General features: G+C 46.8%; 9 protein-coding genes across 14 annotated transcripts; 6 read left to right on the top strand and 3 right to left on the bottom strand.

Annotated features, from left to right (window-relative positions):
• The first annotated feature begins 10,505 nt into the window (after positions 1–10,505).
• On the top strand, positions 10,506–12,574 carry LOC120663567. The gene has a single exon (XM_039942432.1). It carries the CDS (start codon positions 10,594–10,596, stop codon positions 12,160–12,162), a length of 1,569 nt encoding a protein of 522 aa, XP_039798366.1. The 5' UTR covers positions 10,506–10,593; the 3' UTR covers positions 12,163–12,574.
• A 2,870-nt stretch (positions 12,575–15,444) lies between these two features.
• Positions 15,445–23,412, top strand: LOC120663566 (DDT domain-containing protein PTM-like). The gene is made up of 10 exons (XM_039942431.1): positions 15,445–17,179; positions 17,284–17,955; positions 18,073–19,330; positions 19,837–20,125; positions 20,216–20,340; positions 20,419–20,876; positions 20,973–21,001; positions 21,130–21,792; positions 21,883–22,910; positions 22,999–23,412. Exons 1-9 carry the CDS (start codon positions 15,807–15,809, stop codon positions 22,851–22,853), a joined length of 5,838 nt encoding a protein of 1,945 aa, XP_039798365.1. The 5' UTR covers positions 15,445–15,806; the 3' UTR covers positions 22,854–22,910; positions 22,999–23,412.
• Positions 23,413–26,726: 3,314 nt separating this feature from the next.
• On the top strand, positions 26,727–38,543 carry LOC120663565 (caldesmon-like). 3 transcript variants are annotated; one of them, XM_039942428.1, is made up of 5 exons: positions 26,727–27,196; positions 29,573–29,758; positions 35,663–35,912; positions 36,860–37,092; positions 37,225–37,614. In XM_039942428.1, exons 1-2 carry the CDS (start codon positions 26,807–26,809, stop codon positions 29,741–29,743), a joined length of 561 nt encoding a protein of 186 aa, XP_039798362.1. In that variant the 5' UTR covers positions 26,727–26,806; the 3' UTR covers positions 29,744–29,758; positions 35,663–35,912; positions 36,860–37,092; positions 37,225–37,614. The 3 variants fall into 3 exon arrangements, with proteins under 3 accessions (XP_039798362.1, XP_039798363.1, XP_039798361.1); XM_039942429.1 differs by lacking the exons at positions 35,663–35,912; positions 37,225–37,614 and adding an exon at positions 37,980–38,543; XM_039942427.1 differs by lacking the exon at positions 35,663–35,912.
• Positions 32,020–35,447, top strand: LOC120663564. Of its 2 annotated transcripts, XM_039942426.1 has the most exons (4): positions 32,022–33,304; positions 33,734–34,380; positions 34,475–34,593; positions 34,691–35,447. In XM_039942426.1, the coding sequence occupies exons 1-4, from the start codon at positions 32,802–32,804 to the stop codon at positions 35,168–35,170; spliced, it is 1,749 nt and encodes a 582-aa protein (XP_039798360.1). In that variant the 5' UTR covers positions 32,022–32,801; the 3' UTR covers positions 35,171–35,447. The 2 variants fall into 2 exon arrangements, with proteins under 2 accessions (XP_039798359.1, XP_039798360.1); XM_039942425.1 differs by having other exon boundaries at positions 32,020–34,380.
• Positions 38,544–41,909: 3,366 nt separating the features above from the next.
• Positions 41,910–44,756, top strand: LOC120663563 (leucine-rich repeat receptor-like protein kinase PXC1). Its single transcript, XM_039942424.1, has 2 exons — positions 41,910–43,741; positions 43,847–44,756. Exons 1-2 carry the CDS (start codon positions 42,169–42,171, stop codon positions 44,542–44,544), a joined length of 2,271 nt encoding a protein of 756 aa, XP_039798358.1. The 5' UTR covers positions 41,910–42,168; the 3' UTR covers positions 44,545–44,756.
• Positions 44,757–45,661: 905 nt separating this feature from the next.
• LOC120663561 (pyruvate kinase 1, cytosolic) lies at positions 45,662–51,186 on the top strand. Its single transcript, XM_039942422.1, has 16 exons — positions 45,662–45,929; positions 46,083–46,179; positions 46,302–46,399; positions 46,524–46,679; positions 46,892–46,969; positions 47,095–47,226; positions 47,404–47,484; positions 47,687–47,758; positions 47,849–47,938; positions 48,364–48,508; positions 48,653–48,741; positions 48,884–48,979; positions 49,122–49,189; positions 49,269–49,368; positions 49,873–49,932; positions 50,808–51,186. Exons 1-16 carry the CDS (start codon positions 45,861–45,863, stop codon positions 50,958–50,960), a joined length of 1,584 nt encoding a protein of 527 aa, XP_039798356.1. The 5' UTR covers positions 45,662–45,860; the 3' UTR covers positions 50,961–51,186.
• A 265-nt stretch (positions 51,187–51,451) lies between these two features.
• LOC120663560 lies at positions 51,452–55,502 on the bottom strand. Of its 3 annotated transcripts, XM_039942420.1 has the most exons (9): positions 54,819–55,418; positions 53,903–54,175; positions 53,690–53,818; positions 53,535–53,603; positions 53,223–53,384; positions 52,504–52,714; positions 52,058–52,393; positions 51,774–51,952; positions 51,452–51,709 (listed from the first exon to the last, which is right to left on the bottom strand). In XM_039942420.1, the coding sequence occupies exons 1-8, from the start codon at positions 55,416–55,418 to the stop codon at positions 51,807–51,809; spliced, it is 1,926 nt and encodes a 641-aa protein (XP_039798354.1). In that variant the 3' UTR covers positions 51,452–51,709; positions 51,774–51,806. The 3 variants fall into 3 exon arrangements, 2 of the variants coding, with proteins under 2 accessions (XP_039798354.1, XP_039798353.1); XM_039942419.1 differs by having other exon boundaries at positions 51,452–51,952; positions 54,819–55,500; XR_005670537.1 differs by lacking the exon at positions 51,452–51,709 and having other exon boundaries at positions 51,789–51,952; positions 52,058–52,410; positions 54,819–55,502.
• A 1,086-nt stretch (positions 55,503–56,588) lies between these two features.
• On the bottom strand, positions 56,589–59,350 carry LOC120663562 (AP2-like ethylene-responsive transcription factor PLT2). Its single transcript, XM_039942423.1, has 8 exons — positions 58,935–59,350; positions 58,743–58,825; positions 57,942–57,950; positions 57,768–57,862; positions 57,587–57,660; positions 57,453–57,503; positions 57,180–57,262; positions 56,589–57,033 (listed from the first exon to the last, which is right to left on the bottom strand). Exons 1-8 carry the CDS (start codon positions 59,231–59,233, stop codon positions 56,852–56,854), a joined length of 876 nt encoding a protein of 291 aa, XP_039798357.1. The 5' UTR covers positions 59,234–59,350; the 3' UTR covers positions 56,589–56,851.
• Positions 59,351–60,685: 1,335 nt separating this feature from the next.
• Positions 60,686–64,255, bottom strand: LOC120663559 (peptidyl-prolyl cis-trans isomerase FKBP42-like). Its single transcript, XM_039942418.1, has 7 exons — positions 64,019–64,255; positions 63,619–63,798; positions 62,770–62,859; positions 62,180–62,364; positions 61,914–62,036; positions 61,679–61,831; positions 60,686–61,236 (listed from the first exon to the last, which is right to left on the bottom strand). The coding sequence occupies exons 1-7, from the start codon at positions 64,080–64,082 to the stop codon at positions 60,910–60,912; spliced, it is 1,122 nt and encodes a 373-aa protein (XP_039798352.1). The 5' UTR covers positions 64,083–64,255; the 3' UTR covers positions 60,686–60,909.
• Between the last annotated feature and the right edge of the window lie 2,930 nt (positions 64,256–67,185).

The raw sequence follows: 67,185 nt of genomic DNA, 5'->3' as shown, positions 1-67,185 counted from the left end.
CTGTATGAATTCTTCAGAGACGGATATCAACACTAGGGTTCGCTTAGACCTGAAGCAGAACTATGTGTTCTTGAGGTCTGAGGCATAAGGGCGACCACTGAACGTGATACCGTAATGCACAATACAAGCAACATGGAGAAAATATAAACAAACTGAAGGCATGTGCTTATCTCATCTCTCTGTTAGTGGAAAAAGGGGAGGGGACACGTGTTGCCATCATGAATTCAGTATTGATCCATCCTAATTATGATTCTGGAAGCCATAACCACAGGCTAAGCCGCACATCTCGACAAAAGGCGGAACACATGCTGTGCAGCACGGCATGAGAAATATGAGCACACTGTGGAAGAGTTCAGAAGGAAATGCTTGAATTGCTTTTTTTTAATAGAATACTTGAATTGCATTGATACAAGGGCGTAACTTTGTTTACCAGAAATAGAATTGAATTGATACGAACTGGCAGGAGAGCTACCCGCTATATTAAAAAAAGGGTGCCCGACGGGCAAAACAAACAAAGTTAGCGCTGTTCAAGGCCGAGCATTCTAGCATTGGTCCCATCAAGGGCGTAACTACTGCATGATCCCATCAAGGGTTGGAGGCTCTTTTCCAAATAGAATTCTACCAAGGCTGCTGGCTAGATAAAATTCCAATAGAATTCTACCAACATTGTTGGGAAATTATTAGAGAAGATATACTTGAGATGTTTGAAGACTTCCATGCAGGCAAATTGGAGGTTAGTAGAATGAATTATGGGATCATTTCTCTCCTCCCAAAAGTACAAGATGTAGAAAAAATTCAGCAATATAGGCCAATATGTTTGTTGAATTGCATTTACAAATGGATTACAAAAATTCTAACTTTGAGACTGGAAAAGTGGCTGACAAACTCATTTTGCTCAATCAAACTGCTTTCATGAAAAATAGAGACATCATGAATGGAATTCTGGCTTTACATGAGATTCTTCATGAGACAAAAAGGAAAAATGAAGTGGGGATCATTCTAAAGTTGGATTTTGAAAAAGCTTATGATAAAGTTTGCTGGGAGTTTCTCTTTGACTGCCTAAAGATTAGGGGCTTTTGTGCAACCTGGTGTGATTGGATAAAACAGGTGGTCTCTGAGGGTACAGTGAGTGTAAAAGTAAATGACATCACAGGCCCATACTTTACAAGCCACAAAGGGGTTAGACAAGGAGATCCCCTGTCACCCATTTTGTTCAACTTTGCTGCTGATTACTTGACTAGAAGATTAGACAAGCTCAAAGGAATGGTCTTGTTAATGGATTGGCAGACAATCTAATTCCTCAAGGGGTCATCATCCTGCAATATGCAGATGACACCATCATTTGTTTGAAAGAAAACATTGATGCTGCAAGAAATTTGAAACCCCTTCTTTACATCTATGAACTCATGTCTGGTCTAAAGATCAATTTTGCCAAGAGTGAAGTACTTCTGATAAATGGAGATGATGATTTAAATGTACAATATGCTGACTTCTTCAGTTGCCAAACTGGTTCCTTCCCCATTAAGTACTTGGGAGTATCTGTGAGCCCCACAAGATTACACACAAGGGACTGGCTTCCACTGGTGGAAAAAAATGAAAAAAAAATTGGTCATTTGGAAGGGAAAATCTCTTTCCATTGCTGGCAGAACCACACTTATAAATTCTAGCCTTTCCAATACTTTTATCTATCATATGTCCATGTATCTCCTTCCTAAGCTTACCCATGAAAAGCTTGACAAGCAAAGAAGAACTTTCTTTTGGCAAGGGGGTGGACAAAAAAAGAAATATCACCTTCTGAGATGGGAGATTATCAACAAAAGCAAAAAGTATAGTGGTTTGGGCATTAAAAACATTCACAAAATGAATGTCAGCCTGCTCTGCAAGTGATGGTGGAAACTTGAAGCAGAGAATGGCATTTGGCAGCAGATTGTTACAAAGAAATATATGAGCAGGGACACAGTTGGCTCTGTCAGACACAAAATAGATGATTCCTCAATTTGGTCTGATCTGCTTAAAGTAAAATCTATCTATTTGAAGCGTCCCCTCATAAGAGGTGACTAAAATATGATACAAATATCAGTCCCAGAAGACGGATACACATTTATTACATCAGATGGTACATCACCGTACAACTCTACGCGGTAATGGGCAGTGAAGCGCCACTATCGCGAGGACAACAACTACAACCCAAACAAGAACGTGAAGCACGAAGAGGTCATCAGAGTCTTGCGCCATACGAAGTTTCCTGCGGATGACCCTATCCACAGGCAGGTTGGGTGCAGAACCAAACCCCTACTCAACGTCCTCGGGAATAAAGTCTGGATCTTCCTCTGTAAAAATTAAGCAAGGGTGAGTACAAACGTACTCAGCAAGTCCAACCACACTCACGGAGGGGGTATAAACAGAATATATGCAAAGGGTAAATCAAGGATAAGGCCAGGGTTTAATTTGCGTAAAGCTAACTTTTATGCAGGGGTTTATTTTGAAACCGTGTTTTTCTTAAAGCGAATCTTTAGCATCTGAGTGGAGTTGATCCTATACCACGGATCCCAGTTTTAGACTGCTACCGGACTCCTTATCCGCCGTAGCACACGGCACAGCTGCCGGACACTTTTCCAAAACAACTCACGCCAACCCATCCATTCCCCGAAGAAGTACTAGTTGTGTGACCAAACCGTAACTCGCCCAGTACCATGGGCACGGCTATTCGAATAGATTTTATACTCTGCAGAGGTGTGCAACTTTACCCACAAGTAGGGTACCACAGCACGATCACCTTAGTGTCGGTGCAGATCCCAACAAAGCCATTACCCACCTTAGCTAGACCTGACTAGCCACCACGGGATCCACCAAGAGTGGTTTTCATACAACGGTCGAGTGGTTTGCACGATAGTTTGAGTTAGGCAAGATGACACATCAACTCGGTCCTTAATTGTGACAAGATGGATATCTCCCAACCTTGCTCAACCACACAGGTACGAGCACACCATTTGGCATCCCACACAGGAATCACCATCCATCTCATCTAAGCACGTCTTTCGTTTATTTTCCAAAAATCCCATCTTCCCCATTTTGATACTCACGCCTTTCTTTGTTTTGAAAACATTTAATAATAATATTTAAAGTGCAATGAGTAACCGGGTCCTAAGCGTTCTAGCCAAGTTTATCAAGGAATGGTCCAAGCAATAAAGGAGTGGCTATCCAACCGGGTTTTAGCAGTAAAGCAATATACAATTTTTAAAACAGACCAATAGGTTGTGTTTATAAAACTGGGACAAAATATGCATCAAAGGATGAGATTGAACTTGCCGTTCACAAAGCCTTCCAGGAAGTCCTGATCGATGTACTGTCATTCGGGTTCGGGGTCGCGATACTGGTCCTCGCACACCTGCTCGCGGTACTGCTCGTCGATGGGTTCTCCCTCGTTCACACCGGTATCTACGGCGCACACGAACAAACACACAATAAGGCAAAAGAAATGAACGTTTTATCGTTTAGCTCGAATCAGGAGAAATTTAGATATGAAGATAGGAGAAATATTTTTTGGGGGGATTTAATGGAGGTGGGGTCGATTCGGTGGCGCTGAAGCGATGGCGCGTAGCGGCTGCGAGGACGGGGCGTGCAGTGGACGGTGGCGCGTAGCGGGGGAGGCGCGGCCAGGGGAGGAGGGCGTTGTGCGCTGCTCGACGACCGGCGACAATGGCGGGGCGCCGTTCGTGGCTCTGCTCGTGGGCGGGCGCGAGAGCTCGGGCGTCGAGGTGGCACAGGGCGACGGGACGAGTCGGGCAGGGGCGAGCGGCGTGGCGAGCATCCCGGCCACGTGGTGCGCGTGGGCGCACAGTCACGCGCGTGCAGCGCGTGGACGGAAGCACATGAAGAGAGCTGCGCGTGTGCAGGAAGGAGAGAGGGAGAGAGAAGGAAGAAGGAAGGAGGAGAAAAAGAAAAAGGAAATGGGAGAAAAAGAGAGAGGGGAGAAGAAAGAAAAAAAGAAGAGAGGGAGGCGTCAGCGCGATTCGCGACGGCGGTCGGCCACGCGCGTGAGCTGCGGCGTTCGGCCGGAAAGCGATGCATGCGGATCGAGGAAGGACAGAGAGACGGGACGGTAATTGGTACTGGTGTCGGGACGGCGGATCGCCGGGAAAGATTCGAGCTCGGCGACGAAAATATTTTGAAAAATATTTTTAGCGAGTAATTTATTTTGGTGAATTTTTTGGGATGTTATACTATTTGACTGGCAGATCTCTTATGGTGAAGAATGGAAAATCCACATCCTTTTGGCTAGATTCGTGGCTTGCTGGCAAGCCCTTATGCATCTCCCACCCTGTTTTGTTTGATATGTGCCTGGACAAGTACATTTCTGTGTATCATGTCTTGACTCAACAAGGTCAAATACAATTCAGGAGATGGTTGCCTCCCCTTCTGTTTGAACAATGGATAAATCTGTTAAATAAAGTGTATCATCACCCTTTTATGAACAGCAAAGACATTCCAATCTGGAAATGGAATAAGTCCAAAATGTTCTCAACAAAATCTGTTTATGAACATCTGACAAAAGAATCTTCAAGAAACCAGTTCAAACACATCAGGAAAGCAAGAATTCCCTACAAGATAAAGATTTTCTTGTGGTTGGTTGAGAACAATGCAATTCTCACCAAAGATAACCTATTACGGAGACGATAGGTGGATGACCCAACTTGCTACCTTTGTCTGGAGAATGAAACAATCCAGCATCTTTTCTTTCAGTGTCCTGTTGCCAGAATTATCTGGGGCATTATGGGCTCTTGTATTGGAACTAATACTATCCCTCGTAATATTCACCAATATAAATCCTGGATTGCAAATTGGTTACCAGGTGGGGAAATAATATACACCACTGGTTGTGCAGCAGTTTGCTGGGCCATTTGAAAGTGCAGAAACAAAATATGTTTTGAAGGGAAAACATTAAAAAACCCGATTGACATTATGATTCATGTTTGCTCCTTTTTGACTTATTGGACAGGTTTATACAACGAGTCAATGCAGGAAAAGATCTTGGAGGGCGTGCAAGACCTTCGGGCGTGCGCACACAAAGTTCTGGCTGGTCAGTCCTCCACAGCTTCGGCGAGAAGGCTTCTTCTTCCTCCTCCAGACGATCAGGACATGGATGAGGAGAACTGAGCGACCGGGCGTCACGTTGTCTGCACTTTAAAAGCCCCATTTTGAAGCAGTTGTCTGTTGCTTTCCCTTTCGAACTGATATGTAATGTCTTGCGAGGTTGTATCCTGGGAATCCTAGGCTTATACTTTGGTGTACTCCAGCCTGAATCAGGCCGGTTTGCACTCTCCTCCTCCTCCCCCCCTCTCTCTCCCCTCCTCCTGATACTTCAGTGTCGGTCTCTGTCTTGCTTCTTACTCTTGAACTCTGTATGTTTGGTATTTCCGTTGATGAAATGGAAATGGGGGGAGCCTCGCTTCAAAAAAAAAACAAGAGCGTAACTACTGCATGATCCCATCAAGGGTTCCGGACACTGAAGCACGCACCAAAAGAAAACCAGAAAATTATTGGTCTCTGTTAACATCGACAGGGCATTGTGTTGTGAAGCTTTGAGATGGGATCAGGGAAGGAGTACCCGGTGGACTGGTGGAGGGATCGGGTGTTGCTGACCGAGGTGAGGCGCCGAAGCATCAATCATACAAGAAGATGGAGCCAGTTCAGAAAACAGATGCGAGGAATCCACGAGGATTTGCCGGCGTTGGACAAGGTCGGAGAGAAGGGGTCGCTAGCGCCGAGCGCGAGGAGAATGACGTCGCCGCCGGCTCATCGGCGGGCTCCGTGCGGCCAGCCGTGGTCCGCAATCACACGGTTTCGATCCGGTGGCCGAGCCGACCCGACCGGGGTGCTAAATGCAAAATTCATGGCGCAAATGGTCCAAGCCCAAGATCACATATTATCCAAAAAAAAAAGCTCAAGCCCACACGGTAGTGGGCTGAGGCACTATTTGTTAATTGTTATGGTAGAAGTACAACCCTTTTTATTTAAGTTTTCCTTCTTAATGTTTTAGTGGACTTACATTTATGATTGTGAAGTGGTAATGTTTAATTATTTGCTAGCACTCTATATGTAACAATTCAAACTAAATTCAATTGAAAATTCAAAAATATTTGAAGGAGCTTACACGTGGGCCCCACCTGTCATTCTCTCACCCTCTCTTCTCCCTGTGCCGCACAGTGCGCGGTATGGAGGCCAAGGTCTCCCGAAGCTCCCCACCGCTGTGCGTTGCCGTCGTGGAGGGTGATCCCGTTTTTCCGGCCGTCGGACGTCGCCAAGTCGACCACGCCCCTCTTCCCGAGCTCGCCACCTGCCTCACTTCCGTCTACGCCTCGCCCTCCTCTTCTTCTCCTTCCTCAGTTCGCCATGAACGGCGCTTGAAGATGCTCGCGCTCGCCGGCCCGATTCGCGAGCTCCTCTCCATAGATTCCAAATCCACTTCACTCGAAGCTCCTTCACCTTCCTAGCTTCCTTCCCAAACCCTCCAAACCTAGCCCCAAGCCCTATCTCGCCGGGAACTGGAGGTTTTCCGGCCGCCAGCCATTAAAGCCGCCCGAGCTCCATCACAATGTCGAACTCCTACCTCCGGTCCCCGTTTTCTTCGCCCAGTAGCTCAAATCGACTCTAGGTGAGGCACTGATGCTCGTGCTCTCCACGTTCCTTCGCGTTCACGAGGTTTCCGCGCTTGTTCCACGCCATGCCGCCGCCGGCCGAGGTGCTTGCCGCCGCCGTACGCTGCGCGCCACGCTCGCGCCGCCCCCCCCCCCCCCCCGCCACGCTTGCCCGCGCACCGGGGCCGCACAGTCGCACTGGTGCTCGCACCGCGCCGCCCCGCCGCCGTTTGGCCCCACCGCCGCCGGGACAAGCACGCCGCCGTCTCCTCTGCTTTGCACCGCCGCTAGGGCACCGCCGTCGCCGTCCACCCCGCGGCCGGGGGGCGCGCGCGCGGGCCCCACCGCGCCGCTGCTGCCATGCCGCCGCCGCGGGTCGCTCGGCCCTGCGCCTGGCGCGCCGCCGCACGCCGCGGTGTGCGCGGCCGGGCAGGGAAGACGCCCCTCCCACTGACCAATGGGCCCGCTGGTCAGGTGGGTTAGGGGGATTTTTCTTTTATTTTGTGTTTAATTTCAGCTGTAGTTTGTAAAATCCATATAAAATCCAGAAAAATGTGAAAAATATGAAATAAATTTTGTTAGATTTGTTAGAGTAAGATATATGGAGGAAAAATATCCATGATGGTGAAATGACCTCTTTACCCCTGCAAAAATTTAGATTGTGTTTAGTCTTGTTTAATTAATTTCTATAGATCTGTTAATCTAAAAATTGTGAAATTTTTGCAGTAGCTTACTTTAAGCATGAGTGATCCACCGTAAAATTTTCATATTCATAGGACCTAGTTTAGTATATGAATATAAAATGTAACTAAACTTAAATATGTGTATAGGAATAATAATATTTTTACATGTACAATTTTATACAAATTATAAGAGACAAGTAATAATGTCTTTGCTAGTCATGTTTTATTTTATAGTAAATCATGCTCTAATTGATAATTTGGCCTCTAATTGTTTCTAGCACTTAGGGTTAAAGTTAATCATCACCATACCTGCGTCATTTTATGTAAATTGTTAGTTTGTTTAATGTTTATCTTCTAATGGCAAAGTCATGTGGCATTTACTCATTGTCTCATATGCATACATATAGAATCCGCGACCGAGGAAGTCGTGTACGAGGTGATCGCGGAGCCGCAGGAGCAGACGGAGCAAGCCCCGCAGGAGTTTCGTGACGACCCGGCCCAAGGCCCAGTGGACACTAGCACAGAGCAGCAGCCCGCAGGCAAGCCCCGGAGCATAATCTATTATTTTAACTTATGAAATGTTATATATATATTTACTTGATTATGCATTAAGTTTCTAGGCGTTGGATGAAACCCTAGTTGCATGATTCCTAGGTTCCATTGGTCGGAATACTAGTATGTGTATGTCGTTATCCTTGCCATGCTAAAAATAGGATTCCGTAGAAGTCGAGTAATTTTCTGTTACTCGTGAGATATAGGATATCTTTATGATTTGATTATGGAATATTGGAATATGGAGAAAATGAAAGAAATTGGAGACCGGCGGGAATTGTCTAGCCCGTCTGTGTCGGTTAAGGACCGTACCGTTGTCGTCCCTGCTGATCATGTTTGAATTGTACTAACCGCATACCGGAAGTAGGAGGTAGTCGAAACCGGTAAGCCGAGTACTGCTTTGTTTCAAAAGTACAGGAACCCGCACCCAACTCCTGGGGCGAGTCGAGTAGTCGCGGAGAATTGGGATGCATATGTTTACTTTTGGTGGTCTCACGTTGAGCTCGGCTGACCATATGTCGTTGGGCTGGTTCCTGTAGTTCGAGACGGGGAGGGGAAAGGTTGGTGCGTGGGGTCCGACGGGGCTTTTGCGTGCCGTGTTGGTTAGGTCCACCTTGCAAGGTTAAATCGGATCGATTCGCCGTCAGTCGCTCTCGGACATGAGCACTTTGATCTCCGAGTCACATCGTAGTAAGAACATGGAAGGGAATGAAATGATCAGTATTGTTGTACCTAATCAATTGTTTTTCCACACTGATTGGTATAGAAATGCAAACCGTAGAAAATAGGTAATCATTCCTAATCTTGAGTTAAAATATTGAAAGTAAGGACTCACTCTTATCTAGACCTGGGCAAACGTCGGGTCGGGTCGGGTTCGGGTCGGGTCAAGGCCGGGTCACGGGTCGCATAGGACGGCCCGCGCCCGACCCGTACCTATCACCGGGTCGGGTCGGGTCGGCCCGTGCACCCTGCGCGAGCGTGTCGGGTCGGGTTTTTTTCGGGTTGGGTCGGGTTTTTTGGCCTTTGGGTCGGGTTTTTCGGGTTGGGTCGGGTTTTGAGTCAAAAATCACGGCCCGTGCCCGGCCCGTTGATTGTTGCGGGTCAAAAAATACGGCCCGCGCCCACCCGCCACGTAGCTCGGGTCGGGTCGGGTCGGGTTTTTTTCGGGCGGGTTGGGTCGGGTTGTTCGGGTCGGGTGACCCATGCCCAGGTCTACTCTTATCTGCTTTTCCGCAAAATAACCCACAGCCAGAAAGCCGTGCATGTCTAGATAGTGGGCTATGTATACCCATAGTCGGGTAAGTCTTGCGGAGTATTAGTATACTCAGGGTTGTGGCTCAAACTATTTCAGGTCAGGATGAGATAGACTTCTGCCCTTGTTGTGCTAAGTTCATCCAGCTTGACGCGGATGGTTGGGAGGTGGCCGGACCAGATGTTTAGTCCTTTCTAGTTACCAAATCACACACCCGTGGGCTGAGTGTGTGATTCGATACTGCGCTTCACGTATTATAGACGTCAGGTTTCCTATGTTGGACTTTGTTTTAAAATAAAGTTGCTCTTGTATATTGTTTATGTAATTAAACCAGGTTTGTAGAACTGAATGTACTCTACTCGGTATTGTAGTTGTATTTATATGTACTCGATATGTTTGTACTGCCTGTGCTCACCTTCGCGTGAGACTACTGGTGTTTGTTTCGATCAGAAGGTCCGTTCCGAAAGAGCTGCCAAATTAAACCGTTAAGCTAAATGTGTCTGATGTGTTCAAATGATGGCCATTTAGCTTAATTTTGAGTTTTAATTTGACGGTTCTGTCACAGTATACATACTGATTCGGCTGGCCTGCTCACTCACATAATGGCATAGGCAATGACAGTGAACAGAAGTGATACCATCATCAGAGACTGAGCTCTTGCCAAGTAAATTAACACAATGGTCATTTCTTATGGTCAAAGATCAATCAGACAGCCGAATTTGAAAGCATGCGCATGTTGGCAGCTAGCCGCATGGACCATGGATCATAGCTGCTTATCTGCCGGCAAGTCCTTTGTACGATTCAAACTCCCTTTCTCCGGGCGGCGTGTGTCGCTCGCCCGGAGAGTCTCGCGCGATCTTGAGACTACGGGACACGAGACGTCTGACGTGTGTTGCCCTTGCCCATAAGACAGGAGCAAATCGCCAAACGCGCAGCTGCGTCCCACTCCATCGAGCCTTGTAACCATCCGCCGTGTCGCGGATCGTGAACTCGCGGCGACCCATGGTCCATGGACAACATCACAACACAAACGGCTGCGAGGATCAGGTCAGAATATAGCCACCCAGAGGAGAAGAGAAGAGAAAGCGGCTGCTGCTGGGTGCGCCAATCGTTGGAACTGCCGCGCCGGCGAACTTCCCGAGCCGCGACACCCGGACGCGGACGCGGAGGGCCTTTCTTCTCGCGCGCCTCCCGACCGGACCCAGGGAATCAATCCCCCTCGCGATGCCGCAGTTGCGGCTCGGTTTCAACTCCCAACGGCCACCACACTGCTCACCCCGTGACAGACAGGGGAGGTGGCACCACCGATGCCAATTTGCCGATCCGCGGCAGCTTTCCTATGCCCACCACCAAAGCCGTTGGCGCGCAGATGCCTTTTGACCTCCACCTCCTCACGCGCGCCGCGTACAAAACCCAGCTGCCGCCCAGTGCCGTGCTCGTGCCGCCGCCAGCCGCGCCGACGACCGGGATGCGGAAGCTGAGCGCGCCCAGGGGCGGCGGGGCGAAGCTGGGCGTGCTGGCCTTCGAGGTCGCCGCGCTCATGTCGCGGGCCGCCGGCCTCTGGCGCGCGCTCGGGGACGCCCAGCTCGCGCGCCTCCGCGCCGAGGCCATCCGCCTCGAGGGCGTGCGCCGCCTCGTCGCTGACGACGACGCCGCGCTCCTCGCGCTCGCGCTCGCCGAGGTGGCCGCCGCGTGCCGGGACCTCTCCCGCGCCGTGGCGCGCCTCTCGCCCCGCTGCGCCGACCCGCTGCTCCGCCGCTTCGACGCCCTCTTCGCCGCCCTCGTCAAGGGCGGCGCCGACCCGCACGGGCTGCGCTACGCCTCTGAGAAGAAGATGGACCGGAAGGCGCGCAAGATGCAGCGCCTCGTCGCGGCCACGGCGCACCTGTGCCACGAGCTCGACGTGCTCGACGAGCTCGACCAGGCCCTGCGCCGCGACGCCCACGCCAGGCAGCGCGCGGCGACCGGAGGGGACTCCGCGCGCCGCGTGGCGCGGCAGAGGCAGGAGGTGGAGCGCCTCCGCGCGGCATCGCTCTGGAACCGGACCTTCGACTACGCCGTCCGGCTGCTCGCCAGGTCGCTCTTCACCATCGTCACCAGAGTCGTAGAGGTGTTCGACCTGCAACTGGAACCCACGAGCATCTCCATCTCTTCCTCCATGGATGATGACTCCAAGGTCTCGCGGCTCTCATGGAGCAGCTCCTTCGTCAGCACCAGCACGCACTCCATGGTGTACCCTTCCGACGTCGTCGCGGCGGACGCTCCTCGGAGGATGCTGCGTGCGAGATCCGGGAAGGCTGCGGTTGGCGACGCCCGTCGGTTTCTCATGTCCAGGAGCAAGAGCTTGAAGCAGCTCAGGTGGCCGGCGGCTGGCAGGCACCTCATGGGCTGCGTTGTCATGGGGGAGAGCAATTCCCCTGTGGGAGGCGGGTGGATCAATGGCGACACCGAGCTCCCACTGAGTTTCAGCTACATATCTGCAGCCAGCAACGACGATTACAGCAGCGTCCACTTCCAGCCCCAGTCCCAAGCGGATCGCGCAAACGCCAAGCCTTCGACGGCCGTGTTCGAGTCGTCGGGCAACGTGCTGACCACCGCGCCGGAGACGTCCCTCGGCGGCGCTGCCCTGGCGCTGCACTACGCGAACCTCATCATGCTCATCGAGAAGCTCGCCATCTCACCTGTCCACATCTCCTCCGACGAGAGGGACGACCTCTACGGCATGCTGACGGGCAGCATCCGGGCGTCTCTCAGGGCGCGCCTCAAGCCGTTCGCCAAGAGCCCGCCCTGCGATCCTATCCTGGCCGCCGAGTGGTCGGACACGGTGCAGAGGATTCTGGGATGGCTGGCTCCGCTCGCCCACAACATGATCCGCTGGCAGGCCGAGAGGAACTTCGAGCAGCGGAACGTCGCGTCCAGCGCTAGCGTCCTGCTCCTGCAGACGCTGCATTTTGCAGATCGGAGCAAGACTGAAGCTGCGGTGACTGAGCTGCTCGTTGGTCTGAATTACCTCTGGAGATCTGGGAGGGAAGCTTGATGTGAAGGCCAAACTAGAGTCAGCAGGTTAGCGGCAACTACGATGCTCGTGCAGATTGCGTCGGGCGACAAGTGTCAGTATCATGTCTGAAAATCGCAGCCGGCTGGCGAAGTGGAAACTGAACTCGACGAGTTGGGGATGCGTATGCAGAGACACAGCAGATTTCAGACAAAAACAATCCCTTGCTAATTTTGCTCCGTCAGCGATAATCCTTAGATGCAGGCATCAATCAACGAGTGCGTCAGCTTGTAATGGATGCTACTGTTTTTTGTCAACTTGTGTAGTTCGGATCGATAAAGAGCTGTAGTTATGTACTACTAAATAAATATGGAGGCACGTCTGATTTACAGATTATCTGTAACATTTTCTGAGGTCACCAACAGAAACAGAAAAAGACCACTACCATTATGTCTGGACAAAGCATTTCAGGAGGGATCGGTTTAGTTAACATCTGTAATTCTGCAGTTTACTTCATTTATGAAGTTATTACTTCGTGTTTAGCTGATTCATATTATTACGACGAACTGAACAGTTTTGTCCAATAACTGGTGCTGCCGCAAGAAGTTCAGTTCTTTTTAAGCAGCTGTTGCAGGTGATCCTTTAGTTCAGTTTCCTCTGCATTCAAAGACCACGCTTCAGTCTGAAATGAACCAGCCCTACTCGATATCACTGTAATAAACTCGGTTGGTCTAGACACTAGGCCTTTTCCGTAGCCTGGTCCACGGAACGAACGCTTTCGTGGCCCGTGGGTGCCGCCGGCCCACGGAGCGGCTTTTTGCTCCGGGTTCCCGGCGACCCGCGTCGTGACCTAGGTTAGTTCAATCCCTACACTTACACAAAGATAGTGGTTCATGTAAGTGTGGTTCAACTTGGTTCTGTTATGATCTTTAAGTAGTCTTCACTTACGTTTCTCATAAGTCCTAGTGGTTTTCATTTGTTTTTTTTTAGTTGCTGTTTTTCACCAAGTGGTGCGTGGTGGTCTGTTTCGAGTAGGGGTACTGAGTTGGGTGTCTTTATACTGTAATAGTTTTTCTCTCCTTCTAATAAAAATTCGGCAAAACTCTTGCCGTCCTTTCGAAAAAAAACTTATGTTTCTCAAGTCATGTTTTAGCCCTAAAAAACTTATATTTCTCAAGTTCAACAAAACTATTATGGGTAGAAGAATGTAGAGGAAAACACATTCTTAACTCTTCGTATACAAATCTTGATTATTGTTGACGCAAAATCTGGTCACACACTCGAATGCGCTAGAACGCGCAACATATCGTCAACATGATCAACACCAGCAGCCTCCCTGTGCCGACCGGTCAGACCGATTCTTCAGAGAGGCGGTGAAGACCTAAAACCTCGAGCTCGGGAGGGACCCGTCAGAGCTCGTGGAGCTAGAGTTGCTTTAAGGTTGGCAGGCCACTCAGAACGTCTTCGAGCGTCGTAGAGATGAAAGAAGAACAGTAGATGGTGATTGAAAAAGTTAGGGTTTGAGAAATATTGTTTGATCAATTAGATGTCCTCAATCGGTCGTGGCCCTTTATATATTATAGGATGGGAAGCTCTTGCCCCGAATAGGGTCAAAATTCTAGCAAATCCCGTACTAAAATACAACTTCTACACGGATTGTACAGATCAAAACTGGTCTGACCGTCCCTGTGAACCGGTCTGAGCGGTTTGCCCGGGGTGCAGAACTTCGCGAAGGTATATCTTTCTCACTCGAAGTCCAGATCGGACGTTCCGCGTATGCATCTTAATCGTCTCAGCGAGATCTACGTAATGGTGAAGTCCATTTTGCCTTTTGAGAAACTTGACTAAACCGGCCTGATCGGTTTTGGGGACAAGTCTGACCGGTCCTCTGGTCGCGCCACTTTTGGATGCGAACAATGGTTATGGATTAATATATATATATATAAGATAAATTTAAATTCACTTTCATATATTTTGTGCGATTAAAGTTTTAGTCCCGAACATGTGTGCGTTGTATCCACATATTCTAATTACAATAGCTCCATAGAATTTCTCATCAACTAGTTTTGAAAAAATTTCCTCCATTCCAAATCAAATATATCTTTTGACATTTAACTTTCTTATTCTATGCTTTTAGAATGGCTGCATGAATTGTCTCGTAATTGGGAGATACATCACATAGTTTTTACTATCATGCACATCTTGTCATCTCACAATAGGAAATATTATAGGATTTGAAAATTCCTCATGGCAAACAACACAGTTTGGTCTGTTAATAATTATTTTATGATCTACTAAAAGGTAGCAGAGCGTGACAAAAAAAATACATAACACCTTGTTGCGGTAGATAATTAATTGTTTGAGACCAAACCCTTTTGTCTCATTTCGAACATAACTCGTAGTTTGTGTGCAGCCTTAGCACTGTCCTTTCATCCAAGTTCTCACTCTCACCTAGTATGGAACTGAAGTCATAGAGACATGAACTAGAAAAGATCAGTCCATGGACCTTTGGGAGTTGGTATGCAATAGTATAGCATTCCCCAATCCCTATAGGGTTTTCAATTTTTGGCATCTAGGTTTCATACACATATATGAACAATGTTCAGCTGCAACTCACAAAAAAATAAAGAAAAAAAGAGGAGAAACCCCATGTTCAACTCTACGTACACTCCCCTCGTCCCAGCTATGCAGGCTATATTATCTCCAAGAAGAACCATGTAGACAAGCAATTGGAGAGTGCCAACGTGCTACAGGCACTGTGTTATTGACTTATGGCGTTGTGGGTGTGGAGACGTTCATGATAGTTCAATTACAATTACATGCAAAGGTGGAGCTAGAAGCACCGAAAGAGCTCACAAGAGCAAGCGCATGCCACCCCCACACCAGGCGATGGCGCCGCTGCCTAGTCCACCAGGGGGCAGCGCGCGCGGCACTTGGCGCGAGCGAGCAAGCAAACCGTTGCCCCCCTGGCCTACGTCAAGCTGACCGGCAGACAGACTCCCTCCACAGTTTTGAATTTGAAAAACTCGAGCAGCTCCCTCCCTCCCCCCTTCCCTCCGTCGACCAGCGGCCGTCGTACGTGCTGGACCTGGTGGTGGAACGCGCGCAGCCTGCCTTACCCGGTTCAGCCAGCTCGGACACGACGAGGCTGCACGCTTGAGCAAACCGCACCGGGTCCGCCCGCATCCGCCCACCAACAACTCTCCCGAACGAGCCAAGCCAGCGTGCGGGTCGGTCCGCATCCGCACCCACCAAGCGCGAACCCGCATCCGGAAAGGCGACGCGAGCCAGCCAGGGATGGTGCGAGTCGGGGGTGGGTGCGGCTCGGCCCTCCCTTGCCTTGTGCTCCGCTCGTGCTCCAGTTCCTTTTCCCCTTCCCCTCCTCCCCCATCATCTCCCTCGCGTCCCACCGCCGCCGCCGTAGGGTTGCAAGGCCGGACGCAGGCCACATCCCGTCCCCACTACCCCGTCCTATTCATCCGCGCGGGCCTCCTGCCGTCGCGAAAGGGCGAGATCCCGCAACCCCAGATTCGTATCCGGCCGCATCCCACCCCCCATCTGCGCCGGGGCCGCCTGGCTCTGCCCCCGCCGCACAAATCCCGCCGGAATCCGTCCCGGAGGTGCCGAGATTCGCGATGAGAATGGCTCTATAGGGCGCACTCGCTAGGGTTTTCGCGCCCGGTACCATGGACGCCGCCAAGCCCCGGGAGGGTTCTGATCGGACGCTGGACGCCTCCCCTGAAACGGCGCCGGCTGCTCAACAGGTGGAGATGGAGGCCGCCGATAGCGGCGCTGCGGCGGGACAACCTGCTGCGGCACGCGCGGCCAGTGAGGCGGAGGCGGGTGGAGGCACCACGGCGGAGCGTGCGCGTGGTGTGGGGGCCTCGGTGGGCGAGACGAGGATGGAGGTAGGCGAGGGCGGCGCAACGGGCGAACAACACTCCGCGAAGGCTGAAGCAAACGAGGTGGATGAGGGTGGCACTGCGCGCGAAGGGCGCTCTGCTGTGCCGGCAACCAAGGAGGTGAATAAGGGGAGCGTTTCGGGGGAAGTGCGAGATGCGGATCCTGTGCTGCCTGAAGCGAAGATGGAGGAGGACGAGACAGGTGCTGCAAGCAAGGAGAACTCTCCAGCTTCTACAGTGAGCGAGAGCGAGGCAAATGGGGGGAGCGTTCCAGGGGCAGCGCAAGATTCGGCTTCTGCGGCGTCTGAAGTGAGGATGGAGGTGGATGGCGGCTGTATTCGGGAACAAGAGTGCACTGCAGTGCCTGTAGCAGGCGAGGTTAAGATGGAGGAAGGTGATGGCAGAGTGGTGAATCAAGGGCCTGCACCACCTACTGCTGGCCTTCAGGTGAAAGAGAAGGCGGGGGAATGCTTGGTGGGCCGCTACGTTTGCCGGAGTGCTCCAGGGCATGCAAGGGTTCTTATTGGGAAGGTTGCATCCTACAATAGCACAACTGGGGTCTACAGTGTGGTGTTTGAGGATGGACATGATGAGGATTTGGGCCTTCCTCAGCTCCAGGAGTTTCTCATGTCTGATGAGAATGGTGTGTTAGGCATGAAGGTGAGCTGCAGGAAGAGGAAGCTAGACTTGCTGGTTTCATCGGGGAGTGCCTCGGAGGTGAAAGAGCCAGCAAGTACTAGGCAGAAGGTTGATGGATGCGACACATCTGCCAGGCCTGATGCACCACAGCATAGTGGGTCTGGCTCTGATATGTCCGAGGACGTTGAATCTTCGAGTAATTCATCAGATTTCACTAAAGAAGAACCATCTGAGCCATGCCCTCCTGTACAGGCTGTGGAGTTGCCTCCATCATCGGGAGACATTCCTGTGCCAGAAGAGTCCATAAGTTATCTCTTTTCTGTTTATAACTTCCTCCGATTGTTCAGCGTGCAGCTGTTCCTGAGTCCATTTGGGCTGGATGATTTTGTTGCAGCAATTAATTGCACTGTGCAGAATAACTTGTTGGATGCTGTACATGTCTCGCTACTGCGTGCACTGAGGCGGCTTCTTGAATCTAAATCTGCCGAAGGATCTCAGCTCGCTTCAAATTGCTTGAAGTACATACTCTATCTATCCCTCTTAACTACACTAACTATTTCGCAACTGATGTGTTTCCTTAAAATTTTTGACAATATTTTCATTTTCCTTGAACTGTGTATAGGTATCTGGATTGGACATTACTGGATGCTTTAACTTGGCCAACTTTCTTACTAGAGTACCTGTATGTGATGAGTTGCATTAAGAATCTAGGGGGGCGGAGTTTTGGTAGAAGCCTCCTAGCCACTGAATACTATAAACTTCCTGTTCCCATGAAGCTGAGGATGCTGCAAATACTCTGTGATCATGTCATTGAATCAGATGAGCTCAAAACTGAACTGGAGGACCGAGAAGGATACAACGAGGAGATGGAATATGAGATGGATTCTAGCACCTTTTTGGAGGCTGGTTCAAGAGCAGTCTCGACTAGATCCTCAAAGGCCTCTGCTTACGAAAAGATGAATGATTTGCAGAACCTGGAAAGTGCTCCGAAGGTAGCAAATCCAGGAGATACTGCAGCGGACGCTTCTCAGGATGGCAACAGTGATGATTGCCGAATATGTGGCATGGATGGGACTTTGGTATGTTGTGATGGCTGCCCATGGGCATATCATTCAAGATGTATTGGTCAAAACAAAGCTTTCCTTCCCCAGGGAGAATGGTTTTGTCCAGAATGTGTGGTTAACAAGCTTGGACCAACTTCATCAAGAATTGAGCGTGGTGCAAGAGGAGCTCAAATGCTTGGCATTGATTTGTGTGGCAGACTTTTCTTAGGAACCTCTGACTATTTGCTGGTGTAAGTTCTTTCAACTTAGTCGTGCAATACTTTTGGCTTTACTAATGATTTGTTCTGCATGACCTGCTATGGTATGTCCTATATTTCCTTTAGTGTTTGCTCCATGAAATACTGCAGGATCGGAACATCTTCAGATGCAGAGTCTTATGCAAGATATTACAATCGTTATGATGTTGTCAAGGTCCTCCAAAGACTCGCTCTTTCAGATGCATATGGGGATATATGCAGGCAAATAGAGGAATACTGGAAGCATTTACTTGGTATAGTTCAGAGTGAGAGATCAAAAGTAGGTAAAGAAATTGGTATGGGCCACACTCCACAATCCAGCATGTTGAGTTTTACTCCAACAAAAGCAGGAGATGGAAGTGGCTGGACAACATTAAAAGATGGTGGGAGCAGTAAAACAGTAGCACTCCCTCAAACAGATGTTCACCAGAAATTTGTGGCTAGTGAGGAGCAAAAATGCATGTCCAGCTTTGGTGCTGTCGCCGAGAATAATGCTAAAGTTTGCAATCGAACTCTATCAGCTCAGTACAACATACACAATGCACCCAAAAATGGAGCTTTTGCACCATCTGTGGTATCGTCAATTTCTCACCAGAATGGATCGGTTGTAACAGGCGTGTATAACATAGCACAAGCACAGCCAGCTCAGAGTATATCCCGTCCAGACTTCTCGACCTATGTTGGAACTAATAGCATGCCCAGGGAAGGTACTGTGAGCACCATTTCTGCAAAGGCAGAATCATTTTGCCCCTCTTATCAAGGTAAACAGCACCTTCAGCTGTTTGCTGAAAGATCTGGAAACATGAGTGGTGGCAAGGCAGCAAAATTGTTGTCTTTTAAACCACAGGCTTACCTGAACCTCTACAATCATGGCAACATTGCAGCATCTGCTGCTGCCAATCTTGCTGTTATTACATCTGATGAAGGTAAGATTTCAGCATCCAAACTGACTGCAAACCCAAGGAAAAGAATGGCTGCAGACAATTGTCTACAATTGAAAGCATTTTCCTCAGCAGCCGCACAATTTGTTTGGCCTAGTACCGAAAAGAAGCTTATGGAAGTCCCAAGAGATAGGTGTGGTTGGTGCCTTGCTTGTAGAAGTTCAGCAATTGGAAACAAAAAGGCTTGTTTTCTTAACATGGCCACTGCAAATGCTGCTAAAGGGTCTGCTCGAATTCTTAGTGCCATGCATGTAATAAAAAATTCTGATAGTCATTTCCCCAGTATTGTTGCTTATTTAGCCAACATGGAGGAAAGTTTGCGTGGCCTATTAGTTGGTTCACTACAGGACGCGCAGCAGAAAGAACAGTGGCATCAACAACTACAAGAAGCTTCCAACTGCAGAACTGTAGTACCCCTGTTGCTTGAGGTGAGTTATAGGATTCAGTTAATAATTTTTCTGTTCTACAAGATTCTGCAACTAAGTCATGATATAATATATGGCCCTGAATGCTGGCAGCAAGCAGTGGCATTAAATAGAATAATTATTTCAGATTTCTTATGCAACTTGAGCTAGATACATAATATTCCTGCATGTATGTTTTTAATAAAGGAAATTTACTGTACATACAATGTTACGAACTAATAATAATTTGGATATGCAATACATGGAAAGATAAAAAAAGTTATTGCCATAAATGGCGGTGAAAGGAAGATAAAGAAAGTTATTGTCTAGCTCAACTAGTTGGGGTGGGAGACCTCTTCAACTTAAATTTGGGTGTCTTTCTTCTCCTTAATGAAAAACCACCTAATTTCCTCCAAGGTTGGATCTCTTCTTTTAATGAATGGAAGTAAAAATGAACGCAATTGTTATGGCATTAAAGCTTTCAAAAAGAAATTTTTATGGCATTAAAAATTGTTACATATTCTATGCAGTTGGAAAGCAACATCCGTGGAGTGGCATTTTCTGCGAGCTGGTTAAAGCCAATAGATGACTGGCCTGTGGAATCTCCTGGTCTATCAGCAGGATCATCTCGTCCTGCACCTTACCATAAATGTGGGGCTGGTGGAAGGCGTGGCAGAAGGCGTTTGTTGGCATCGGAATCTGGTACTGCTACTGATGATGACAACAGCTGGACTTGGTGGACCGGAGGAAATATTTCAAAACGTACTCTGCAGAGGGGAGCTCTTCTATGTTCAACCATAAGAAAAGCTGCTCGCCAAGGTATTGCACATTTTAACTGTTATTAGTTTTATTTCATCCTTTATCAGTCTCCAGGGCATGAACAAGTTGGTGTGTTTTGTCTCCCACCAGGTGGCAAAAAGAAGATAGCAGGTTTATCTTACTATGAAGGTTCCAATTTTCCAAAACGGTCTCGGCAATTTGCTTGGAGAGCATGTGTTGGACTAAGCCAGACTTCATCTCAACTTGCTCTGCAGGTTAGCACTTCTGTCCTGATGTTGCAAACAGTACTACCAAACCTACTTTAGCAATGATCCTAATATTCCTTTGTTCAGGTTAGATATCTTGATGCCCACATTAGATGGAAGGAATTCATCCCTCCAGATCAAATTCTTTCAGATGGAAAAAGTTCTGATGCTGACCTTTCTTCCCTCAGAAATGCTGTAATCTGTGATAAAAAAATAATTGACAATAAGATAAGATACGCACTTAAGTTTCCCAACCAGAAGCACCTTCCTGTGCGCGTGACAAAAAATATCTTGGAAGCAGAAGGCGATCAGGATGAAAAAAGAAAATTATGGTTTTCTGAGAACCATGTGCCACTGTACATGTTACGTGAATTTGAGCAGAATGCTGGGATTAGCTCCTTGCCTACTCCAGAAGGTTTGGATAAGTGTCTCACCAATTTCTACCCAAGGCGAGTAAGAGCATATACCGGAGATGTCTTTTCTTATCTCTTTCACAAGGGAGAAGTCTATCCGTGCACCTCATGCAAGAAGGATGTTCTGTACAGGTTATTCTACTTCGTCCTGTTATTGTGAAAGAACTGATCATACATGTACTCTTTTTTGAGATACTAACTTTTTGTACTTTGGTTGATCACATTCAGGGATATTATTAAATGCAGCTCTTGTCAAGGTATGGGTCTATGACATGCTCTTTAGATTATTTGTTTTCCAGTTTTGTCCCTGTCATATCCAAGAAGATAATCGATCAATATCTGAGCTTTCTAATGCTTAAGTCACACTATTTCTGTATATTTTCAGGTAATTGCCATAAAGAGTGTACATCAAGATCTATTGATAACAAAGGAGGCAGTGCTACTTCCACTTTGACATGCAAGTTATGCCTCCAGAAGCGGAATCTTATGCTTACAAGTTACAGTACCAATGCAAGTTATCTCCGGCCTCAACAGAAGAGTACTGGCCAACAGCAAGTGACCGCTCCAAGAATTGTCTTTAAGGTTGGTTCTTCCCATTCTGCTGAACCTGCCCTGAAAGTTGAAGCGCAGCTAGTCACTAAGGTTAAAGCACAGCCAGCCACAAAGATTAAAGCACAGCCAGCAGCAAAGGTGGAAGCTCAGCCAATTGCGAAGTTGGAAGTCCAGCCACTCGCAAAGGTGGAAACCTTGCCAATTGCAAATGTGGCAACTCCAAACATCGCTTGCGTACAAGCTCAGCCAAAGACAAAAGCTAAAAACTCGAAGTCAGAAAAACCGAAGAAACCTAAAAAAGTTCAGGCGATCACATATTTTGGTCTTGTATGGAAGAAAAATAAGACCGACAAGGATGATGGAAGTGATTTCAGGGCGAATGATATAATCCTTAAAAGTAAGGATGGTATAGGTTCGTCAATAAAGCCGACCTGTTGCCTCTGTAACAAAACTTATTCTCCGGATTTCCTGTATGTACGCTGCGAGAGGTGCAGAAGTAAGTCTATTTTGCATTGTTGTAGTTTAAAGCATTGTCCTTTTGTGCTATCTTTCTGTTTTTTAACATATTGGTATTCCCTGCTTACAGATTGGTTTCATGGTGATGCCTTGCAACTTGAGGATGAAAGGATTGGTGAGTTGGTTGCATACCAATGCTGTAGGTGCCGAAGAAGAGCCATACCCCAATGTCCTCATTCAGATGATTATACAAAGCCTGAACCAGAATTTAGCGAACAAACAGTTGCTACATCATCACAGTCAACAATGCTATCTAGCGAGGAAACTTTTGCTTTAGCAGATCAGGACCCACTGCTCGCTTCATATGGAATTGTTGAACCGGTTGGGGAAGAAACAGTGGATGCTGATTTATCAGCTAATATGTTAAGCTTTGCTTCAGGAAGCAACCAGAAGCTGTCGATAAGAAGAGCACAAACTAAAAATTGTGAATACCTTGACCAAGCAAGATCTATGAATGCCTATTATATCCAGGATCAACCTCCTGGGACTGGAAACATCAATTTCAGCCATATGAATGAATTTTCGTTTTCGGAGGCTGACAGTATGGATGCTTCAGAGCTATTGGGGTGGGATTTTTCCCAAGGAACTGCATATGCTGCCCTTCCTTATCCCACTGCTAATCACCAAGCGAAAGACAATAGCTGTGGAAGCTTTGCAATGGACCAATATGAACCCCAGACTTATTTTTCATTCACCGAACTGCTTGAAGCTGATGATACGCAGCTTGACAATGCATTTGGGATGTCTACTGGTCTGCAAGATGATGGCAACTGCACGGGAAACTTCAATCAACAGGGAGCTGGTTTTGATGAGATGTCTTTTATGATTGAAGATGGAGCTTCAAATATGAACTTCCCAACAGATCATCCCTCCCCTGATTTGGTGGCTTGTCACAAGTGCCAGAACACTGAGCCACCACCTGATCTCAAATGTGCAGTCTGTGACCTGCACATACACCGCCAATGCTCACCCTGGGATGAAAATGTACTGCCGGCTGAGACTGGCAACTGGAGTTGTGGTGCTTGTCGAGAATGGCGATGATCAACTTCTGAACTTCATTGCATCTATTGAGAGCGGCAGCGCCAGCTGTGAGGACAGGTAAAAACACACTGGTATTCCATTTATAGGGATTGGATTTCTGTTAACAATAACTGGTTTATAGTTCCTGAGTATGTTTTCTTTTTAGGTGGAAGGTGTGCCATGGATCCGGATGAAAATTCTCCAAGCTGTTATGATGCAGTGCTACTGATTGTTCAGAGGCTGGGGTTGATTATTTGACATAAATTAACCATCATACAGTTAGACTAGCAATGAATGCAGCGGAGTTTACACTGTACATACTAAAGGATGGGTCACGGAGACCATTTTCCATTCTTTAGAGTTTAGATTGTTTACTTTTCGGGAGCTTTAGAGCTAGCAGGTAGGAGATGCTGCTAGCAACATGGTATATGATTCTGGAAAACCATATAATGTAATTCTATTACCTTACAGTATTTCCTCTTGTCAGTATGCCTTAGTCAGGAGTGGCCAACTGACATTGCTATGTCCCATATATTGCTTCCAATTCTTTTTCTCTGTATACGGAAATGCTTAATAGTTCTCTCTCCATTTTTATTTACATGTCATATTAGGTTTAGTCTAAGTCAAACTTGAGTAACTTTGATTAAAACTATAGGAAAATATAGCAACAACTATACTATCCAACTTATGCACTATCAACATATACTTCATGGTGGATTCAATGGAATAAACTTGGTATTGTAAATATCATGTTTATTGTTTATTTTTATAATTTTGATCAAAATTTACCAAATTGATTTAGGATAAACCTGATACGAGCTTGTCCAGTAGTCCCATCTGGCTGCGACTGCCAGTCTGCCACCACGTGAATGATGTGATAAATGAATTTTGAGAAGATAGCACCACTTGTAGTGCTCCTTTCAGTTCGAGAAATTTGAATTTTAACGATTATGAGAGTATTCCATCATCTTTTGTTTAGAGGGCAGAGAATGTTTCATCGCTGCATTTATGTTTCTTTTTTTCTTTGAGAGTGTATATTTATAACTCCGCCTATGCTGATTGGAAGACTCTCTCTCCTGAGTCGTCTCAGCATAGCCGGTCCCAAGCCCGAGTAAAGGAGGAGGGTTGCGTTAGGTTTTGGCAAACCAGCATAAAAAATAACCACAATAATGGATTTGAAACCCACAAGAAACTCGTTGGGGCGTAACACTCTTAGCGACGCGCTACATCGGAACCCGAGTGTGGTGATAAATGGGCAAGGGCCAGGTCGCCATCCCCCCAAGGGCGCGTCGTATCGTGACCTGGGTACGATGATAAGTGAGCAAGGGTCGGGTCGTCACCTGAATGGTGCGTTACATCTACGCCCGGGTGTAGTGAAAAATGAGCAAGGGTCTTCGCACTTCCCTCGACGGGTGCGAAGGGTAAGGAAGTTAGCCGAGCCAACTAGGATTCGTATAGGTAGCTGGAACGTAGGGTCCCTAACAGGTAAGTTGCGAGAGCTAGTTGATGCAGCAATTAGGAGGCTTGTAAATATTCTATGCGTTCAGGAGACTAAATGGAAGGGCCAGAAGGCGAAGGAGGTTGAGGATACTGGCTTTAAACTTTGGTACACGGGAGCAACTCCGGGTAGGAATGGTGTAGGCATCTTGATTGATAGGAGCCTTAAGGATGGAGTCGTAGAGGTTAGAAGGCAAGGCGACCGGATTATCCTAATCCGGTTGGTAGTTGGAGATTCGGTTTTGAATATGATCAGTGCCTATGCCCCTCAGGTAGGCCTTAGTGAGAGCATCAAGATGCAGTTCTGGGAAGATCTAGATAGCATGCTTAGTACCGTGCCTACCAGCGAGAAACTCTTCATAGGAGGAGATCTCAACGGCCATGTGGGTGCGACTAATGTAGGGTTCGAGCGAGTGCACGGGGGTTTTGGGTATGATAGCAGGAGTCAAGAGGGGGAGGATATGTTGAACTTCGCGTTAGCCTACGACTTGTTGATAGCGAATACCGTGTTTATGAAGAGGGAATCCCATCTTGTGACGTTTCGTAGTGGACAACACTCGAGCCAGATCGACTTTATCCTTGCTAGGAGGGAGGATAGACATGATTGCTTAGATTGTAAGGTGATACCTGGGGAGTGTGTTGTCCTTCAACACAAGCTTGTGGTGGCGGACTTTCGTCTTCGGGTACGTGTCCACCGAGACAAACGTGCCAAGATTGCGAGAACAAAGTGGTGGAAGCTTAGAGGGGAAGCGACACAAGCGTTTAAGGAAAGGATGATAGGTGAGGGGCCTTGGAAAGAAGGAGAAGATGAAGATGACATGTGGCTAAAGATGGCAACATGCGTTCGGAAGGTGGCCTCAGAGGTGTTTGGCGTGAGTAGGGGAGGCAAACAGGAGGGAAAAGACACCTGGTGGTGGAACGACGAGGTGCAAAGGGCTATTAAGGAGAAGAAAGAGTGTTTCAAGCGCCTCCACCTTGACAAGAGTGCAGCCAACATCGAGGGCTATAAATTAGCGAAGAGGGTTGAAAAGCGAGCTGTGAGTGTAGCAAAGGGTAAGGCGTATGATGACATGTATCAGCGGCTAGGCACGAAAGAAGGGGAGGAGGACATTTATAGGATGGCTAGGATCCGCGAGCGGAAGACAAGGGACATCAACCAAATCAAATGCATTAAGGATGTGACAGATCGACTGCTAGTGAAAGATGAGGAGATCATGGATAGATGGAGAGAGTACTTCAACAAGTTGTTTAATAGGGAGAGTGAGAGCCCTACCCTTGAGTTAGATGACTCTTTTGACGATACCAACAGACGTTTTGTGAGGAGAATTCAGGAGGTAGATATCGGGGAGAAGGCTATGTTGTTGTTGTTGTAGAGTGTATATTTATGTTTTTGTTCCTGTTTCGTGTGCATGGGTGCGCTTTTTTCATTTTTATATTAAAAAAACAAAATTTTAAAAATATATGCCGAATAGGGATATTTTCAAAAATGGGTGCCTGTCGCGACAGGATGCCTGTCACCCATCTAGTTGGCGACAGGACCTAAATGTAAAAAAAACTACATTTAGGTCCTGGCACCTAGGGCACATTAAACAATGAACTTGTAAAATCGATATAAAATCGTAGAAAAATCATAAAAATACAAACTCAACTGTTCTGGATTCTATGAAACAATATCTACAACTTTTGTTACATAAAGTTTTTCATTTAATCAATGTATCTTGCTCTATTTTAAATACTAATTTAATGCACTTTTATTTAAATCTCAAGATCCATACTTTGGATGCATGTCATCTTTGGCCAGAGTGTTGCATATGGTGAGTATAGGCTTGTACAAAATTGGTAGGCCCAGAAAACATTTCTAGAATAAGTTTTTAAATTAGATCTTGCAATATGTCTAGTTTAAATGAGTTATTTATCTATGCTGCTATACTGAGTATTAGAAGCCATAACTTTTACATTACCATTATTTTATTTCCTAAGAGCTATAAAAAAAATTTGGTAAATTTTAGATAAGAACAACTAGACCAAATGAATTATTTTAGATTTTTCTAGATACAAGAACTATTTTTCTTGATTTAGATACATTGATCAAATGAAAAACTTTATGTAACAAAAGTTGTAGATCTTATTTCATAGAATCCAGAACAGTTGAGTTTGTATTTTTTCCGATTTTTATACAATTTTATATCGATTTTACAAGTTCACTGTTTAATACGCCCTGGGGCGCCAAGACATAAATGTAATTTTTTTCTATATTTAGGTCCTGTCGCCAACTGGATGGGCGAGAGCCCACCCATTTTTGAAAATTTCCTTATTCGACATATATTTTTTGAAATTTTATTTTTTTAAATATAAAAATGAAAAAAAGGCGGAGCTCCCAGCCTCTTACATCGAATATAGGCTGGGCTGTATTTTGGCCATCTCCGCTCCGGCAGCTCTCCACCACCGCGATTTATCATCCTCCATTTGCGGCGGCGATGGCGCTCTCCTCCTCCCGGCCGCACCACCTCCTGCGCCCGCTCCTCCGCGGCTTCCACGCCTCTGCGCAGGCCCTGGCGCGGGCGGAGCCGCACGAGTTCTCCAAGCCTAGCGGCTACTTGGGCAGCTGGGAGCCCGCGGAGGAGCCCCGGGAGGCGTGGGCGCAGCTGGACCGGCTGCGGAAGGGGTACGCGCGCGACGTGCGGCAGCTGCGCCGCCAGTACGCATACGAAATGCAGCTGATGGAGGCCGAGCGGCAGCGGAAGGCCGAGGCGCGCGCCGAGGCCGCCCGCGTCGCCAACGAGGAGCGCAAGGGAGCCAAGGCCGCCGCGGCGCAGACGCGCGCGGCCGAGCGGCGCGCATTCGAGGAGGACTTCCGCCAGGCCCTTGTAAGTTTCCTTTCACCATCTCCTTCTCTGTTTCTTGCCCATCGTTCTCCCAGTTCGCCATTGCGCACAACTTGTTTGATCAATTGCCTCGTCCATTTGGACTTCCTACAATGCGAGTCTTAACGTTGTGTAAGTTGCTATGTTAGTTTGGGATTAAGAGGGCATCTGTTCATAGGCCTGCTTGTTTCAGCCATATTAGCTACAGTTCAGAAGCATGCATAACAGCACCATCTTTAGGACTCAACTGTCAAGCAAATTGAAGCTCAATCTGCAAAATATCTTTGTAACTGGGAAAAAGTCCACATTTGACCCCTCAACTATTGGATTTGTCCAACTTTGACCCCCAACTACGAAACCGGGCACAGTGGACACCCGAACTTTCAAAACTAGATCAATTTATACCCTGAGACTGATTTGGGTGGTATTGAGCTGACGTGGCGGTGGTTTTGACTACATTGACCATGACATGGCAGCTTTTCGCCTACGTGGCAGGGCCAGCGTGGACAAAGGGCCACGTGGGAGGGGAACAAAATTGCAATATGGCCCCTTCCGACCCTTGGCGTCGCACATGGCCAAGTCGCGCACGCGCCGGCCTTGACCGAGGTGCGGCGGCGCTGACCCGGCCAGGAACGCCTGGCGGCGAACCTCCTCGGCCAAGCCAAGGGCACCGCGGGGCTCAACGCAACATGGCGAACAAACGGGTGGCGCTAGAGCTCAAAGACAAAGGCGAAGCAGCGGTTAACGGCGACAGCGGCGGCTAGGGCTTGACCGGCGGCGGCGAAGCGACCGGCAGGCGCGAGGAGCGCAGATCTAGGGCAACAAGCGGCACAGGTAGCATCATGAGAGCCTAGGATACGCGGCGCGCTCCCTAATTTGGATAGCGCGAGATGGGAACCAGCAAAACCTGGCGGCGGCGCCATGCACGGTGGCGCAGGCGTCCCGGCGATGGCACGCGCACAAGCCAACAAACGGCACAACAAGCACCTACACAACCTAGTAGAGCTAGCCATGCGGTCGTATTGGAAGAAAATCAGCCTGAGCATAGGGCTCACCGTGAACTACCTTGCCGGCGGCGAGCGGAACAGGGCAGGGTACTCGGTGTCGATTCAAGGCACGAGGGCTTGAACAGATGGGTTAGGAATGGAGGTGGGGTGTGCACGGGGCTGTAGGCTGGAGGAATCGGCCGGAGCTTGCTCGGGGACGACGAATTTCTCCGACGATGGCGAATTTCTCTGACACCTTGGCTCGGTGGGGAAGCAGCACGACGAGCCTGGCAGCCCACGCCAGGATCCCTCTGCGCGCCACCACCGGGGAGCCTCATGCGCGCTGCCGTGGGACCGCGCATACGCCGCCGGCGAACCCACGCTGGAACCTCTCCATCTTCCTCCCTCTCCCATTCAGTCTCTCTCTTCTTCTTCCTCGGTTCAAAAACAGAGCAGACTCCACCGCTGCCGGACCAAATCCCGCCAGCCCAGGCCACCACCTCCTCCTACTCAGCCACACCCCTAACCAGCCCCTTCTGACACTGCGCAGGGGCGGTGCGCGGCGCACGCGCGGCGGCGCAGGCAAGCAGGCGCGGTGGCAAAGGCAGGCTCTGCCGGCGTAGCGGCCATGGCGGGCAGTGGCGCAGCTCGGTGCAAGCAGGGGGGCAGACCGGCAGTGGGGCGAGTGGGGCGGCGGTCAGTGCGGCCGGGCGGTGCCGCGGCGCTCTGTGGTGCGACGCAGGGGCGCGCGGAGGCGGCCCGCAGCGTGCGCGCAGCGGTGGCAGGCTGGCCGGTGGCGGCCGGCCGCGTTCCGGTCATGGCAGCGGCGAACGCGTCTATCTAGTGTGAGCACGAGCTACGCGAGAGCCAGACGATGCTATTTGTGCCATCAATCGAAGAAGAACGAGTTCGGAGGTGAGGTCTCACCGCCCTGCCCCGTCACCGGACTTGAGGACGTCCGAGCCACGCCACGCTCGCCCCTGCAATGCCTCCACGGGGGTTTGTGGCAGGGCCGCTGCTGCAGCCTGTATGGCATGGTGCGGGGTCGGTTGCGGAGGCCGAGATGGAGGTGGGAGGGGAGGCGGCGCTGGCAGAGGGGAACGGGGCGGGAGGGGAGGCCGATGGCGGCGGCAGGCGGAGGGGAACAAGGCGGGAGGAGATGCCGGCCGACGTGGCCCTCTCTGTCCACATCATCGGGTCAATTCCGGTCAACATGTGCCACGTCAAATGAAAACCACCAAAATCAGGTCCAGGTGCTAAAAGTGAACGGTTTTGGTAGTTGGGGTACTGATCTCAGACGGTTTTGTAGTTGAGGGTTAAAATTAGACCAACACAATAGTTAAGGGGCCAAAAGTGGACTTTTTCCTTGTAACTGAGATAAGATAACGTGCAGATGAAAGAAAGAGCTGAGAAGCTGGAGAGCTGGAGGAAAAAGGAGAAGCTCCGGGAGCAGAAGAAGGCGGAGCAGAAGGAGCTCTTGTGCAAGAAGAGCAGTGTGTGGCTTGCTGAAGATAAACTTGAAGATCAAATACTCGATGCTATCAAGAATACCACTCCTCTATAAGTTTGATTCTGTGAGGTGAGTTCTACTCCTTTTTTTTATTGTATCGTTGCTAACTTTTCTCATCTCTCTAGTTTTGAAACAAGAAGAGCATCCATGTTAAATTTTAAATTTTTTCTTTAACGTGTATGAAACAAAAAGTTATGCAGCCTAATGAAGTGGGCAACTTAAAATCAAGTTGTCTTAAATAGATGAAGTGCCTATATCGATTGCATGTCATCATTTAGATTGTATGAGATTTGTAGTCTTGATCCTACTTGAACAAAAGATTCCAATGTTCCATGAAAGTATTTAATGGATGCACTACTCTTCTGTATACAATTGTTAGCTCTTTACAAACTTTTTTGGCTGAAAGACTCTTTGCAAACTTTGCACGCCAAATTCGAAAATTGCAGCTAGGGAGTGGTTAGTGAGTGCACCAAATAGATAAAGTTTGAGGCATGCCGCCCCTTCGTGATAACTTGTTCATTGGTCAGGCACTCAAGCAGTGTTTTAAAAAACTGCCAGGTCAGGATATTCCCAAGGATTTATAATTTCAAGCTGCAAAGTATATTATACAAATGTTACAATGAACTAATCGAGGTTTCTGAGTACAGGTGTTGTAGCCAATGCCTGATTTTTCAGATCGAATCTGTAGCATTCATTTTCTCTACTCCTAAAAAGTCCCAATTGGGGACTCGTACGTCGCCCTCAATCCGCCTCCCCCTCGCAATGTTCAAGAAAACGCTAGGCGCTAGGCAGGCGCTAGCCTACTGACTAGCGCCTAGGAAGATTAAACGTAGATTAAACGTGATTAATCGTTTGTGTGTTTTTTTATTTTTTATTTATTTTTGTGCTGCTGAGAGCAAGATTAGTAGTAAGTACTAAGTAATACAGAGGTAGCACACATAAAGACTAGAAGACTGCAGACCCCGATCCAATTCATCAACCAACAAGGCAAGTATCACTAGCAGACATCCATGCAGTAGCAGTCATACAGAGAATAAACAATCCAGTGAAGGAGAAATTAACGGATTAACATGGGGAGAGATTGTAGGAGCACCTTGATTGGATCTATGTCGAGGAGTAGAGGACGCAGGTGTGCAGCAGGGGCGCATGGCTTTGCCGGCGACAACGCAGGGGACGGACCGAGGAGAACGCCGCCGCCTGCACCAGCACTCGATTTCCCTCCAGGATGTGCTGATTTCTTGAGCAGCTCCCTCGATTCCCCTCCAGGCCGTGCGATTTCTGGAGCAGGGGCGCAGGGCTCCGCTCGCTACCGGCAGGAAGCGGAAGAACAACAACGGGTCATAGCCTCGCGTGTGCGAGGAAAGAAAAGGTTCGTACCTATCTAATCCCTGCCGCCCGCTCTGTTTTGGCGCAGTCCGCCCGCAGCCCGCCCTTTTTTCCTGCTCGCACTTTCCGCGCGCGCGCGGCCGCCGCCCGACCCTCCCGCCCAGCGACGCCTAGCGTCGTTTTTTCACGCGTCCGCGCCGCCTACGCTCCGCCTAGTGCGTAGACGCAGCGTCTAGGCACGCCCAACGCTTAATTGGGCGCCTAGGCCCTAAACGAGACGTTAGGCCGCCGTCTAGCGTTTAATCTCGATTAAACGATGTTTAATCACGTTTTTTTGAACCTTGCCCCCTCGTCATTCTGCCGCCTGCGGATCCACACCATTGATTAATTTGCATCGCTATCAATCCTTGATTTGGCCCGTTAATCGGGATTAAACTTGGACGTCTGCTTTGTCTCGCGACTGGGCCCTTGTTATTAAAACGTCGTGAAAACGTCGTGAAAACGATGTTTAAACGAGTAAACGCCGGAGGATGTTGAAACGCCCGAGCGTTTTGCCAAAATCGCAAAAAACGACGTTTTATTCCGTTTTCACGTTCGTTTCAGACGTTTCAACGTTTTTACTCGTGAAATCTGGTAAAACGGCGTGACACGGGCGTTTTAGGAGTTGCCCAGTCCCCCACCCCTCTGTTCCCGATCTAGATCTGAGGGGCGGCCACCTTCTCTTTATCTCTGCGCTTGCCGCTTGCCCAGGCGCCGCCTCCTTCCTTTCTCAGCTTGCCCCGGCGGCGCCGCCTCCTCCCGGTCGCCTCCTTCGGTCCTTCCTCTCCGGGACGCGGCGAGGGACGCTCGCGGTCGCCGCGAGGGACGCCGAGCAGAGCCGGCGCTGAGCAGAGCCGCCGACAGGGGCTGCGCCTGCGCGCACCGACGGGAAGCCGTACCGGCGGTGTGGCAGCGGCGGCAGGGTCACATTCGGAGCCCGCGAAAAGGCGCTCACCCTGGCGCAAACTGCCGCAAGCCCCGCAGGCCCGCACCGGCGCCGGCTCCGCCGCTCCGGTACAGGTACGCGCCTTCCCGGCCCTCCCTGATGTGTCCAACATGCGCTGATTTGTTCCTCATCAAAGATGCAGAATTTCTTGCATTAGTTTTATCTAAGCTAGGCTTGTCATCGGATGGTTCCTCTTCATTAACTTTCTGCATGATCCTTCTCAAATTCGACATCATGTTTTGATTGTTTTCACCTCCATAAATTACCTCCCCAATGGTATTGGTGAGTCCAGTGATCCAGTCAGCTCATCAACTAACTGACTCCTCTCTAGAACAGCATTAGACAGATCACTCCTCTCTAGAACAGCATTAGACAGATCTGTTGTTCTATAATCTATACTTTAGCACTCCTAGCTAATTTCAGTTTATTTACAACTTCCAGATGCTCCTTTGATTTTTCTGTCATTTCTGCAATAGACTCAGCTAATGCAGTAGTACTAATGCTGCTATTGTGTGCTGTCCAGATGGCAAGTAGTGGCAATGTTGGACGAGCTAATGCATCTGCAGAGAGTTCTCAGAATGATGGATACGATCCGTTAAAAGATCCAAGAAGAAGGCCAAAATCTAATGACCCAGGATGGAAGTACGCCTATTATGTTGAACCTGGCAAGCGAGATTTGATCCAATGTGCTCTTTGTCCAAGAAAGATTAAAGGGGGAATCATTAGGGTCAAGCAGCATCTTGCTGGTGGAAGCACATAAATTCTTGTGTGTCCCAAAACCACACCGAAATCCAGAAAGAGATGAAGGCAGCTTTGGATGCAGGAAAAACTAAGAGGGACATACCCGTTTATGATGACTCAGAAGAGGGAGATGGAGAGGAAGATACTGTGGAAGTAATAGAATCATCTAGAGCAGGTAGCAGTAGTAGCTCAAGATCAACCAGCAAAAGAAAGGAATCAGCAAGCAAACCACCAACTGCACCATCATCGAAGAAGCCCATTAATGCTTTGCTACGACGTACACCCCAAGAGGTCGTAGCGGAGAGGCATGCCAAAGGTCCTTATCAAAGAACCATTAATGTATCAATGAAGCCCAAAGAAGAAAGAGATGTTGTTTGCATAGAGATAGCTAAGTGCTTCTATGAGTGTGGCGTACCATTCAATGTTGCCAACTCAAGACAGTTTGAGATTGCTGTAGAGTCCATTGCACAATATGGTTCAGGGTTCAAGCCCCCTAGTTTCCATGAGCTACGAGAACCATTACTTGCGAAGTGTGTCAAAAAGATAGATGGTGACAAGAAGAGGCATGAGGATGCATGGACTCAGTATGGCTGCACCCTCATGTCAGATGGATGGACAGATAGGAGGGGTCGCCAGCTAATAAACTTCCTAGTTAACAGCCCAGTGGGGACATTCTTTTTAGAGTCAGTGGATGCATCAAATGAGTCTCATGATGCCATGATGCTTGTAGACCTATTAGACCAGAGAATTAAGAAGATTGGTAGGGACAAAGTTGTACAGATTGTCACTGACAATGGTGCCAACTACAAGGCAGCAGGTAGATATTTGGTTGAAAGGACTCCTACATTATTTTGGACCCCTTGTGCTGCTCATTGCTTGGACCTTATGTTAGAGGATATAGGAAAATTGAAGGATTTTGCGAAGCCTATTACACGTGCTCGTCATGTCACAACATTTATATATAGGCATGGGAGAATTCTTAATGAGATGAGGAAGTTCACAAAAGGTATGGACCTTGTGAGGATGGCTGCTACTAGATTTGCCACTGCATTTCTCACCTTGAGGAGTTTACACAAGCATAAGGATGCATTGAGAGCCTTATTTTCTGGTGATGTTTTTACTCGTTCCAAAGTGGCTAAAACAGAGGCCGGGAAAAAGGTCTATGAAATTATTTTCTCAACACAATTCTGGAATTCAGTTGAGGACTGCCTTAGAGCTTCTTTACCGCTACTTGTGCTAAGATTGGTAGATGGTGATGAGAAGCCTGCCTTGCCTGAGGTGGCAGCAGCTATGAATATAGCAAAACAAAAAATTTCAGCATCATTCTCCACTCAAAACAAGAAAGCTTGTCTCAATCGCATCATGAAAATTGTTGAGAACCGTTGGGTGAAACAAATGGATACTCCTTTGTATGGAGCAGCACTATATTTGAACCCTGGAAAATTCTACAAGATGAAACAGAGTGATGATGATGGCTATGTTGGAGAGCTAAGGGGTTGCTTCAATGATGTGCTTGTTAAAATGGTGACAGATGACGACCTTAGAGACAAAATTGATGGTCAGGCTGTCCTTTATGAGAACCAAAGAGAATCATTTGCAAACCCAATGGCTATAAGGAACGCTCAAACAAGAAGTCCAAGTGAGTATTCTAATACTTGTAAACTTCCAATATCTATTTCAGCAACATGTAATTTGTTTTCAGCATCTAAATCCCAACTTATTTTCTTATTTAGTTGACTGGTGGCTTGCATATGGTGGTAGAACCATTGAGCTCTATAAGTTTGCAAGGCGGATTGTTAGTCTTTGTGCTTCATCATCCGGTTGTGAGCGAAATTGGAGCACATTTGAATTTGTAAGTTAGTTTATATCCTTACATTACATGACACTACTCAATTTTAGTTGTTACCTCCTTATTTATTGAGTATTGCTACTTTGGTTGAAACTTGTAGATGCATACCAAGAAAAGGAACAGGCTAGAGCATGAGAGATTGAATAATTTGGTGTATGTTTCATACAATAGAAAGATGGCCGCTAGGTTCCAAAAAATGCGTGAAGAAGGAAAGAACTTTGATCCTTTAGTTCTTGAAGATTTTGATTGGGACAATGAGTGGGTTGATCCATTAGCTAATTCAGCACCTATTGGGGGTGATCCTCTTTTCACATGGGACCATGTTGATCAAGCCGCTGGTGCATCTACACAACTTCAAGGACGTAATTTTCCTAGGCGAGCTCATGGTAGTCATGTGTCAAGAATTGTTCAAGATGAAGATGAAGATGACACTGATGTGGGTGAAGAAAATGAGAATGATGATGATTTTGTGCTTGATGACCTTGATATGGATGACGATGAAGCAACAAACAATGGTGGCAATGGTGAAGAGGAAAGGAATGATGATATCGGTCTTGATGAATTAGATGATGGTTTTTGAGACATCATAGATGGGAGATTGAATAATGCTTGTGTGCTTATTATTGTGCTTGACTGCTTGTGGTTGTGGATTTGATTTGCTTGCTTATGCACTTGTGCTTGTGGACTTGTCATTCTACTATTTTATTTTGTTGTTCGCTTGATTGCTTTGGTTGTGAACATGTTATTTTGGAACTATTATTATGTGAACCTACATTGGTTGTTTGATATTTAACTAGTTGTTTGGTATTAAACTTAGTATATTGTGTGAATAAATTATTTATATTGATATTTTCCTATATTATTTGTCACGATGTTTAAATGTTCGTTTAAACGTTTACAAGACGAAATCTGCCTCTCCAACGTTTCAACGTTTTATCGTGCTAATAACATGGGACTGGGTGTTTCTGGCCGTCCGCATACCTGCGTAGATGCATCAGGCGCCATCGATTTGTTTCTCACGCACTAGGTCAATTCTCGACCCGCCGCCTCATCCCTTCCATCGACAACGCAGCTCCGCGGCAACTGCGATCAAGGAGCCACGGCAACTGCAGCTGACTCCTGCGCCACTGACCCGAGGCGATCGCCGGCGCACTGAGGCTCCTGCGCCGGCGGTCTCTGCCTCCTTTGTCGTTGGCCCGAGGCGATCGCCGTCGCCGCAAGGCTTTTGCGCCGGCACCCTAAGGCTCCTGGGCCGGTGGTCTCTGCCTCCTTCCGACCTCCTGCGCCTCAAATCCGACAGATTTGGCTGCAACACGACACGGGTAAGTGGTAAAACGGAACCCCCACTACCTCCTCGCTCTGTTCCCCCACTCCTCGAGCCCTCCCATGCCCTACACCACTGGCTGCGCTCTGCCGCCGGCCACCATGGCCTGCGAAGAACGGTCCCTGGAGGTATCTTTAATTCTCGTGGTTCTGGTTGTATCTTGGTGGACTTGCTTTTACAAAACGATGGAGCCCAGCCATGATCAGGGTGTTGTCAGTTCATGAATACTATCTGCTATTAAGTTTTCTGAACTAAAAGGTAATGCAGCATATCTGAACATTCAGTTATCTCAAGGGAAATGGAATGCAAAACGGTATGCAGTCCCATGTTCAGATTTCTAGCAGAATGACGCTTAGCTTAGTGAGCATCTGCTATAGTTTTTTTTATTAAATCAGTGCAATTCACTTCTCTTCCCTGCAAGATTGTGACCTTTTTATACAGACATGTCTTCCAGTTAGCATAACGTAAGTGATGACTGAATATTGGAGTGGTAGTATACACCTAAATTGGTTTTGGTCTAACCTCAAGCCTGGTTCCGTTAGAATGTTCAGCTGGTCCTTAATGTAAATATTTGGCCATTTTTCAAACTTAAAACTTATCGTAAGCCTGCTGAAATATGACTGGATTGTATAAAAAAAAAACATGGACAGGTGAATATGAGGGCAACTGTATGGCACGGTGACAGTTTTGAGCCAGTCACTTGCGAGATGATAATATCACAATATCGAGGTTCACAGCATGGGCAGATTTGCATTCTGATTTTTTTAATGTATTTGCTACGCTGACAGTTTCCCTTCTTGTAGATTCACTATATATTTGTTCATTTTTCATATTAAGTTGGTTTTTATTTTATTTGAACATAATTTCAGCCTCGGTTTGTATAAATTTTGTGATATTTGACAGCCTGTTTGCTCAGACCCTGAATGTTTCCTAATATGAATTCAGGCAAGGTGAAAGGCGTGCCAAGGCAACCATTCGGTGACTTGACGAACATACCCCGTGCCGATAAGTCACTTAACGCAGTTGGATTGTCCATTATTGTGATGTCATTCGCGGTTGAAACAGTTACATTGATCTTAATCCTGTACAGGTTAAGCGGGTAAGGGACCGATGGTCTGCTTCGTTAAGTTAGGCGCAGAAAAACGAACGCTCGCTGCAGGAGACTATTGATCTTACTGGTATGCACCTCAATTTATGGCCCCGTAGCTGCACGAAAATACGGTCATGATAATAGTGATCATTTGTCTATTCCTATATATAATTATTTCATCACGTGTGGTATGGTGCTTTCATTTTTTTTTTTTGAGCAGGTTCATGGGTGGATTATAGCTATTTTCGCCAGCATCTTGGAGTCAACAAGGGTGGAAAACGCACGCTAGATGTTATCTTTAAGCCTATTAATATCACAATTTAGAGGAACCTTTCCATCTTCATGAGCTATCGTGTGAAAGCATATAGTATTAAGTTACTTGATTTTATGTCGATGACAATTTTCAAAATTACAAGATTTCCAACTAGCAACTACTCAGAAGTGTTATTACTCTGTTCTTCATGAGGTTCTACTCATGCTGTAGTTACTCACTGTATTCCAAGGCCAGAGGCCCAGAGCACGTGCAGATGTGCCTATTATTTTCTTTCTTGTGCATAACTCTTGAGTTATATTGGTATATAACTATATATGTTCAGCAATTGGAGGACAATGACCTGTTCAAATGTAGGCTATGAAGCTTGGCATGAACTATTCCTGAAATGATTTTCTTCTCTCCAAAAATATTGAGATGACGTAGGTTTGGTTATGCTATACTCAAAAATTATTTTTATAAATATTTAACAGAATTATCTGGAAAATAACATTCTCTTGTAGGATATATGTCACCTGATTTTGTGTTTTCATAAATGTTATCGAGATATCAATAATGCCATCAAAAAGGCCTTTTAGCTATCATCATAAATTGTTGCAAGAAGGCCTCAGTTCAAGAATTCAGATTATCTATACACAATGGTTTGCTGATTTTCTATTTTTGTAATCTTCATCTGTTCCATCACTTTGTTTTTTCATTCACAGAAGCAACAAAATGTGTCTCACTGGTGGTGGTATGGTGGCACACCAGGAGCGGCGCCACGCGCAGCAGGAGGGGCTGCGGCAGGTGGGGCAGATGGCGATGGCTGGCAGTGACGGCTCCAAGATGACAAGATGGAGCGCCGCCGCGGCCACACCAAGGAGTGGCAGGACTGCAGGAGAGGTGCCGCAGCAGGCGGCACGGACAGTGGTGGCGCCGTGGCGGTGCGAGGAAGGAGTGGACCTTGGACGGCGAGGAGTTTGACTAGGACGCGGTAGATTTGGGCACCATGGACGTTGATTTGAAGGACGGGGTGGTACTGATGGATCGCGGCCAATGATTCTTAATCTGGTTCATTTCATCACAGATATTATATTTCACTAAAGCTTTACTCCATAGCATTAATTAACGTAAATGACGCCATAAAGGCAGATCCCATGACTGGTATTGGTGGCAGAGCCAGGAGTGAGGGCACGTTGCCATAATATCTCCCATAACGTTGATGATCTAATACATATTTCATTAATTCAAATTGTAATTGAATATTTTTAAAGGAACTTTGGAAACTACTTCCTGCTAACATTAACTTAGGCGCATCATAGAAAATGATACAAGATAGATTTTGTTGGTCATGTATCCGGGACTGGATTTTATTGGTTAACTATCTTAACAAACATTTTTTAATAATTTTTTCAAGTTACATGTTATTATGATCTTTGTATTGGTTAACATTAACTTAGGCTCATCATAGAAAACATTTTATTGGAAACTACTTCATGCTAACATTAACTTAGGCGCATCATATATTTTTTTCTTACCCGTAGCAACGCACGGGCACCAACCTAGTTAAAATAGAATGTAGAGTGGACATTGATCAAATTAGGAATATTATTTTTGCAATACAGCTTGGATGAGAATTGCATGGCTAAACTCTTATTAATAGATACAATATATGCATTTTGGTTTTAAAATTTCTACGATTCGCCACTGATGACCACTGGGTTTGTATTTTTCTTACTTGCATCCGCTCGGCATGGTTTTGTGGTTGTCACCTTGTTGAAAGGCTTTATATTCAGTTTGCTTGGGATTTAATAAAATATGAAATTGTTGTTTGCTCAAGACGTCAATTGCGAGTTTCTTTAAATATATCACAATACCGTTTCTTCTTCTTTTATGATCCTTTGTTCGTTAAGATGTTTATGATATGGGGCAATTGCGTTTCTACCCTTATTTTGAACCCCAATTGCGATTTTACTCTTATTTTCGTTGACTTTGCATTTTTACCTTTACTGTTTCAATACGAAGCCTCTGTTTACCCCTATTCGTAACACCGTGAGGTGCATCCCGAATAAAACAATTAATAAAATAACAAAAATCCTGCGAAAAGACAAATATACCCCTTATCCTCGTCTCTTCTCCTCCAAGCAGATCTGAGCCCCGAGTTCTCTCATCCTCTCCTTTCTCTCAGCTATGGGGGCGGCGGCCTGAGGCACTGCGCTGCAGATCCCGGCTTGGGGGTGCGGCCAGCAGGGAGCTCCGCACGCAGCTTGTAGGGCGCGCGGCCTACCCGGCCTGCCCTGGTGGCAGGGCCCGGAGTTCTGTGCGGCCTGTACGGCGCGCGGCCCGGCCAGCGAGGGTGCGCGGCGTGTGGCCTGACCAGTCAGCGCGCGGGGCCCTACAGGGCGCGGCCAGCGCTAGCAAGGGTGCGCGGCGCGGCCAAGGCGGTGGCTCGCGGGCGGCGGCGCGTGGGCAGCGGCCTGCGCGTGGCTCCGCGTGGGCGCGGACAGAGAGGGGCAGGCGGCTTGCCAATGTTGTCTTTGACATTGGCAAGCCATCCACCTCGGCCTCAAGCTTGTGGCTCATCCATTCCTCGACTCTGAGCAGTGGTGCCTGAGAGAAAGTGCCAAGGTGCCTGTAACCAAAATAGATTTCAGATTACCAAGTTTCCTGCACTCAATATGCTTAAACATATCTGTTTTGGAAAACCAGTGAGCACACAGTTTGCTTGTACAATGATACAAAAAATGCTGGAGGAAAAGAAGTGCATGCGATTTCAGATTTGGCTTTTATCCATACAGACATACTGCCACTTTATACAGTCTACACTATACATTTTGAAGGAGCATACGAATGGAAATTCTGGCACAGTCTGTTAAAGGAGAATTTTATCAAATGTATGTCATAACATACAAATTTTTTATACCATAAGCTAACAAATATTGCGAATGCAAACTACAGCGAGATGCAACTGAAGACATGCTTGTCTTTTGGACATGTACAATGGGGATGTGATATGGTGGTACATCTCTTTTGGATATGTATGATTGGATGTTAGCTATCTATACATATGTATGTGGTTTGAACTTAGTTATGTGTTAAGATGCTGTCCAAATTATGTCAATTTCTTGTTCATATTGTTATTGGAATGTTGCTGCAATATAATAGCAAATAAGGGTATATTCACAAATTCTTAAAAAAGTAGGGGTATATTTGCAAGGGCAAAATTATCTTCTTTAACACTGTTAGGTGCTGTTAACGGAGTAGGGGTAAAACGATGCTTTATTTTGAAACAGTAGGGGTAAGAATGCAAAGTCAAAAAAAATGGGGGTAAAATTGCAATTGGGATTCAAAGTAAGGGTAGAAACGCAATTGCCCCTTATGATATTTGCTTGAACTCAGCTATTAGATTGCTGGTAAGATGGTTTTTTTTAAGACTGACATGCATCAATATTTTCTGTTATGCAGGAAACCAATGGTAGCATGTGAATCAGGAGGGACATCACAAAGATGTATCTGTCAGTCCCTCCGAGGACTAGTTTATAGGCAGCAATAAGATTATAAGAATCAGTATAGGTTTGAGATGTAATGCCATCTGTTTCTTAGTTAGACCGGATCACATCAAACTGCTTGGAGAGATGGCTTTCCTCAATTCTTCACCGAACAGAATGCTTTGGCTGGGTGCACTCAGAATTTCTACTGCCCAAAGTTGCTGCCCTTCTTCTTTCCCCCTGTGGATTAGGGATAATGATTCGCTATTTGTTCTCGTTTGCAGCGGCAGAGGCAGCGGTGGGGCGGGAGGGGCTCAAGCCCCCCTACCGCTGTAATCTCTATGAAGCCCCTCCTAAGTCTCTTCTACAAATTTGAGAAGGAAGAAGGAGGGGAGGGGCTAGAGGAGGAAGAAGGGGAAACAGCCCCTCCTGCCGTGATTCCTGACTCCGCACTGCTGGTTTGCATAAACTCTTGGCGCATCTGGAAGAAAGGACGTTGCGGTCGAGTCATATGATTTCCCATTGGCAGTATTTTTCTTGTTAGTTCCATGAAGGACTATCATCCATACTATTAATGATTGTCCTCTCTCTTTTTTTTTAATTGTCGAGGCTTCGTGCTGCTACTATTTTGTCCTAATTCAGGCCACTGCAATCAACATGCGAGAGAAACGGGATGTGATGACTGATGAGAAGGTGAGCGTGAAAAGAAGAGGCAAAGGGCAAAAGCAAAATGGAGCAAAAGCGCCGCATGATGCTTCCATGAACCTTTGTTGTCACGCCGCGAGAGGACCATGATTTCGCCCCCAGCCCTGTGTACTGTGTTCTCATTCTCAAGATAAGATAAGCACAACTACTGTACCATTTACATGCAGACACTTCTCCAGTGGTAAACTTTTTTGCATCTTGATGGTCCATGCCTTGCTACCAATACTTTAGAACACTGAAATTTCTGTGAAGGATCGTACAGCTTGCAAACAAGTTCAGGCCTATTTGCAACATTATTTCCTTCTGTTATTCCTGTGAAATCATCGTGTTTCCGAAATTGCCTTTGTGAAATGGAGCTCGGTCCGTGGAGCTGCATTGTGGTGTGATGGAGAAGCCTGCTCTGCTCCACTCCACCCTAGGCCTAGGGGGACCTATGGGCAGACAGAAACAGAGCAAAAGCGAAAAGTGGAAGCATCCAGTATTGACAAGCCTGGCACTGGGCTATGGCCTGTCCAAAGAAAACAGTGCTGTGAAGAGGTCCCGGTTCAACACCTCCCGATTTCAGAAATCATCAAAAGCAACGGTTGTTCTCTTGTTCCAATGCAGATTGATGGGAGCAGCCAGCCAAGATCACTCATGGGCTTGATTGAGTAATTCCTCCCTTTCCTCCATGTCAATCTTGTAATAGCCCCAACAACACTCGCATTTGCAAGCAGCAACAATGGCGCTGCAGTTCCTGCTGCGTTCCATGGGGTTCTTGGCGATCTTGGCGTGCCTGAGCTTGGCAATGCCGGCGGCAGCAGCTGCTGCTGCCACCGTGCCGCAGCCGGAGCCCGAGGTGAAGCCGAGCGACACGGACGCGCTCACCATCTTCCGCCACGGCGCCGACGCGCACGGCATCCTGTCCGCCAACTGGAGCACCGGTGACGCCTGCGCCGGCCGCTGGACGGGCGTCGGCTGCTCCGCCGACGGCCGCCGCGTCACCTCGCTCGCGCTCCCGTCGCTGGACCTGCGGGGCCCGCTCGACCCGCTCTCCCACCTCGCCGAGCTCCGCACGCTCGACCTCCGCGGGAACCGCCTCAACGGCACGCTCGACGCGCTCCTCCGCGGCGTCCCCAACCTCGTGCTGCTCTACCTCTCCCGCAACGACATCTCCGGCGCCATCCCCGATGCCGTCGCCCGGCTCCCGCGGCTAGCCCGTGTGGACCTCGCTGACAACAGCCTGAGCGGGCCCATCCCGGCGGCGGCGCTAGGCAAGCTCACAGGCCTCCTCACGCTCAAGCTCCAGGACAACCTCCTAACCGGCCTCCTCCCCGACGTCTCCGCCGCGCTACCCCGCCTCGCCGAGTTCAACGCCTCCAACAACCAGCTCTCCGGGCGGGTGCCGGACGCCATGCGAGCCAAGTTCGGCCTCGCCTCCTTCGCCGGCAATGCCGGTCTCTGTGGGCCCGCGCCGCCGCTGCCGCCCTGTTCTTTCCTGCCGCGCGAGCCCGCTCCGACGCCGCCATCGTCCGTGCCTTCCTCCATGGTGCCGTCCAACCCGGCGGCGTCATCCTCCGTTGCTTCGTCTTCGCCGGCGCTGGCGACACCGGAGTCGCTCGGCGGGGCTGGCAAGGGAGGCTTGAGCCCCGGCGCAATTGCCGGGATCGCCGTCGGCAATACCCTGTTCTTCTTTGCTCTGGCATCGCTGCTAGTGGCTTGCTGCTGCTGCGGGCAAGGCAGCGGCGGCGAGCCTGCAGCCAAGAAAAGAAAGAGACGCGGCCGCGTCGGCCTGGAGGACGGAGACGGCGTGCTGTTCGGCCACCTCAAGGGGGAGCAACCGGCTCGTCCGGGCAGCGCGGGCAGGTGCAGCGACGGCGGCGACAGCGACGGGGCGCGCAGCAAGCTGGTGTTTTTCGGGGCGGACGGCGAGGGCGGGGACGACGACGACGGCGACAGCGATGGCAGCGCCGAGAGGAGGCCAAGGGGCGGCGCGCCGTTGACCTCGCACCTGCAGGAGAGGCGGAGCAGGTTCCAGCTGGAGGAGCTGCTCCGTGCGTCGGCGGAGATGGTCGGGCGAGGCAGCCTGGGCACCGTGTACCGCGCGGTGCTGGGCGACGGGCGCATGGTCGCCGTGAAGCGGCTGCGCGACGCCAACCCCTGCGCGCGCGAGGAGTTCCACCGGTACATGGACCTCATCGGCCGCCTCCGCCACCCGCACCTCGTCCCCCTCAGGGCCTTCTACTACGCCAAGCAGGAGAAGCTCCTCATCTACGACTACCTTCCCAATGGCAACCTCCACGACCGCCTCCACGGTAGTATCATCTCTGGCGATCTTCTTGCCGACGACAATCACTTGGCACGTTGCGTGGTCCACCTGAGCCTGACACGAATGTTCTTGCTCTGCTTGACTGATTCAGGGCACAGGATGACGGGCGAGTCGCCGTTGGACTGGACGACGAGGGCGAGGCTGCTGCTGGGCGCGGCGCGCGGGCTGGCGTGCATCCACCGGGAGTACCGCACGTCCGGCGTGCCCCACGGCAACATCAAGTCCACCAACGTCCTGCTCGACAAGGACGGCGCCGCCCGCGTCGCGGACTTCGGCCTCGCGCTCCTCCTCAGCCCGGCGCACGCCATCGCCCGCCTGGGCGGCTACATGGCCCCCGAGCAGGCGGACAACAAGCGGCTCTCGCAGGAGGCCGACGTCTACAGCTTCGGCGTGCTCGTGCTGGAGGCGCTGACCGGCAAATCGCCCGCGGCGCAGCACCCGCACCCCTTGCCGGACGGCAGGGACAAGAAGAGCAGCGCGATGGCGGCGGCGAGCCTGCCGGACTGGGTGCGGTCGGTCGTGCGGGAGGAGTGGACGGCGGAGGTGTTCGACGTGGAGCTGCTCCGGTACCGGGACATCGAGGAGGAGATGGTGGCGATGCTGCACGTGGCGCTGGCGTGCGTGGCGCCGCAGCCGGAGCAGCGGCCGTCGATGGGCGACGTGGTGAGGATGATCGAGAGCGCGCCGGTGGACCAGTCGCCGATGCCGGAGGAGGACAGGGACGTCTCTGTGACCTCGCCGTCCATCGGCATCACCACCGACGACGGGGGTGCCAGGCTCAGCTACTAGTTGTGTTCAGGCAGCCTCACCGTTGGTCTGTCTGTTGTTGACTGTCTGTAATGCAGTAGTATTTGGGGCTTTGGGCCATCCATGGTTTGGTATAACATTGTGATTTGTGAATTGTGATGCTCAAGGCCATACAATTTATTTGGGCCGTCCGATTTGTTGGAAGAGCTGGATTCAGTAGTGGGCTAGTGATGGGTTGCCAGTTTTGTGATGCATTTCTTCCTGGAATTAGCTGACGATTGACAACTGCATTTCTATTGCTTGCTCCGTCTACTCCCAACCCAAGACAGGAAGGAGGGTGGTCAATCATGAACAAGGTAGACGACCAGGATTCCTGTAATCCTTCTCTTGTTCCACGTACAGAGCAATCCGTCCGGCCAAGCAGAATTCGATCACGGTACGCTGCCATTGTTAGCCCTGCCTACTTGGACGGAGAAAAATGCCTGCCTTCTCACCTGCTCGCCAGCAACGTTTGTGTTAGACCTTGGCAAATGTCGGGTCGGGTTCGGGTCGGGTCAAGGCCGGGTCACGGGTCGCATAGGACGGCCCGCGCCCGACCCGTACCTATCACCGGGTCGGGTCGGGTTGGCCCGTGCACCCTGCGCGGGCGTGTCGGGTCGGGTTTTTTGGCCTTTGGGTCGGATTTTTCGGGTTGGGTCGGGTTTTGGGTCAAAAATCACGGCCCGTGCCCGGCCCGTTGATTGTTGCGGGTCAAAAAATACGGCCCGCGCCCACCCGCCATGTAGCTCGGGTCGGGTTGTTCGGGTCGGGTGACCCATGCCCAGGTCTAGTTTGTGTTCTGGAAAAAAAAACAATGGGAAAGCGACGTGCAGTGTCAAAACAAAAACATGGTCCAAGCCTCAACAGTACGACTGGTGATGGCAAGGGGGGGAGTGAAGAATAAAGCGCAAAGGGTGGGGACTCGAGTTGACCAAAAGAACTTGGAACACGAGATGGAAAAAGCGCCAAAACCAATAGGAATGCTGGATGCCGCAGCAGCAGCTTCTGTTAGGCCGGCGGCCCACGGTTTTGGGCCATTCCGTTGGTTTCGACACGGCCCATGTGATGAGCTCGCAGATTTGCTTTGCTGGTTTGGAGTTTGGAGGAACGCAGGAGATCCCAGCAGCGGACGCAGAGCGCACTTGCCAATTAATTCCTTCCTTTGCCCCCTTTTTTTCTTGGTTTTTCTTGGAGAAGAAGAGAAGAGGGGGACAACAAAAGGGGAGGCCGCCGTCTCCAAAGCCGCTGCATTATAGCCGCATCCCTCCTCCTCCTCCTCCTCTCGGTCTGATTCGGAGCGCGATCAGCAGCAAGCCGAGATGCATTCGACGAATCTCCTGCTCGAGGAGCCCATCCGCATGGCCTCAATCCTCGAGCCATCCAAGACCGTAAGCACCACTCCTTCCTTTCAGATTTGCTGTTCAATTTACTCGGGGGCTTAGCGAACCCTAGCTTAGCGGATTCCCCCCTCAGACCTGACCCTTTTTTTTTTCCCTTTCTCACCATGGATCGTGTGAAAAAACAAACAAACAAACAAATAGAGCTTCTTCCCCGCGATGACGAAGATCGTGGGGACGCTCGGGCCCAAGTCGCGCACCGTCGACACCATCTCCGCCTGCCTCAAGGCCGGCATGTCCGGTAACCACACACGCACTGCCCCTCTCTCAATTGTGTGATTGCGTCTCAGACCCCTCCTACTCGTACAACTGACGCTGTGTTTATTTCCCCGTTTATGTTGTATAATCGTGGCGCTTGATCAGTTGCGCGGTTCGATTTCTCGTGGGGAGACGCCGCCTACCACCAGGAGACGCTCGAGAACCTCAAGCTCGCCATCAAGGCCACCAAGAAGCTATGCGCCGTGAGTCACTCTCTTGATTGCACCATCCTTACATTCCTTAACTAGTTGATGGCGTCACTATGAAACAATGTGATTTTTTTTTCTCTTTTGTGAGCAAGAGCTGACTGTCGGATCCCTTGGGCAGGTCATGCTTGATACTGTCGGCCCCGAGTTGCAGGTGGTTAACAAGAATGAAACCCCGATTTCCCTCGAGGAGAATGGCACTGTGGTTCTCACACCTCATCAGGGGCAAGAAGCCTCCTCCAGCTTGCTGCCCATCAACTTCTCCGGACTCGCCAAGGTTAACACGTGCTCATGCTGTTTTTTTCCCTGTCAGATCTATTATCCTATGCTGTATTTACTTCAATGCGATCAGCTGCAACCGCTAGTAGATCGTTCTCTGTCTAGCTACTATACGTTTTTTTAATTATTTTTTCCTTTTCTTACCATGACGTCCTTCATTTGTTCTGTTGTTTCCACAAAGAGTTGAGAAGGAAACTTTATTCCTTGCAGGCTGTGACACCAGGCGCAACAATATTTGTGGGACAATACTTGTTCACTGGCAGTGAGACTACTTCAGTTTGGTTGGAGGTAAAAATGCTTCTGGCATGCTGTACCTATGAGCAATGCGTTTTGTTGTTTCAAATGTCTTTCGAGAGGATTCAGTTTGCTGTCTGTGTTTTCTGATGCAAAAACTCTCGTCTGCCTTGTTGTAGGTTTCTGAAGTTCAAGGAGATGATGTGGTCTGTATAATCAAGAACACAGCTACATTGGCTGGGTCACTGTTCACACTGCATTGCTCCCAGATTCATATTGACTTGCCAACGCTATCTGATGAGGATAAGGACGTAAGTACTACTCTCAAGACTGTTTTATGTATCCCTGTGTAACAGTTGCTTTGATCTTCTCCTTCCAGAATTTCACATGATACAATATCAAAATTTTGGGTTGGAACTAGAACTGTTTAGTGCAGCAGCCCTGTCCTCTAGCCCATCCTAGGACTTACTGGCATGGCCCGCTTTCAGGTTATCAGAAAATGGGGTGCTCCAAACAAGATTGACTTTCTCTCTTTGTCTTACACAAGGCATGCTGAAGATGTGCGGCAGGTAACCAACTAATTACATTATGGATGCAATTTTAGATGTTACATTTGTCCTCTTTAGTCTTTACTACTTCTGCTTTTAAGCAATGCCTATTTTTTCAATGAAAATGCAGCATTGCTAAATCTGAATACAATAGCTTCAGTTTATTTGCATCCGATACAGAAGAATGTTATCAATAGTCTGTTTTTTTCCCCCTTCAACACAGGCACGGGAGTTCCTCTCAAAATTGGGTGATCTCAGCCAAACTCAGATTTTTGCCAAAATTGAGAATGTTGAGGTATTTTTCGAGATAATACTTTTACATCATTAACCAACTATAAGTTGTAATTTGTTTTACCATATATATCCGCTCCATATTGCTTTGCAGGGCTTGAACCATTTTGATGAAATACTGGAAGAGGCAGATGGTATCATTCTGTCAAGAGGAAACATCGGAATTGATCTTCCACCTGAGAAGGTTGGCTACCTCAACCAAAATTTTAGCATTCCAGAAGACTTCAATTTAGGCAAATGCTAGTATTCGGGTGAAGATTAGTATTGAGTTTCATGCACCACCTGGTAAAGCCTTGGAGGCAGTTTGGCCAATAATACACCCTCCCACATCTGGGCTCCGAACCTGCTGAGTTTCACACCTATCTGTTTACCCAGAATCCAAACCTGTTGAGTAAAGATAGAGAACTAATATGAACTTTGAACATTTTAACTCATGATTCCTTTTATCTAGTTTTAAGATGCAATAATTGTCCCTGTTTTACTAAGTTATTTTTAGTCTTTTGATCTTTACCTATCCAATTATCCATATTGCAGGTCAATAATTGTCCCTGTTTTACTAAGTTTTCTTTAGTCTTTTTATCTTTACCTATCCAATTCTCCATGTTGCAGGTCTTTTTGTTTCAAAAGTCCGCTCTGCACAAGTGCAACATGGCTGGAAAGCCTGCTGTTGTCACTCGTGTTGTTGACAGTATGACTGACAACCTCAGGCCTACTCGGGCGGAGGCAACCGATGTGGCAAATGCAGTACTTGATGGTAAGTTGTCGACAGTTGTACTTGCTTTCCAAAATTCCTGGGTAGACTCAAGATTTTCTTAGCTTGAAATACAGCTGGCCTTTAGTGCACTCAGAAAGGGCAGTTCAAATGTTCAATGACAAAGCACAATTGTTTTTACTGCAGGGAGTGATGCCATTCTCCTTGGTGCTGAGACTCTCCGTGGTTTATATCCAGTTGAGACTATTTCAACAGTGGGCAGAATTTGTGCTGAGGTGAAATTTCTGTTGAGCTATATATATGTTTTCTAGATCAAGGCTTGCATTTCAATGTGAATTTGATGCCTGCTTTTTTGTTGCTCTTCACTTGACTTGTCATCATCGATGTAGTTATACATGTTTGCCAATTGTTTTACAGGCTGAGAAAGTATTCAACCAAGATTTATACTACAAGCGAACTGTGAAATATGTTGGGGAACCGATGACACACTTGGAGTCCATTGCTTCCTCAGCGGTAAGATCTACGTGCTCTCAGATACCAGCCGTTGTTTAATTTTGCACAGGAAAATTCCTGTCTTTTGATGATTCAGCACTGTCACAAATTTCTTGTTTAACACAGCTTTTTAGTCTAAAATAGTTCCATCACTATTTTCTAGGTGCGAGCTGCTATCAAAGTTAAGGCATCTGTGATCATTTGCTTCACCTCTTCTGGACGAGCTGCAAGGTAGATAGAATTGAACATTGCTTTTTCATGGCTGCAGTTCCGTGTGACTCAGTCTCATGTATATCTGCATGCTCTGCAGGCTCATTGCGAAGTACAGGCCCAGCATGCCTGTTCTTTCTGTTGTCATTCCTCGTCTAAAGACAAACCAACTGAAGTGGAGTTTCACCGGTGCTTTTGAGGTACATGAACAATCATGTTTGTGCTATTTGGTTTGAGATGTTTCCTATTTATGCAATGTGGGCATTGACTCATTATTATTAGCATGCTGCGAATGGTAACATTGGTGTTGTGAAGTCTCTTGTTGACATTGAACATGTAACCATACAACACTGTCTAAATCAATATAGGGAAGCAGTATGTCAATATGTGCATGTGAGGCATTGACCCATTGACTATTAAACTTGTGATCTGCCACACAGGGCAACATCCTTGTTATCTCATGCAGAGTTGTTATGAACTCTGGAAGATATTGGTTCCCCCCCCCCCCCCCCCCAATTACTCTGTTCGATTGTGATTCTAGTAGGATTGTGCTCAATACTTGTGCTGAATTGCATCTGTGGTTTATTTCGTTCTTTAAGGCACTTTTTATCTGAAGCAATAATTAAGAGCCATGACTCTTTTGTTTGAGAAGAAAGGCATGTCGTGATTTTTGGCATCAAACAACTCATTTTGGTTTCTTGCAGGCAAGACAATCACTTATAGTTAGAGGCCTCTTTCCGATGCTTGCTGATCCACGGCATCCTGTAAGTTAACATTTCCTCTGTTCCTTTTGTTAGTTGAAGAATTGAAGTATATAGTGTATGCAACACATACTGGTTGGATTTGCTCACTTACAATACTCATGAACCCTTATCACATTGTCACTGGGGAGGGAGGGATCCTACGGATTTCTAGCACACGCCTATTGCTATTGCGTGTATTCTTCAAGGAGTTGTGTTTTTTCCCAATTCATCTATGGTACATTGGTTATAAGATGTCCGATGAAAGTTTGATGCTTTCTGGAGACTAGTGTGAGGCTTATGAGAATATATAACATTTTATATGTTATACTTAATACAGTTTGAAGGCAAGAATACTAGAATGCTTGAAGGCAAGAACACTAGAATGCAGTTCGCTAGTCCAGTTCTAAACCGTTTGCATGGTCTGATAGCATGGTGAATCAATACAATACATGTTTCCAATTTAGAAATTTCTCTGCTGATTTTATTGGACCTGTAGTAGCTTATGGGAAAAGGCAGGTAAACTATGGCTTGAAGTGGTGATCCCACTTAGCTTGTGCGTGTAGCTTATGGCTCTGCAGAAATGATTTTGTTGGTAACTATTTGTTGTTGTGGGCTTATTTTTGACCCCGCCATTGTCATGTTGGTGGTCATTTTCCGTGTTGGTGTCATTTTTTGTGTTGTTTTTGTTGTACTTCACTTCTCTATTAATACATAGAATGGCAGTTAACCTACTGACTTATATTAAAAAAAGTCTGTCTCCTAAGGGTTTTGTTTTTCATGTTTTCGTGTATTTCCATTGTGTGGTGCAGATCAATTGATAACTCCTGACCGAACTAATGAGTGATTGACTGATTATGTGGTGGCTTGTTATAATCAATATTCATTTTGTCTTTCAGGCTGAATCTACCAGCGCTACAAATGAGTCAGTTCTGAAGGTTGCTCTTGACCACGGCAAAGCCTCTGGTGTGATCAAGTCTCATGACCGTGTAGTTGTTTGCCAGAAAGTGGGAGATTCATCAGTTGTGAAGATCATTGAGTTGGATGACTAGACGCATGTTCACTACTAGGACATTTTGCCGATTTTAGCTGAGGCCAAAACTTGCTGTCTGTATAATCATATAGCTTTGCAGAATGAGCAGTTTTTCCTATGGTGTCATCATAGGATTTGCTTTGCAGTTTAAAACTCCTACGGCGCAGTTTGGAAGTTGTCAGATTATACCACCTAAATGGGCAGATGGAACAATGAAATCATGCTTTACCCCTTCTATTGTTTGACCTGAGCCTGTTTTCCCTTCACACGCTCACTTTGCTGCTCGCGTCACACCTGGTTTTGTTCAATTTAACACTGAGAGGTTATCGGTCAGTGTTCAAAAGTTTAGACGAACGAAACAGTACTGTTTCTTATACTCGCATGAAATAGACCATTCTGTCAGTGTCCAAAAGTTTAGGCGAAAGCAGCCTTTTTTCTCAATAGTACGTAGGATCTTGATAAGATTGTACCAGTGTATGGACTCGTGGACAGTGATTCAGCAAGATAAAATTCACAATAAACACGCAACTTACTCTTTATATTCGAAATTATACAAATTCTTTTTGCTTCTTGATCATTTAAATGCGTTGCCTCACACTTCAATTCAGTCTTTACAATGTTTATTACACAACAATATCTGAAACTCCACATATCCTTTTAACTTGCTATACTAGTGCCATTATCAGGCGCTATGGAAAGAATAGTGTAAAGAAAATACAATTTGTACAAGAAAATAACCAGTACAGCCTTGTGGTTGGCAAGACACTTTCTCATTCTTCTGTGCCCAGGGCAGCTTAATGAACAAATTTTACTCCAAAAGCTTCTGATGCTTCCATCAGATTAGGTCACTAGTTTGACAGGTTAATCAGTATGATGGGCAATTGTTGCTGCGCTGTTCCTTGACGATAGGAGTGTGTGACAGCTGGGGAGGATAAGAAGATATCCGATTTGCCCAGAAATTTGCAACTTTAATAAAATAGTGATCTCCATTCCACATGATCAACTTCATTCCTACATGAAAGCAATGGAAGTAATTAGTGGAGCTGTTGAAAGGAGAATCAGACAGCCGAAAACTTTCATTCTGGTAGTAGTTGAAATGCAGCGCAGAAGTTTTACCTGGTACAGCACTGGGTGGCAGGAGGCTTAGTCTACATGTCATCTCGTTGGTGGGAAGAAAATTTTGTAGACTGGGCAATTCAAGTTCTTTAATATTGTTGATGGACTCCATAAGTGCTTTAGCCACAGATGCATCTAAGCGATTACTGTCAATGACCCTTTTAAGAGCCGTTTCTAAACAACTAGTCCAAGCATCACTGCATCTGTCCAAACAAGCCATTATTTTACTCAACATTCCAGGATCTGCAAGAACCCAGGGCTTGAAACACTGCAAGGATAAATATAAAATCTGTGCAACTCTATATATCTCCCCAAGAGCAATAAAGTAGTCACCACCTGTAAAGCCAACATAGCTGACAGTTTATAGTTGACTACCAGATGTGAAGACAAAATGATCATCCAAAAACGAATGTTTAAGCTTTGCTGGTCATGGCAAATATTAGTACCTTCAGAAATCACTTGGTCGCAGACATTTGCATGACAGGATTCTTGCCAAAGTGCTGCACCATGCTGCAATTCATGGGCACTGGGCAGAAGCATACGGTACCATGCACCAACATAATCACGTTGTTCCTCTTTGGATGCTAGTTCCAATGTATGAAGGGTGGAAACACTATGCTTGTAAAGTTCAATTGCCACACTAGTGTCTTTCATTGCCTGTAATTAGGTATCACACAGAAAATGTCAGTCAATATATTATTTATTTTCCCTAATCAAAAGCACATCATCAGTCCAACATCATATGAAAAAGAAGCAGAAGGGAAATCGCAAGATTGACTGCACACCCTGCATCTTGTAAACAACAAAAATTCACTCAAGAGAATTTTCAAGTCAGTTTCCTAAAAGGGATTACTGATGATAATAATAAACAGCAACATCAAAACAAAATCATGACACCAAACTGAGAAGAAGAAAGGTGATTAAAAAAAGTGAAATTATCTTGAGTAAATTGAGCCAGTAAAAACTAGAAAGTGAATTTATCTTGAGTAAATTGAGACAATAAAAACTAAAATGTGAAGAGAGAGCAATTTACAAGAAGGAAAAAATTTTATGTGTTTTTTGTACTGCCAACAGTGGGGGAAGTTCCTATTACTGTATTACAACATATTGATAATGAGCAGGAACTTAGACACTTAGGTTAGGTAACATAGATGATGATACGTACCAGTGCTATCTTTTCTGCTAAACAATACTCTTGCTGAAAATCCTTCAGTTGTTCCTCTTTGATACAGTTAATCAGTTCTGTGATACATACATCCCTTAAAGGATGTTCCTCTGCGCAGAAGCCATTGGGCAGAGAAGAATCTTTTAGTTTATCATATATTTCCTGGAGATTGAGGAAAATGAATTAAAGATAATGATTTGAAGTCTTTATGTTGATGCACATTAACACAAGAATACACAAACAAGTTATGTTCAATACAATCACAAGACAAATCTCATTTATAACAACAGATAATCAGAATTCAGAACACACCTGAATCTCCCTTCCAATTGCTGTTGCTTTCCTGTTTCCATCAGAGGGTGTAGAAACCTTCTGTGCTTCCTGAATGCATATCCTTAGTTACTAAAGTACAAAGCAACAAAGTGTATCAATAACGCTCTTTATAAATTTATTGAGTAATCACCAACCTTAAGATCCTTCACATGCTGGGACATTATTGTCAAGGACTCTTCTCTCAGCGTATGGTACAATTCAATCAGATTGCAATCACCTGTTGATCCACTGGAATGGCTTTCATCTGTTTTAAATGAAGAGTTCTGATCACTGATTATTAGTGTACATCAAAAGAAAAATAAAATAAAATTGGGTCAGTGAATAACTTAAATAGAATGAATGCTCACCATATCATTATTAGAAAACAAATCAGATGAACTCTGCAAACTTTCTGCAGAGCTCTGCGCAATGTGAATAGTGTCAGCCGATTCCCTTTCTTTGTACAGGTTGAGTATGGCTGAATTATTAGCTGGAGAGCAACTGGAAGCCTTTACACATTCTCCTGTGGACTCATGAGTCCCAATATTATCAGTAGTTTGACAAACATGGTTCAATTTTTCATCACGACTGGCAAACGATGACCAGTCTTCCTCATCATTACTCACTGATTTTGTTACATCCTGAAAGATACGAAAACATTGGGATCAACCAATGGAAAAGGACCAATAGCAAGATTAAGAGAAAGAACAAAGTCTATAAACAACTGCAAGGATGGGAGTGGTCCTTTTTTAGTACAAAATACCATTGACACTGAGTTGCTATTATACTCATGACTACCATTTGTCTGAATGGTGTTCCAGACTTTCGCTCAGAGCTTCACACTCGAACATTCACGGATTCACCTCTGCTGTATATACAAATGGGTAAACTAGACCCTGCTTCTGAAGTAACAAAATTAGCTCAGGGATTTTCTGAAGTAGGCCTGCTTCTAGCTTAAAATTTGCAAGCATGTAAAGAATAATAATCCTTGTCTGTTATCCCAACAACCAGGTTGCTCATATAGCCCAGTAGCATCGCCCTTCATTTTAGACCATACTTATTCAAGTTTGCATTCTGTTAAGTATAACCATATATGCACATCATGTTTGGAACAATCATTTATATCATATTCGGGCAATTCAAATGTTCCTTTTGGAGTGTCGATGTCATTATACAGTCCTCCCAACTCCAAACATCTCAGGGATCTCCGACAAATTGGCAAAGAGCCAAAGACGGCTACATCCATCACGGAAGGAGGAGATGCATCAGAGTGTGCCAACTCACCTCAATATTTCGAATCCCATCCCCAGGCGCTCGTCCGCCTCCATCCTGATCGGCAGGTTCCGCCGTCGCCGCCGTGAATTCCCAATCATCGTCTCCGAACCCTTCGCCATCCTCTTGCGGACCCGCATCCGCAGCGACGGAGGCGGGGGGAGGCTGAGATCCGTAGAGGCCGGCGATGAGGTCCTTGAGATCCGCTGGCCTCGATCCGTCGGTGGTGAAGGACGCGGCGCGCTGGTGCGCTGTGGCCGCCGGCGGCGGCGGCGGCGGCTCGGCCGGTCCTTCCTCCTCCCGCCCATCCTCCTGGTCGTCGTCGGCGCCGAACAGGGAGAGAGGAAGCGGGCCCCGCGACTTCTCCCAGGAGGAGGGAGCGGCGGCGGACGTGGCCGTCGGAGGGGTGGGCGGGGCGGAGGCGTCCGCGTTGGATCCGAGCGGACTCGCCACGAAATCGCCCCAGTCGTCGTCGAAGGCCGCGAAGGCGGCCGGCCGGGGATCGGCGAGGGGCGGCTGCGACGCGGGCGCAGAGGCGAAGGCGAAGTCGCCGAAATCGAAGTCGTCGTCGAGGAAGGGCGCAGGGGGCGGCGGGAACGCGACGGCGTCCATGGCGCAGGGGAGCGCGCGGGCGTGGGGCGGCGGCTGGAAAGGGAGGGAATAATGCAATGCAACCCGTCGATGTGCGGGCGGCAAAGTGCATATTTTTTTATCACATCAAGTTCTTATGCTAAAGTTTATGTAGGAATTGTACGCATTTTTTAGTAGTGGGTAATGGATTTCTTAAAAAAAATAGTGAGAACGCAATTTGTTTAAGAACAAAGTTTAGCACGTTGTATAATGTAATGCAGTTTTATTCATACTTATCCCGCAGTTCCAAGTCTGCACCGAATGCTTGCATGGTATGTCTCGGATGTGCGATTGACCCTTTTCCACATTTTGGGAGTCTAAGGCCTTGTTTAGATTTTTACTCATATATCCGGTAAACGCAAAAAAATGTCACATCAAATATTTTGACACATGTATGGAGTACTAAATGAAGTCTATTTATAAAACTTTTTGCATAGATGAACTGTAAATTGCGAGACGAATCTAATAAGCCTACTTAATTCAGGATTTGCAACAGTGGTGCTACAGTAACCATCTTTTAATTATAAATTAATTAGCATCATTAGATTCGTCGCGATTTACAACCCATCTGTGAAAAAAAATTTGTAAATAAACTTCATTTAGTACTTCAAATTAGTAAGATTCCATCGCAAAAAATTTTTGCGTTGAAACTAAACACGGCCTAAATGAAATGAAACTGCGGGACAAGTTTCAGGACCTAAAGTATAATTTACTCTTGAAGAAATCTATAACACTGAACATTTCATCGATGTATGGACCCATGTATCGACTCCGCATAGCTTTAGCTCAAAAGCCAATACTCCTTCCAGTCTAAAAAAAAAGAGCCATGTTTAGACATCAGTATGTTCCTGAATGCTGCTTGGATTGGTAATGTATACTATAGATTATAAAACATTGACACATCATAGCAAAATTGTATGATATAAAACTACCTTTTGGGACTAAATCTCCGAATCATTTTTAAATTTTTAATCTCAATGTACACAAAAACAGTTAATTATCAAAGTATTAAAAAAGTTGACTTCACCCAACCTAAAACGCCACTCTCTTTTGATCCTCTGTCATCGACGAGAGTACTTGCAACAGTGGAAGTATATTATTGTGTATACAGTACATCATTTTCAAAGATGAATGCTTATACTTGACCAGCAGTGGAAGTAACAGCATGTAAGCACATAAAAATATAAATAAAAAGCATCAAATCAACAACGACATTGTAACTTTTGGAGTGACATCTAAGGTTAGCAGGACCTTTTTGTGAGGCTAGAATACAACATCATATTGTCCTTCAGAAAAGGGGCGGTGAAAACTCACAAAAGGAAGAAAAAAGGTATCAGGAATACCAAAAGGAGGCCGAAGTATTATGACAAAGTAAATGAAACAGAAAAATAATGTACATGTTGCTATTTTAGTGTCTATTGTCCAGCGAGCTTCATGACCTCTGATGGACCTTCTAGCTTTGGCACTTCTGACGGGCCTTCTAGTTTTCTCAAACCATCTTCACAATAGTTACTAATGTCAAAGTTCGTAACGGCATGAACACCACGAAGCTCAATTGCTGCTATGTCATAAGCTTCTGCTGCCTCTTCTTCAGTTTCTGCAATCAATGGCCAATTTTAATTAAGGATAACTGCACATCAAATATAAATCAAAGGTAGATTTCTAGTTGACAGAAACAAGCTTCTAGTCCCTAGTGACTATCATTAAGAAAAGCCTTGGAAGTTCGACAAGGTTTATACTCACCGAAAGTCCCGAGGTAAATGTCTTTGGTATCTCTACTCTCACCAATCCTACCAATTCGTGCTTGCCATTTACCATCTTTTCTTCTGTTGGTTAAAAAAAGTGATTAGAGAAAGTCGCAACAGACAATTCAAACTTTCCTAGTTAACCACAACATTCTTTTTTCATTCCATCCAAAGGAAACCAAACTTTCTTGGTTAACCACAACATATTCTTTTCATTCCATTCGAAGGGAACAAACGGCTATAAATTCATTTAGCAAAGAAGGTACAGCACCTTGTTACACCCCGGTATGATGAAGTACCTCTTGAGAAACAACTGCTTTGCCTATAACAATAAACCATGACAGTAAAAAAAAACGATCACAGCATATAAGTAACTACATATAAGATTTTAAATGTACCACTGACCTCCTTATGTAGGCTACAAATTCATCTTGAGACATGGTCTTCATAATCTCGATTTCTTTCTCATAGTCATTAATCTGATAGCAAATAGAAGCTATTAATGCAATTTACTTTCGCTGTTCTTGGACAAGATACGCTATTTCCTAAACATATCAGTATGCACTAAGAAACATTCAATTCTTACATTGAAGTTCAGTTTGGTGTTTGGACCTGTGCCCCAATATTTAAGGGCTGCCAAATCATGTGCCCTTGCAGCCTGCTCTTCAGTAACATAGCTGCCTGCAATGCCAGAAAAGAAGTCAAAACTTGAGCAGTTTTGTGTTCCAAATGAGCCCCTTCCATGAGTAGCACTGCTCACCTAGGTAGACTGAACACCACAACAGCAGCCAAGAGTAGAAACCAGGTTCCATGCACAATTAAAAGAAGGATCAGCTTAAGAAGACTAGAAAATTAAGGATGTGACTGGACATGTAAGCTATTAGGAGAATGACTCTTCATCCGGCGCATACATTGGCATAAGCTGATATCACGAATCCTAATGCATTTCAAGGCATCAAATTTAACTTGTAATGTAACCTATTTACACCTTATGATGGTGCTTAACATTTCTGATAGAAAAGCATAAAGATACAGAAAACATAACTTTGAGCACAATACATGTACCTCATAAATCACAATTTTGGTGGTGCTAGAACATCGTTCATCCATTCATTAATAGAAGATGGATGGCGCACCTGATGCACCCATCCATAGGTGCTAACTCTGTTAACCGAATAATACTAACCTATCCTCATGATGTATCCCCCTTTACAGGTTGAATTAGGATAGAGCATACTAGGTGACTTGCTGAACCTTAGTTGTTGTATCGAAGATGCAATTAATACACCATGAAAGAGGCCAGTAACAGGGTGTATTTGACTGATTAGCTACTCTGCTGGAAAGAAAAAAGCAAAAAGAAATGTAATCTGGATATCTGATCCTACTGTTTAGTACACATGCCACTGTTTACCAGAGGAAATGCACATGGCATTGAGCCATTGACAGACCAAATTAAACTGCAGTGCTGATTTCATCTCAAATATAGAAGAACTATGGTCGAAACATCCTGAAGATTTTACAGTGAGCTAGAGCCCGTAGTTGAGGTTGGTAGCGTGCATACCATGCTTGCCCTTGCGCTTGCGGCCCTCGACCTGGCTGGTGTTGTCCCAGAGGTGCGCCTCGTACTTGCCGCTCCACTTCAGCCTGCGGCCAAAGCAGCAGCGAACAACCTATCAATCCAAAGCACAAGGAGAGGCACCAGGACGGGCAGCGCGCCCGCAGCTCTCTGTTCCCCAGAGCTGCCAGTCCGCACCTTGTGACGCCGTGGAACCGCGACGACCGCGGCGCGGCGTACTTGCGCATGGCCTCCGCTACCAGCTTCCCTCCGCTTGCGCCGGCGCTAGCGCCTCCATCCGGCTTCGTCTCTTCGCCACCGCCGACGACAGCGAGCTGCTTGTCGAGTGCGGCGATCTCACCGCCCGGACCCGCCACGGCCGCCGCGGCGGGGGGTTCGCCGGAGGCGGCGGGCGGGCCGGGGGCGTCGCCGTGCCACCCCTCCTGCGGGGGAGAAGGGGTGGGGCCCGCGGGCGATTGGGGCTGGACGGTGGCCATCGCCGCGTGTCGGTCACGCCGGGTTTCGCGAATCTTCAAGTGCTCGCGTGACAAACCCTAGCAGAGGAGGTGGAGGCGGGCGGAGAGGTCGACGCCTCGACGGGTGAGCTGAGCTGAGCACAGAGTACTCATGCCCATAATTACTCCCTCCTTCCCTGTTTATAAGGCATACACGTATATCAAGATTCAAACCTTGTCATCTTTGACCAATAATTTGACTATTAAATTTTTATTTTTATAATGCAAATTTCATATGATTGGATTCATAATCAAATATATTTTACAATGATTATAAGTTTATAATCAAAAGTGATATAATATATGATAAATAAATGGTCAAAGTGTTGTTTAGAAGACCGTGTCATGTTCCATCATGCCTTATAAACGGGGAAGGAGGGAGTAATCGAGAACTAATAACCGAATCGAAATAATCGAAACTAAAACTGGAATAACCAAAATTGAAAAAATATCGATTGGTTCCAGAAATTATGAAACCAAAATAACTGAAAATTTTTTGGTTCTTACTCTTGTTGACCGAACTAATCGAAAGAACCCAATTACATAAAATCTTGCATTTGTAAATGTATATTTAGTTTATATGTGACGTGTCATATTGCTATGTATTTCTTCTATTATATCATTATTGTTTCTTTCTCAATTATTATTCTCTAAAATAGAGGAAGTATTATTTAAATTTGCTATTGAACATGTATGTTTTTCTTGTTATCTTAGCTTCTGCTAACAAATTTCGGTTAGTTCGGTTAGAACTGAAATCAAACCAAAATAACCGAAGACCCAAATACTTGGTTCCTGAAATTTCTTAGAACCGACGGTTTCTATTTTTTAGGAACCGGTTTTTTTAAAAAACGACTCATTTGCGTCTGTATGCCTGATCCAGCTGACAATCTGGCCCCACATGTAAGAGACACATTGTCCCTACCATCCATCCAGAGCGGAGATGCACTGCACTTCCATACTGTTGCTACTTTTACTTTTTTTTATGACTCCACCATATCATTACAATTATAATTTTCACTCCAAAGTATTGTTTTCCGAATCACATTTTCTTTCTTGTTAGACGATGTCTTGTTTCTTTTCAGGAAACAAGAAGACAACATTTTTCTTTATCTCGTGAATGCAAATCAGATATGAAACTTCCAAGAAACCTATACAAATTTAAAGTGTGACTTGGTGAGTGGACTATCGAAATCCAAGAAATAAAGTTGGAAAGCATACACTGCAAGATTGCTTGTTGGTGACTTGTCGAATCTCTTTTGAACTTGACCAGGCAGGCAAATCAGCGACTGTCGGGATAGCAGAGATTTAGTTTTCTTTTCACAAGTTATCCTGAAACTGCAGTTGCTTGAAGAGGAGCAGAAACTCAAATCTAGAGCTCAAGTGATACCTATTGCAGTAACTGTATTATATTACTCTAAAATGTGAAAGCTACACTGGCATAAAAAGCTATTTGAAACTTCGGCTATGTATGAACTTTGGCTCCAAGGTTGGCCAACACACAACATTGTAAAGAGCTTATAACAACTATATTTTGTCCCAGTTGCTAAAAAAATACATGATCCACACTTCAACAGAAATTGAAATTCCAATCTTATAGTACAAGGTTGGTCATCATGGCCACGGATCTTGAGAAACAACTCTAATTCCGGTAAAGTACCCTACTCATTCTTACGTTTGAACATCCTAACCAGATGACGAATCAAGGACACCAGCCACTGCCAGAAAACAACGAGGAAGTTTGCCTTCTTTGGTTTCACTTCAGGCCTTGGCCCAAAGAGACCCTTGTAGAGCTCCTTCTGCTTTTGGTACAGAGCTTTGTCTTGTTCCGCGAGCAACCGGAGCTCCCGATGGATCTCCTTGTCTTCTGGGGAGTACTTCTTCGCTTTCAGGAAATCCTCCCTGGCTGATTCTGTCTGGCCAAGTTCAGATTTAGCTTTTCCTCGCCTGAACAGTGCTTTCACATTACTTTCGTCCTCTGACAAGACCTGAAGAATAAGAATATGAAAAGGATCAGCCATCAAGTCAGTAATTTTCCAGAGAAAGCAGGGTGGTTTTTCAGGAATTGTTCAATTGATCAATCAGCATAAATTAGCACTTATTTTAAAAAAGAAAAGGCTGATAAAGGTGCAAAATCAGCTGCTTCTTAAGTCTACCAAAAAATCAGCTGTTTCTTAACTCTACCCAAAAAAATCAGCTGCTTGATAACCATAATGCAGAACCTTGCATGTTCATATCTGAATTCATTTAGGCCACATGAGCTTAGTTGCTACAGGTCTTTAACATCATTTTAAAATAGACATTTTACTGTCTGAACATAAAATCATGTATAGCTTATGTGAGGGTCTATGCAAACTACAAAAACACACTCATGAATGTAAATCATGCATTGACAACTGAGTGTACTAATGAGCATAGTAGGATACATACAATGCTACACTGTACAATAGCTTCATCGAATCTATTTAGTTTGATAAGACACGCAGCCATATTGAGATGACATGGATTTTTCACAGCCAAGGCCATGTCTCTGTACTTCCCAAACAATTGAAACATGAAATCGTCTCCCATGTACGCAATTGCCTGTAAAAGGGAACAATTAGAGGACTGATATCAGAATACCGCAATAACTATAAGCATGCCAAAAGTAAAGCATGCTGCTAACCATTTCATATTGCTGCATGGCCTCCTCAAGCTTCTTTTCTTTGAAATATTCATTGCCCTCAATCTTTCTCCTGTCCGCAGCTGCAATCCTCTCCTCAACTGTCATGTCACTTCTGGCTTTCCCCTGATTCACATTTTATCATGATTTGAAATTTCCCAAGTTGAAAAAAGGCAGTAATGCTATCAATACGAATAATCTCAGCCTACTCTTCAAAATAATAATGATTAGAGAACTGTGTGGGGTGGAGATGGGAGAACTTTGTTTACCTCTTTGACATCATCAAATCCAATAAGCTCAACTTCATAAACAAGGTCTGCCATTGGAGGGACATTTGGGAATGAAAAGCTTCCTTCTTTGCCATAGCCTAGCTCCCAACCAACATGCAACAATGCACGCTCCCCGCTTTTCATGTTAACAACACCAATGCCTAAACCAGACATTTCCTTTTTCTCTGTTGATGGAGTAAAAAGCTTTAGAAAGTTACTCCATAGGCAATTATCATTGATAAACTCTGCTGTACTATTGAGGGTGCCCACATTATTCTCAGGTTAGTTACCCGGTACCTGTAGGCTTGCTGAGCAAGAGCAATGCAACATAAAACGGTACAGATCAGAACTGAGTAATGCATAATTGCATATTTCACTCTTTCATCTCATAACACATTAAATCATTAATAGCAGGCATGACAAGTTATTGGCAGAATAACTGGCTATTCAGATCCTCATTAAAAGCCATCATCATTGTACTAGAAAACCATAATAGCAAAGTAAGCAGTCTGAATTCATGGAGTTGATGGATGGAATGCATGCAGCCGAGCAAAACTGGGTATAAAAAAAGTGAAGTGACTTTTTGGCACCTTTTCCAAGTACTAATTCAATTGGATGCTGCTCCTGCCACGTATCCTCAAATTTATGAGATGATCCTTGAACCCATGCTCTATAGTGCACTGAAATACGAGATTTAAAAAACAAAAGTTAATTCACTGCTGTTCTCCTTTGAAGCACTTGTCATGTTGCTAAATCAAAGTACATGTACATGCTTCCTCCCAGTAGCAAAAGGCCCCCCACCCCCACACACGCGCACACACAAAAAGGAGATCAATAGGCGTTGGTACTCAATGAACAGGGAAAGGGAAATGTGGCATGTGGGTCACTTTCTGATAAATAGAAAAATAATGGAATCTGATGTTTTGAAAATTAACAGTAGCATTAGAGCAACAAACTGAATAGGTACCGGCAATGATATTAGTACTCGATGGATGCAAAAGAGTACCAGGAAGGCATAATTAGTATGGAATATCAAGAACTCTAAGCCACCGTCCTTCCCCTAGTTTAAATGGCAACATATCTAGGCGTGTTTGTGGTGAGAAAGCAGCCTATGTCTAGATACATTGAGAATTTGTTTACATAACCCCATTTCAGTTATAAACTGTTATTTGCTTTGAAAATAAGCAAGGCCATTAGCATCTCATGATCATAATCATGGGCAAGAGAGAGAAGTTGATGAACATGTAAACTTGTAAAGTTACATATGTTCCCCCAGCCATTGTGAGAGGGAAAACAGTGCAAACAAACATAACAAGATATGATCATAAATATAACATAAGGAACTCTTGTCTACCTTCTTTCCAAAAAAAACTCTTATCTAGAAAGTACCAACTACCAACATCCCAAGCACTGGAACAATCACTTGCGCCATTACTTACCAAAGCACGTCGCGAACTTTAATGGTTTCTTGCCGTGTCCTTCTTTGATGACCTGTTTCTTGACTTTATCATGAAGGACTTCCATAGCAGAGGAAACCACGGGTGGGGCACTGCCATCCTGGGGAGGTTCAGTATGCACAAAAGACGCCTCTTCCACTGTAATCTCATTATCACTGGAGCCTGAGAAACGGAAAACAAGAATGAAGGAGAAAACAGAGATTGTAAGTAACGCCCAACCAACTCCAAGCTTCCGAATCCCAACAGAAAACCCAAATTGCTTCCAAATCTCAATCTCCTCCCCACCCCACCCCAAAAAAAAACTGAAACTGACACCAATACCCAAGCGCTGGGGCGAGGTATAGCGGAAGATTATTTACCCGCGAGCGAGTAAAGGACTCACCAGCGGTGGGATCAGAAGCGGAGGCGGCGGCTGCAGGCGCTGCATCTTCTTCAACGACCGCCATCGATGCGGGTGGCTAGCGGAAGACGGCCGGCCGGCGGATGCGGGTTGGGTAGTCAATTTACTGGCGTTCTGCAGAGTATTCAATTCATAAGGGGGTCAAATGATCATCCGTCCACAGATCCAGTTGGGTGAGCAGAGCCGGAGAAGAGGAGAAAGTAGCGAAGGCTCGAGGACAGCGAGGATCGTACGCCTTTTGGGCCCAAGGTATAAAATTGTCTGTCCATGCAGCCCGAGGCACCAAGGCCCGGCCCACAGCCCGTTTTTTTGGCCCAGTACAAGCCCAACACGGCCCGATAGTTTGTGGGCCCGGGCTGGCATGACACGGGTTAGCAGTATGTGCTTGGGCCTGACCCAGGTACGTGTGCCAACCCGGCACGGCCCGCATTGCAACGGTCGGCCCGATAAGGGCCCGACCACTCCCTCCACCCGGCCAGCCCACGACGATCCAGCTAAGCGGCCATATAATGGCCGACCCCCCCACCATTCTGAACCCTAACCCTAATCCCCTCCCCCCAGCTGTCTCTTAGCCTCTCACTCTCTGCCTCCGGTTCTGGATCTCGCCGTCTCTCCGCCTCGACCGTTCTTCCCCGACTCCGGTGAATCGATCCGCCTGTCCGCGCTCCCCCATCCCTGAGTCCATGATCCCTTCCTTCTCCCTCTCCTCTTGGTCTCGGCTCTCGCTGTCTTGTTGTGAATATGTGAGTTCGTGTTCTTGTCAGTCCCTCCGCCGCCGCTCGTCGTCCTTCTAATTCGATTGGCGTTGTGATTCGTCTTGGTGGTCATCGTCTCCGGCACCGGGCTCCGGTTGCGCAGGTACGCCCCTAACCCTAAGTTTCAATCTAAACCTTAATCCTCTTCTTCCTTGCGCAGGTCGGTAGACGATGCGTATGCGTCGTCCTCTAGTTGTGGCTTAGTGCGACGCCGGCGGCCACCCGCACTGTTGAGGAACGGTGCAGGAGATCCCACCGCGGTCGAGGTCACCATGGCCGAGGATGGTCTGGTGGCCGGCAACGACGACTTAATCACGGCTGGGCTGGCCCCGATGACAAGGACAACCTCGGTGAGGATGATGCTGCCTTGTTCGGTATTGATGCCGGACGGCCCATCAATCTGGACGATGGCGACGGCGGTGAAGGGGCGACGAGGACCACAGTCACCTCCATCTCCAACAGCACGACTCCTAGTACTTCAACTGCTGGTAAGCGCAAATCCTCTGTCTGGGCTACCTTTGATGAGGTGTATGAGGATGTCAATGGTAAGCATACTTGCACTAAAGCTAGGTGTAAAATCTGCAAGGGTACTTTGAGTGCCAGATCTACTGGTGGCACTGGCCATTTGCTTAGGCATAAAAAATCCTGTGTTGCTAAGGTTGATCAAGCTGCTAAGGTTCATGCTAGGCTTGCTTTTAATCCTGATGGTTCTGTTCAAAACTGGGAGTACAACCCTACTGTTGCTCGAACTGAGCTGTGCCGGTTAATTGCTAGACTTGATCTTCCTTTGGGTGTTGGTGAGACACAGGCCTGGGAAGAGTACATTGTTCGTGCTCATAACCCCAAGTTTACTAAGGTGTCTAGACATAGTACTACTAGAGATCTTGGTAAGCTTTTTAATGAACGTCGTGATATTCTTAAGAAATCTGTGTTGTCTGCTGCTTCCTCTGTTGCATTGACTTCAGACATTTGGTCTGGTAATGCAAAAGAGAACTACATTTCTATTGTTGCTCACTTTGTGAATGCTGATTGGGAGTTACAGAAAAAGGTTATAGGGCTACATATTGGTGAAAAAAGTTATGTGACGGCACTTTGCTAGTCAGGAGAGAAAAACAGTTCGAGAGATTTTTTTAGTAAAGAGAGAATTTTATTGATCACCCGGCATCATTAGTCTTGAGCGACCAATAGCTCTATGCATTGCGGAACCTGCAAGCGCCGTACCGCGGTGTGCGTTGCGTCATTTCCTTTCTCTGCTAGTGGGTCTTTCTGTTGTCTGGTCAGCCACAGCGGTTCTGCAAGAACACTTGTGAATTGCGTACCAGCTCGTTGCGAGCAAACCAGATGCGTCATTCAGGATCTGCACTAGCCAGTTTCTCCTCTTCCGGCAGCTGGCAGTGATTGCTCATAGCTCGCCTCAGGTTTCTAGGCTAGCCAAAAGCGGAGCATGGTGCTCTGTTTGAGGAGCATCTCCGCACACTTTGCATTTGTTGACCGTCCGCCTCGAGCTGAGCAGGCAGATGAAAACCTTTACCTTTTCAATTGAACAGTCGTTTCCACACGACCACACCACGCCGATAGCCAGCCACATCGGTCCAGCCACATCGGTCTTTCTCCCGGCGGACGCGAGCTTATCGTCGTGGGCTGCTCCTGGTCACCTAGTTGCACGGCTAGTTTATAATTGGGAATATATTAGATGCAAATTAATTTTTTCGGACAAAGCGTGTAAACTTCAATCTAAGCCATCGCATCAACATCCAATGAGGTGCGTTGGGGAGTGGGAGGGAGATTTGCAAAAGTGTGATTAGATGTGGGTGGTTAATTGTAAAACTACTCAATCCCTTAATGCCTCTTGGATGTTGATCCGGTGGCCAAAATAAAGTTTGTACGGTTTGCATGAAAATGTTGGTTTGCACCTGATATATTCGTAGTTTATTCTAACCGCCTCTGCACCGCTCTGTTGCTTTAAGCTGCAAGCTTAGACTCAAACGGAAGTGGAGTCTGATGTGGAGTAGGAAGATGGGGAGCTAAGACTATGACGATCTCACATGTTAGAGTGGTTGCTCTTTTCTACTTGTAATGTCAAATTGTAAGTAGTAACATCTGACCGAATAAGTGGAACAAGACAATCATACTATTGTTCCAATATTAGAGCTCTACATATTCAATGGCGAACGCAGCCTAAAAAATTGATTAGGGGGCCTTGTCCACCTCATCCTCCCTCTTTTTCTTTTTCTCCTTTTTTCTTCTTCTTCCACCTTGCTATTTTCTTCTTCCTATTGGTGATTCGTGATTCATACCCAAAATTTGGGGGGGGGGTGGCTTAGGAAGGATCCATGTGGATCTGCCCCTGCACATATTAATAGACCTTGTCCATATGGTCCTGGCAGACTAACA

The sequence above is a fragment of the Panicum virgatum genome, chromosome 3N, assembly GCF_016808335.1.
Source record: "Panicum virgatum strain AP13 chromosome 3N, P.virgatum_v5, whole genome shotgun sequence".
Lineage (NCBI taxonomy): Eukaryota > Viridiplantae > Streptophyta > Magnoliopsida > Poales > Poaceae > Panicum > Panicum virgatum.
The sequence above is the reverse complement of the archived record's forward strand: the minus strand, read 5'-3'. Positions and strand labels throughout refer to the sequence as shown.

Excerpts from the sequence above, each read along its gene's own strand:
- LOC120663561 (XM_039942422.1), top strand. The coding sequence starts at position 45,861 with ATGCATTCGACGAATCTCCTGCTCGAGGAGCCCATCCGCATGGCCTCA. Across the intron at positions 47,227-47,403 it reads TATCTGATGAGGATAAGGAC|GTTATCAGAAAATGGGGTGC; the intron begins GTAAGTACTACT and ends GCCCGCTTTCAG. Across the intron at positions 48,742-48,883 it reads TGGGCAGAATTTGTGCTGAG|GCTGAGAAAGTATTCAACCA; the intron begins GTGAAATTTCTG and ends ATTGTTTTACAG.
- LOC120663562 (XM_039942423.1), bottom strand. The coding sequence starts at position 59,233 with ATGGCCACCGTCCAGCCCCAATCGCCCGCGGGCCCCACCCCTTCTCCC. Across the intron at positions 57,661-57,767 it reads ACACCAAACTGAACTTCAAT|ATTAATGACTATGAGAAAGA; the intron begins GTAAGAATTGAA and ends ATTTGCTATCAG. Across the intron at positions 57,034-57,179 it reads CATTTACCTCGGGACTTTCG|AAACTGAAGAAGAGGCAGCA; the intron begins GTGAGTATAAAC and ends CATTGATTGCAG.
- LOC120663567 (XM_039942432.1), top strand. The coding sequence starts at position 10,594 with ATGCGGAAGCTGAGCGCGCCCAGGGGCGGCGGGGCGAAGCTGGGCGTG.
- LOC120663565 (XM_039942429.1), top strand. The coding sequence starts at position 26,807 with ATGGCGCTCTCCTCCTCCCGGCCGCACCACCTCCTGCGCCCGCTCCTC. Across the intron at positions 27,197-29,572 it reads AGGACTTCCGCCAGGCCCTT|ATGAAAGAAAGAGCTGAGAA; the intron begins GTAAGTTTCCTT and ends GATAACGTGCAG.
- LOC120663559 (XM_039942418.1), bottom strand. The coding sequence starts at position 64,082 with ATGGCGGTCGTTGAAGAAGATGCAGCGCCTGCAGCCGCCGCCTCCGCT. Across the intron at positions 63,799-64,018 it reads CGCTTCTGATCCCACCGCTG|GCTCCAGTGATAATGAGATT; the intron begins GTGAGTCCTTTA and ends TCCGTTTCTCAG. Across the intron at positions 61,832-61,913 it reads CCATGCAGCAATATGAAATG|GCAATTGCGTACATGGGAGA; the intron begins GTTAGCAGCATG and ends TCCCTTTTACAG.
- LOC120663560 (XM_039942419.1), bottom strand. The coding sequence starts at position 55,418 with ATGGACGCCGTCGCGTTCCCGCCGCCCCCTGCGCCCTTCCTCGACGAC. Across the intron at positions 52,715-53,222 it reads TAGCAGAAAAGATAGCACTG|GCAATGAAAGACACTAGTGT; the intron begins GTACGTATCATC and ends ACCTAATTACAG. Across the intron at positions 51,953-52,057 it reads GCCACCCAGTGCTGTACCAG|GAATGAAGTTGATCATGTGG; the intron begins GTAAAACTTCTG and ends GCTTTCATGTAG.
- LOC120663566 (XM_039942431.1), top strand. The coding sequence starts at position 15,807 with ATGGACGCCGCCAAGCCCCGGGAGGGTTCTGATCGGACGCTGGACGCC. Across the intron at positions 17,180-17,283 it reads CTCGCTTCAAATTGCTTGAA|GTATCTGGATTGGACATTAC; the intron begins GTACATACTCTA and ends AACTGTGTATAG. Across the intron at positions 20,341-20,418 it reads CATCTCAACTTGCTCTGCAG|GTTAGATATCTTGATGCCCA; the intron begins GTTAGCACTTCT and ends TCCTTTGTTCAG.
- LOC120663564 (XM_039942425.1), top strand. The coding sequence starts at position 32,802 with ATGAAGGCAGCTTTGGATGCAGGAAAAACTAAGAGGGACATACCCGTT. Across the intron at positions 34,381-34,474 it reads CGCTCAAACAAGAAGTCCAA|TTGACTGGTGGCTTGCATAT; the intron begins GTGAGTATTCTA and ends TTTCTTATTTAG. Across the intron at positions 34,594-34,690 it reads ATTGGAGCACATTTGAATTT|ATGCATACCAAGAAAAGGAA; the intron begins GTAAGTTAGTTT and ends TGAAACTTGTAG.
- LOC120663563 (XM_039942424.1), top strand. The coding sequence starts at position 42,169 with ATGGCGCTGCAGTTCCTGCTGCGTTCCATGGGGTTCTTGGCGATCTTG. Across the intron at positions 43,742-43,846 it reads CCTCCACGACCGCCTCCACG|GGCACAGGATGACGGGCGAG; the intron begins GTAGTATCATCT and ends TGACTGATTCAG.